The sequence below is a fragment of the Schistocerca americana genome, chromosome 4 (genome assembly GCF_021461395.2).
Source record: "Schistocerca americana isolate TAMUIC-IGC-003095 chromosome 4, iqSchAmer2.1, whole genome shotgun sequence".
Classification (NCBI taxonomy): Eukaryota; Metazoa; Arthropoda; class Insecta; order Orthoptera; family Acrididae; genus Schistocerca; species Schistocerca americana.
Window position 1 is genome coordinate 24,988,964 of NC_060122.1, and position 72,089 is coordinate 25,061,052.

A 72,089-nucleotide genomic window follows, 5' to 3' on the forward strand; every position below is an offset into this window, starting at 1 on the left:
TGAGATGGTCAACTGCAGAATGCCGCGCTCGAAATCTACACTGTGCATTCGTAAGTAAATTGTGAGACTCGAACCACCATAGCAGCTGGGCATGAATCATACGTTCCATCCTCTTGCCAACGCAGCAGGTAAGAGAGATTGTGCGATTGCCAGTAGGAAGCTTTTTGTCGTTCCCGGCTTAGGTATGGGTATGACAGTGGCTTCACGCCAGCATCCTGGAAATGTGTCCTGTGCCCAGATGCGGTTGTACATGTTAAGCATCAAGTGCTTGCCCGCAAGAGAAAGGTGCTGCAACATCTGAATGCAGATGTCGTCTGGCCCTGGGGTGGAGGATCGGGATGAACTGAATGATCTAGCTCCCTCATAGCAAAGGCGGCATTGTAGCAATCTTCGAAGAAGAGAATGGTATCACCCGAGCCTCCTCCGCTCGTTTCCGATGGAGGAAGGCAGGGCGATAGTGGGAAGAGCTCGAAACTTCCGCAAAATGGTGGCCCAAGGTGTTGGAGACAGCAATAGGGCCCACGATAACATCGCGTGCTACTGTCAAGCCGAAAATTGGCGAATGGATCTTAGTCCCAGAGAGCCATCGGAGGCAGGCCCACACGACAGAACGGGTGGAAATGTTAAAAGAACTAGTGAATGAAATCCAACTAGCTCTTTTGCTATCCTGAAGAACGTGACAACACTTTGCTTGCATCTGTTTACAATAATGCAGTTTGCCCATGACGGTTAGAAACGCGGAGAGTACGTCTCTCTGCGCGAATTGCGTCGTGGCACGCCTCAGCCCACTGGGACACAACATGGCAAAGAGGAAGAGCGAGGAATGCAACTTTCTGCAGCAGTAAGGGTAACGTTTGAGAGATATTCCACCTGGTCATCACAACTGGGGAAATCTTCTTCTTCGAAGGTCGCCAGGAAGGAGTAAAGCTGCCAGTCAGCCTTAGTAAGCTGCCATTTGGGCGTGCATATGGGTGGTGTAGGAGTCAGCAAACAGATGCCACTTGGGAAATGGTTTCTGGAGGAGGTGTCAGAAAGAATGGACCACTCAAGATGATGGGCAAGCTTGGCTGTGCAAAGGGACAGGTCCAAATGGGAATAGGTGTGCATGGAAAGGAAAGTTCATGCTCCAGTGTTAAGGAGGAAGAGGTTAAGTTGGTTAAGAAGGTCAGCCAAGAGGGCACCACCTGACAGGTCCTGGGAGAACCCCAAAGGTGATGATATGCTTTAAAATCACCGATTAGTAAATGGGGGAGGTAGCTGCCCAGTAAGCTGAAGGAAGACTGCCCAAATGATGGAGGGACACAAATGTTACCGAGGGAAAACCTCAGCTGGGGAAGGAAAATGCGAACTGCAACAGCTTGAAGATGGGTAGTCAGTGGGATGGGTTGACTGTGAATGTCATCCCATATGAGCAGCATGACACCCCTGTGAGATGAAATGCCAACCTCAGGGGGAAGGTCAAAACGAACTGGTAAGTAATGTGAAAGCTCAAAGCGGTCGTGAGGGCGCAGTTACGTTTCCTGAAGGCAGAATACAAGAGGATGCTGCGATGCTAGAAGCGGCTGTAAATCCTCTTTGTGGGACCGAAGGCCGAGAACGTTCCATTTGAGGACAGTTATGATGAGAAAGAGATGTAGGTGTGTCAACTAGTTGGCTGCCGAATGACAGCCGGTGTAGAGTCGCTACTACAGAGCACAGAAGCAGGAGGAACCTGCTCCATGTGGCCACACAAGCATTGGCTTGCTTGTGTAGTCAGTCTGTGGAGTCCAACGCTGAAAAACAGTGCACCAGCAATACGGAGGTCAGCCAGGCTAAGTTACCACGTGGCGACACCATCGAAGGCGATATTCAAGTTGGCGAACGAGAAGATTGTTTGCCTTTGCAGTAAAAGAAGCAGGAAAAAAGGAGTACAAACGTCTCAAAAATGAGATCGACAGGAAGTGCAAAATGGCTAAGCAGGGATGGCTAGAGGACAAATGAAAGGATGTAGAGGCACATATCACTAGTGGTAAGATAGATACTGCCTACAGGAAAATTTTGGAGAAAAGAAATCCACTTGTATGAATATCAAGAGCTCAGATGAAACCCAGTTCTAAGCAAAGAAGGGAAAGCAGAAACGTGGAAGGAATATATAGAGGGTCTATACAAAGGCGATGTTCTAGAGGACAATATTATAGAAATCGAAGAGAATGTAGGTGAAGATGTAATAGGAGATATGATACTGCGTGAGGAGTTGTACAGAGCACTGAAAGACCTAAGTCGAAACAAGGCCTCAGGAGTAGACAACATTCCATTAGAACTACTGACAGACTTGGGAGAGCCAGGCCTAACAAAACTCTACCATCTAGTGAGCAAAATGTATGAGACAGCCGAAATAGCCTCAGACTTCAACAAAGAATATAATAATTCCAATCCCAAAGAATACCGAACTATCAGTTTAATAAGCCATGGCTGCAAAATACTAACACGAATTCTTTACAAACGAATGGAAAAACTGGTCGAAGCCGACCTCGGGGAAGATCAGTTTGGATTCCGTAGAAATGTTGGAACACGTGAGGCAATACGGACCCTACGACTTATGTTAGAAAATAGATTAAGGAAAAGTAAACCTACGTTTCAAGCATTTGTGGACTTAGAGAAAGCTTTTGACAATGTTGACTGGAATACTCTCTTTCAAATTCTAAAGGTGTCAGGGCTAAAATATAGGGAGCGAAAGGCTATTTACAATTTGTACAGAAAGCATTTGGCAGTTATAAGAGTCGAGGGGTATGAAAGGGAAGCAGTGGTTGGGAAGGGAGTGAGATAGGGTTGTAGCCTATCCCCTATATATTGAGCAAGCAGCAAAGGAAACAAAAGATAAATTCGGAGTTGAAATTAAAATCCATGGAGAAGAAATAAAAACTTTGAGGTTCGCCGATGACATTGTAATTTTGTCAGAGACAGCAAAGGACCTGGAAGAGCAGCTGATCGGAATGGACCATGTCCTGAAAGGAGGTTGTAAGATGAACATCAACAGAAGCAAAATGAGAATAAATCGAATTAAATCGGGTGATGCTGTGGGATTTAGATTAGAAAATGAGAGGCTTAAAGTAGAAAATGAGTTTTGCTATTTGGGGAGCAAAATAACTGATGGTGGTCGAAGTAGAGGGGATATAAAATGTAGACTGGCAATGACAAGGAAAGCGTTGATGAAGAAAAGAAATTTGTTAACGTCGAGTATAGATTTAAATGTCAGGAAGTCCTTTCTGGAAGTATTTGTATGGAGTGTAGCCCTGTATGGAAGTGAAACATGGACGATAAATAGTTTAGACAAGAAGAGAATAGAAGCTTTCGAAATGTGATGCTACAGAAGAATGCTGAAGATGAGATGGGTAGATCACATAACTAATGAGGAGGTACTGAACAGAATTAGGGAGAAGAGGAGTTTGTGGCACAACTTCACTAGAAGAAGGGATCAGATGGTAGTGCATATTCTGAGGCATCAAGGGATCACCAATTTAGTATTGGAGGGCACCGTGGAGGTTAAAAATCGTAGAGAGAGACCAAGAGATGAATACACTAAACAGATTCAGAAGGATGTAGTTTGCAATAGGTACTGGGAGACGAAGAACATTGCACAGGATAGAGTAACATGGAGTGCTGCATCAAACCAGTCTCTGGACTGAAGACCGCAACAACAACGTACTTAGTATGGAGGGTGAAAAGAAGGGGACATTTCACCATCATACAGGATACCGTTAGTCTTGCTCACAGCCACATTGTGGGGGGGGGGGGGGGGTGCATCGTTACACAAGAGAATACAATGGGTGTGCTTAGTAGGACAGATCCATAGACGGCATAACTTTGCGGACTCCTCAGAGGAACAGAAAGAAGAACTCCAGACTGCAGTAGTCTCCTTGATTGTGGGGAATTTATTACTGAGAGCAGTAGTGCATCTGATGTCTTTACACTTTCGGTCAAAGGGAGATTTGATGTGTATCAGCATATCTGCATCTGGAATCATGAAAGGGGATGGGAGGCAAGTATCTTCCTCTCCAGCCAAACGGTCAGTCGGTTCGTTCCCTGGGATGCCCACATTACTTGGAACCCAGATAAAGACAGCTTAGCAGGCGGCATTCCAAGGGCAGAGAGAGGGTCATGGCTGGCAGGGACTGTAGGTGATGAGAGTAGCATCTTCGTATTGCCTGCAGGCTGCTCATTGAGTCAGTGCATATTAAAACATTATGGAGGGAGGCCTGGGTAATAGAATGGCTACCAGCTTTGCTGTGAACACACTACATGATACCACCAGTAAATGGTATTCCGTGCCAGTGGGAGATGTAAAAGTGTATCCCGCCATATCTATCGTTCTAGAACCATCTGTGTAGAAGATGGTAGCACCCTGGAACTTTTCAAGGATGGAACATATAAGGCTTCAGAATATCGTAGGTGCTACAGAGACCTTAGGACCCTGGAACAGCTCTGTACTAATCTGTGTTCTAGGCACCATCCAAGGGGAAGTGTGGAAGGAAATACGTGGGCACGTTCCTGTGAGTGGAGTTGGAGATCCAGACAGAGGGAAGTGAGATGCATTGACACCAGCAATCCCATCAAGTGCGGGTATCAGGAGGGAGGCATCCCTCGCTTGCAAATTCAGGGTACATGGGATATTCAGGGAATTATTGAATGACGATTGCGTAAGAAACCAGGAGTTGGTCCCACCATATTTGCAGAGGGGCAGTCCCCACTTCTGAGAGGACACTGTCGAAGGGACTAATGCAAAAGGCACTGATAGTCTAATGCACCCCGTAATGATGAACAGGATCAAGTAGTTTCAGAGTTGAATGAGCGACTGAGCTGTAAGCCTAACGCCCATAGTCTAGTGTGCACAAAACCAGAGTGGGCTAAAGGTGGAGAAGCGTAGCACAGTCTGCCCCCCAAGGCATGTGGGCCAATAGGTGGAGAGAATTAACACATTGACTGCGACGTGAGCCAACGGTGGCACACAGTTACATGGGTTGTGACGTCACATTAGCCGTATTTGGTTCATGTATACATTGTACTGTGGGCCGCGTGAACCAGAAGTGGCTCACATGCAGAGTTGTATTTAGAGGCCTCGTGAACCTCATAGGGCTCCCAGATAATGCGTTTCAACTATGGGTTTAAAGGTGGTGGCTCCACTGAACACTCTCATGTTCGTAGCACTCAATATTGTTATAACGGGTAGCCATGGTGATTCCTAACTTCGGCGTACGGTTATATGGTACAGAAAGATCGTTTTTTAAATCTTTTTTGGAACATGTTTTTAAATGCTCAGTGCTGTACAACTTGGCAAACAAAGGATCAAAGTCTCGCATACAAATAATCCCTTTACGGGCGCGACTCTACTGCTATTCAATGCCAAAGATCCACAACGACGAGCAACATAACAACCGTTCCACGAAGATAACAGCTATCGCCTTGGGACAGTAGAGGGACCAAAGCAGAGCAGCCGAAGATGATGTTCGGGCTTTTATAAACGCCTGTGAAGAATATAAGAAAGAAAGGATGCTCTGAAGAAAGTGAAGAGGGTGTGCACTAAATGCAATGAATGGGACAGTTTTGTGCAGCGAGTGTTTTAGTGACATTGACAATGCTGTGTTGAAGAAGTAGAATATTCTAAGATCTTTATTCATGAAAAAGTCAGACCAATTAAAAAAAATGTAAATAATGTAATATGTAGGTAATATAATCAAATAAACTAAGTCTTTGAATCATTTATTGGAAAACGGTTTTTTATACCTAAGTGGTTTTAAATCGTGTGAGCCACATGTGGCTCACGTGGCCACAGATTATAATTGTGTTAAAATGTTGTTGTTGGGCTCACGCCTGTCATCAGTCCAGATCAATCATAAACTGACATTCATTCTTAGTGTTGCCATCCATGCTTTTAATTTCACTGAAGGTTGTTTCGACTTCTCAGTATGAATGTAGTCATTCCAATGGTATTTTCTTTCTTTGATGGTTCAAATGGCACTGAGCACTATGGGACGTAACATCTGAGGTAATCAGTCCCCTAGACTTAGAACTACTTAAACCTAACTAACCTAAGGACATCACACACATCCATGCCCGAGGCAGGATTCGAACCTGTGACCGTAGCAGCAGCGCGGTTCCGCACTGAAGCGCCTAGAATCGCTGGGCAACAGCGGCTGGCTGGAGTGAGTTGTTGTTGGGAGGTGGAGAGAAGACGGTGCAATTGCCGGAGGAGGGGAGGTAACCCGGTCGGTGAAGAGGTGTTTTGAAAAGGATTGTACAGGCGACAGTTTTAACGGCTGTGTCTTGCGATGGTCTGCGTAGCCAAGCAGTTGGTGGCCGTTAATCGATTACATTTTATTGAGAGACTGTAGTGCCGACTTACTCCTCTGATGCTGTTGGACGATTATTTCGCTGACCTGATAAGGTGACAACATTCTGTTTATGTCTTTCGCTGTCCCCGCACGTTCTGCCTTCCATACTGCAACGGTACCTCACCTGAGACAAACTATTAGCGAGTGCTGAGTTATGAAAATCTGTTAGTAATCCATGTCGTGGTCGGACACTATGCAGTTTGTTGCTCCATTTTGATGGAATTATTGTTGCTTGGTGTCCAATAACGTCGGCATTATGCCTTACCATCCAGACCGTTGGGTGTATTATGTATAATGTTTTACAACTGAGTGTTTAGTTTGTTCCGCACAATCTGGTGGATCTTGAACAGTATGATGTACCAAACCACGCTAACTCCGTGAGACCCTTTTGCGGAGGTTTGAATGGCGGCATCCACCAATGAACATCGATATCAATATGGGATATGATCACCATGCGCACGTACACGTTGCCATACTCTGGATCAGGTTTTCGAGATGCTGCTGGAGTATAGCCTCTTATTCTTGCACCAGTGCCTGTCTGAGCTCCTGAAGTGTCCTAGGGGTTTGAAGACGTGCAGCAATACCTCGACCGAGAGCGTCCCAGACGCGCTCGATGGGGTTTAGGTCTGGAGAACAGGCAGGCCACTCCATTCCTCCACGATGGCGGCTCGGTGGGGCCGTGCATTATCATTCATCAGGAGGAAGGTGGGACCTTCAGCATCCCTGTGAAAAGGCGGACATACTGCTGCAAAATGACATCCCGATACACCTGACCTATTACAGTTCCTCTGCCAAAGACATGCAGGGGTGTACGTGCACCAATCATAATCCCACGCCACACCATCAAACCACCACCTCCATAAAGGACTCTTTCATGGACATTTAAGTGGTTAGTATCTGGTTCCTGGTTCACGCCAGATGAAAACCCTGCGGGAATCACTGTTCAGACTATATCTGGACTCGTCCATGAACATAAACTGGAACCACTGTTCCAATGACCATGTACTGTCTTCTTGACATCAGGCTGTACGGGCTCTCCTGTGACCAGGGGTCAGTGGAATGCACCTTGCAGGGCCTCCAGGCGAATAAACCGTGTCTGTTCAGTCGTCTGCAAACTGTGTGTCTGGAGACAACTGTTCCAGTGACTGTGTTAAGGTCCCAAGCAAGGCTACCTGCAGTACTCCGTGGCCATCTGCGGGCAATGATGGTGAGATATCGGTCTTCTTTCGGTGTTTTACACTGTGGACGTCCCGTACTGTAGCGCCTGGAAACGTTTCCTGTCTGCTGAAATCGTTGCCATAATCTTGAGATCACACTTGTGGCACACAGAGGGCCTGTACTACGACCCTCTGGGTTTGACCACGCTCCAGTCGCTCTAGTATTCTACCACTCATAACGTCATCAATATGTGTCCTTTGAGCCATTTTCAACCCACATTCACCATTAGCATGTCTGAAAACGTCTGCACACTTACTCTCTGCAGCGTCCTTTGACATGCGCCAACACACCTCTGCGTATGTGGACTGCTACCAGCGCCACCGTGCGACGACCGCAGATCAGATGCACCGCATGGTCATACCCCGAGGTGATTTAAACCCGCAAGCCGCCCACCAGAGCGTTGTTTCACCATGTATCAGCATTACACTTAATTTATGAGCATGAGTGTATTTGTAAGAGAAGTTTCTGATGTACCGGGTGATCAAAAAGTCAGTATAAATTTGAAAACTGAATAAATCACGGAATAATGTAGGTAGAGAGGTACAAGTTGACACACATGCTTGGAATGACATGGGGTTTTATTAGAACCAAAAAAATACAAACGTTCAAAAAATGTCCGACAAATGGCGCTTCATCTGATCAGAATAGCAATAATAAGCATAACAAAGTAAGGCCAAGCAAAGATGATGTTCTTTACAGGAAATGCTCAATATGCCCACCATCATTCCTCAACAATAGCTGTAGTCGAGGAATAATGTTGTGAACAGCACTGTAAAGCATGTCCGGAGTTATGGTGAGGCATTGGCGTCGGATGTTGTCTTTCTGCATCCCTAGAGATGTCGGTCGATCACGATACACTTGCGACTTCAGGTAACCCCAAAGCCAATAATCGCACAGACTGATGTCTGGGGACCTGGGAGGCCAAGAATGACGAAAGTGGCGGCTGAGCACACGGTCATCACCAAACGACGCACGCAAGAGATCTTTCACGCATCTAGCAATACTTTTTTTTTGTTCTAATTAAACCCCATGTCATTCCAAGCATGTGTGTCAATTTTTACCTCTCTATCTACATTATTCCGTGGTTTATTAAGTTTTCAAATTTATACTGACTTTTTGATCACCAGGTAGATTATTGCTTGTCCAGTTGGGAGTCCATATGTAAGGTTACTCTTTCTCTTAAATGAATGTATTTGGGCAAGGTTTTGAAACTATCTGTAAGTATAACCCGTTAGGCGTGCAGTGTTTTCTATTTTCTATGGAAAGGTATTACCTTTCACATTTGAAAAGCCCGGCCGGTGTGGCCGAGCGGTTCTAGGCGCTTCAGTCTGGAACCGCGCGACCGCTACGGTCGCAGGTTCGAATCCTGCCTCAGGCATGGATGTGTGTGATGTCCTTAGGTTAGTTAGGTTTAAGTAGTTCTAAGTTCTAGGGGACTGATGACCTCAGCTGTGAAGTCCCATAGTGCTCAGAGACATTTGCCAACATTTGGAAAGTTGTTATACATTCGTTAGTAACTGATAGACTGCATGTATAAATGTTCTCTGAGTGAGAGTTTATTATTATAAATGTTATTTCTTCACTATTTGCTAATACAAAATACAGATATTCATAGTTCATGTGTAAAGTTGCCATTTTTTTCCAAACGAATGTATTTTTAAAACTGTAAGGGAACTTACTGTAGCCCTTTGGGCGTTCAGTGTATTCTATTTTTTTTATGAAAAGGTATTATCTTTCTCACTTGAAAAGTGGTTATACTTGGTTTGGTATTGAAAGCCAACTGATGGGATTCATGTACAAATCTTCTCTCACTAGAAGCTTATGAAAATTGTTATTTCTGTTGACTGACTTTAATAAATATTGTGAACAATAAAAGATGAATGCTCGCCTGCCCTCAGGTCTAGTCCTTTCGCTTAGTCCTTTAGGCGTTTTATGATACGCCGAAGTAATACCAGTTTCAGAGGTGAGTGTAGTGCCAACTCTAACCCGGAAGAGCTGGTGGGATAAAAACTCGCCGATAAAATTGAGAGAAGGCCGCGAAAGCCCCAGTAATGGAGTATTACTAAAATATGACGGCGCCAAGCCATATGTCTTATGTAGGACGCAGAAGACCGCAACAAGGTGTCAGAGTTTACTGAAAGCTTGTCACATGGGTGTTTCCAATCTGAGTAAATGATAAGTTGTAGATCGTCCTTCCTGGAAGACCCACTTATACGGGGACAAAAGGCCCCGAGATTCAAGTACCCAACAAAATCAGAGCTAACCATCCTCTTGAGGAGTTTACAAAAGAAGTTGGTCAGGCTAACCAGTTGATAGCTGTCGAGGGAAGTTTGCTTCTCCCTGGGCCAACTACACTGTTTCGCCATTGCAAGGTGAAGACACCCTTGAGACAAATGTGCTTGAAGACCCTGAGTAGATGTTGCGTCTGGGTAACGTCCAAGTGTTGTATCATGTAGTTGTGGATGGAATCTGGGCCTGGAGCCGAGTAATGTGAAGCGGTGAGACCCTGCAAGACTTGTTACTCAGTGAACGATCCGTTATAGGCATCAGATTGGCGGGGATTGAAATAGAGGGGATTCTTCAGCTCGTTGTTTCTGCCAGAGGTTACAGAATAGGAAGACGACGCCAATGCCTTCACAAAGTGTGCCACAGGGTGTTCTGCAAGGACCTGTGGATCAGTACACAGAGCGCCCAGTAGGGCAAGACCCTGGACGCCTAATTGTCACTGATGGGCCAGAAGGCTACGGAGCTTGGACCAGCCCTGGGATGAAGAGGCGTAGAACCCAGGATTCCTTTTTACTCTGTTTAGTTAGAGAGTGAGCCTTAGCACAGTGACGCTTAAAAGTGATAAGGTTAGTCTGTGAGGGTGTCGTTTAAACTGTTGCAGCACCTGATGGCTGCCCTGATTGGCGACTCATATGACATTGGTCCACCACAGCACTGGTCGACGACGAGGGGAATAGCAGTGCCAGCAGCATGAAGAATAGTGTCAGGGAAGTCTTGGACGACTGCATCGATGTACTCTGAGAGAGAGTGTGCACAGCAGATGTATATAAAGACCAATTATCTCCGTGGAATGCCTAACTTGGGGGCTTGTCTGCCTGGCGGCGCCAGGGGAACGATAGAATCACCGATGAGTGCTAACTGTAAGAAAGATCATCATGGGGTGATCAGAGTAGGGAAGCCCCAAGAGCAGGGAAGGAGATCGTGAGATCGATGTCAGAAAAGTGCTGTGAACAACACTGAAGCATGTAGAAGAAACGTCACTGAAGAGACACAAAATGAAGTCCATAATAAGTTGGTCAACTAGAAGACCATACTTATTGAAGCGACACTCCCTCAGAGGGTGGTCTTCATTGAAGTCCCCAAGGAGGAGTTATTGTATTGAGGTATATAACATGAGGAAATGGCCTACCTGGAGGGAGGTAGACATTGTAAACAGTTAATGCTGCATAGGTCGCACTCGTACCGTTATTGCTTCCAGTTTGGTACAAAGGGGGAACCAGTCACTAATGACATTGGTGCAAAGCAAAGTGCAGAGTCCTGCAGATGTTATCTCAGGGCTGGCACAGTTCTGACAGAACGCCTGATAACCATGAAACATTGGAGAGTGGTCATCACGGAAGTGCGTTTCTTGAAGAGCTAGACAGAATCCAGAATAAGAGTTAGCAAGTTGTTGTATTTCCAGTAAGTGACAGCAGTATCTGCTGCAAGTCGATTAGATTATCATGTAGCAAGATTCAAGGTTAGACATAAAGAAGCCAAGGGGAGGTAATGTCACTGGGTCAGTGATCATCACTGACAAGGATGGGCTGACATACATAAATAATGATCTCGAGGGGGAGGCACTGCCAGGGTCACTGGGAAGAGGGCTTCTCCTGAGACTTACTTTTCTTCTTCATCTTCTTCTTCCTCTCTTTCAGTCACTGAGGAGGGTAGGCACAGAGGGAGAGCAGGCTTCTGCAAGATCTGGAACTGAAAGATAGTGGGCCACCTTAGAGTGTACAGACTGTGCAACACATGGTCGAGTTGTGGTAGCAGGCCTCTGACTTGAGAGATGCCAGAGGGTGGGGTCCTGAGAGGGAACCCCATCACCAGCAGGCACTGAAGAAGGGGTCACTCTATTGGCCAGGGAGCTGGAGCAACACATGGAGGGGAGGGCATGGGAACTGCAGGTTAGGGGAGAGTGGAGAGGGGCACAGGACTGGGGTAAAGAACAGGTAGGAGGGGGAAAGGATGTAACAGGGGCGAAAGTGGAAGATATTGACACGGGCTGGAGACAGTCATATTTTTAATAAGCCTAAGTGTCAGGTACGTACACTCTTGTATCTTATTTTCTTTCTTGTAAGCTGGGCAATCTGGCGAGTGTAGAGTGTGGAGGTCATGACAACTTACAAACAAAGGTGACAGAACGTAGGAGCTACCCTCATGGAGTGGGTGTCCACAGCCACCACACACAGGGTTCACTGTACAGCAGTAAGACATATGTCCAAAATGCAAGTGCTGAAAGCACCTCATGTGAGGTGTACCTACACCTTCATATTTCATCAGTTACACTTTAACCTTGACCTTCTCTGGGAGGGTATCTCCCTCAAAAGCGAGAAAGGCACTGTATCAGTGCAGTTCTCTCGACAACCCTTCTACACACATTGGACAAAATGAAAGCCGCATCACTCCAGACTAGCCCAGAGCTCTTCATGTCTGAAGGATGAGGTCACTATGAAAAATCAATCCCTGGACCATATTCAGAGACTCATGAGGGGTAATAGAAACTGGGACACCACCCAGACGATTAAAAACACGAAGAGCTGCAGAATTGTGAGAGGGGGTGGGGGGGACAGAAGAAGCTTTGATCAATGGAAAGCCTGGCTACATCTTATTGAGATACTCAACCATACTTGTCCTCGACATTATCTGTAAGAAACAATGGCTTTGTGGCGGTGAATGTCTCTCTGTCTGTCCTAGTACAGAGCAGGCGTCAGAGAAAGTGTTTCATCCTAAGATGGTGAGCATGGCCCTTCTTCCAGGGTGCAGCCAAGGAATGGAAGGCTGATGGGTCATACAAAGCAGCATTCAATGATCCATTACCACTCAAAGAGATGCATGTTTGAGAACAACCAGATTTTTGCACCTTGATACACTTCATGCACCAAGCATCCACTTTGATACCACCCACTCCAATCAGGGGCTCTCCCCATGGGAACCACCCAGCCACAGCAAAGGCCCTCTGGCATGGCAGCCGTTGCCAGGAGTTCCAACGCTCCAGGAGGACAAGCAACCACTCCCTGGCATGCATGGGGAGGCAACAGCTCAGTTATCAGTAGTGTGATTCTCTTGTCAGGGGGCTCAGCCAGATGGTACATAACAGCCACACCACATGGGCTGGCTACATGTGCTGGTGAGCTAGTGGGATGGAGGGGGCTATGGCAGGGAAGGGAAAGGAATCCGCACCACAGATGCTAGGGAGAGCGTTCTTGCCCAAATGGCTCACACTAAAGACAGAAAATTTGGAAGTGAAGGTTAGAACTCCAAGGGGAGAAAAATGGCAATAAAGAATGAAAGAGATGGGCAAGAAGAACAAAACCGCAGGGAATACAGGAAACCAGGTGGATAGCCAGGTCGACATAAATAAAAACACTGAGAGAGGAGAAGGTGGGGGCAGCGGGGAAGGAACAAGGATGGCGAGGTAGGGGCATGGTGAAGGAAAAGCAGCCCATGAAGAAAGAATGCGCTGCAATGCTCAGGGCCCTGTATGCACCACAGCTGAACTCACGAAAGAGCTGTGAGCACCATAGGGGCATGAGTGTGAACTACAAAGAAGTACCATAGCATCATCGGCAAATGTGCAGACGATAAGACCTCCTCCCAGTTCTACAGTAGTACTAGGTTCTGCATTAAGGAATCCCAAAATAGCATGTATAACTTCATAGATAGGGGACTTCCCTGCAGGACACCTTGATACACGTCTATGGGGGCAGTAAGACAACCATTCACTTCAATAGATGCCCGAATACCAGTAACTACACAGGTGAACATCCACCATGCAGCATCCTTAAAACCAACAGCCATCAACATACAACAGAAATCAAGGTTAACTTGGTCCAATGCATGAAGCTCCTGACGCACGAACAGTGGAAACAATCGAGATCAGATCAAGACACTCAGCTATGGCAGTGGAAACAATCGAGATGAGATCACGACATTCAGCTATGGTAGTCAGGAGAAAACATCCCGGGAGAGAGCTCTGATAATGTGCAATGATGCCAGCAAGCAAAACTGACAAATAACTATTTATCACCTGGACTAGGATTTTATAGCCAAAATTGAGTAACGTTACTGGTTGGATCTGATCCACAGAATGAAAATAATTTTTCTGACCCTAAAGGAGGCTGGTATGTGTACTCCTTGCACCACTTCATTCACCATAGCTGTTATATCTCTTGTTAGAGGCCAAAACCGAACATAAAATTCTTTGTGAAAACCATCCAAACCAGGTGATTTGTGGGAAGGATAGTGAACTGCAATGTCAGATACCTCATCACTGTGAAAAGCTGCCCAAATCTCCTGATGGAGAGCCGACGTGACAGCAGTATAAAGGAGGGAAGCCTCTGTGCAACCTACTGTCATTAACAGTCTCTCTAGTAATTAATATCATTTTGCTATTGCAAAACTCAAAAACAAACCAAATCAAGCACTGTCATAGATTATTTGGAAAACAATCCCATTAAGTATATGCGCTCAGTGCAGGCAGCCACTTCTTTTTCTTCATTTTGAGGCCAGCACCACTTCTCTGTGGATCTGAGTGGTGAATACACTTTCTTCTGCACATCACGGGTAGCACACACGACATGGAAGGTGACACCCTGCCTCCCACACACTGACACTAGAACAGTACAGGTACCAACAAATATTACGCTATAATAAGCCAAAAGCTGACATTGTTCTGTTCTTAGTTATGTATGTAAGGTAGTGCAGATCAAGAAGTCATTGTTACCATATGGACTGCCGACTGTGTAAAACTGCATGTAACAGCATGTAGGTGCTGTCATTACACCAAGCTTAACTTCCTCTGCTGTGAACATTTATTCTGCAATTACATTTGTGTGACAGCTTGAATAGTCAGCTAAGCATCAAGATATACACCACTGAATTAGTAGCTGTGTAGGGATCCTGCAAATAGGACCAAAGCTAAATGTGCTATTGATAAGTTCAGAATGCTATCTGAACAAAAAGTAAAGCACTTTTTCTTCTCTGTCAGTTGCCTGGCACACATATAGAAGAAAGCCAGTTGCACATTAAAAGCGAAGGTATTGGAAACCGGAAGTTTCTACAGAACAGAAATTTTCATAACAAATTACAACATTATTAATTCAAGACATCTGCAAATCAAACTACCCATGTGACAGTTAAATTGAGGCTCTGTGTCATTTCAAATATTTCCAGGTTTATGTTACAGATGCTGTACAAGTGCATAGAAAAGGACAGTAGGGTATTTGTACAGGGTAGGCACTGTTCGTGCCTGTGACATCTGCAATTGTTGTCACTATGTTTTCCATTGATGTAGCAAATGTTTCCTTAAAATTACATAAACGAAATCATATCACCAGTACTAGGAAATGCATCACCAGTGGCAGCGAAATTCTCAATCAGTGACCAGTTTAACTGCATATCCCTGGATAAAATTGCTGTGGACCTGGAACAAATCTGAAGTAATGTTTACTGAGTATGGTACTTGATTCCTAAATAATTTTGCATTTGCATAATCCAGCCTACTTGCTAAGCAGTGGCAACTAAAAGTATTATAAGTTTCTTAATAAATAAAAGAACCATTGAGATAAAATCATTTATTTATCCCAGCTTGTACCATGTTGAGGCAGACAGACTGGTGTGCATCTCCAGGTTGCAGGTACTCTGCGGGATTTAGGTTCCTCTGGTGCACCTACTTTCTGGAGTCCCACATCCAGCTTCAGCCTTCTGCTCTCTCACAACCTTGTACAGAGGGCAGTGATCACAGCCCCTATGACTGGGTTGTCATCCACCTCCGTTGCTGGTGATCTCTCACATGTCACTCTTGCCACCATTGCCCACTACTGAAGCAATGCTTCCAATGTATCATACACATGACCTTGGTCAGCCGATAAGCTAACCACGATTTAACAGTGTGCCACCACTTAAAACCTGTACGTGTTTGAATGTGTGCATGTATCATGGCGTCATCACGCAGGTCGATAATTGCAAGACGCAGCATAGCATGTTTCAAAATAATTTAACTCAATGTACCAATTAATTATGGATGTTCTCACATCAGTGTTTCATACCAATGTTTAATCTAGATAACAATTTTATTTCAGCTTATATCGTTTCACCAATTTCATCTTAATCTGTGTAAACAGAAATAGAAATACAATGATGATCCTGCAACAATTAGTAGCAAAATATTTAATTTATGAAAGGATATATATACCACAATGGATGCATTATGTGTTATGTATTATGTCAGGAATAATATTTTTCTGTAGCATCACACCAATAACCATGCAAGAGTTTCACTTTGAGGAAGACAGAACATATAACATTTAACAGAGTTAAAATCAAAATGAACACGTACAGAGATATTTTACGAAAACCAAAAATATAATTAAATATAGAGGACCAAGATTAAGCAGGACATTTGCAGAATGGAATGTTATTTCTTTTCCTTTTAGTTCATTATATATAGTCTTCTAGTTACAAGTACAGTAAATGTCTCAGTAATGACAGGGAAAATTACTGAGACCAAATGAGAAGATGACTAGATAACAAAGATAGAGAAATGGAAATTTATCACATTAGTGCAGAACTCACATGCCATATTCTTTAAATACAGAACTAGGGACTTACATTCAGATGTGAAAATAAATTTGTGTACAATTTAAACAATCTGTTATAGAAAAATATTGCTATATGCAGTACTTTTCCAAAAAAGAGAACCGTTAAATACAGAATTAAGGCACAATTGTAAACACTTACAATGAAATATATATAATAAAATAGGGTTCATCTGATTTTGATGTGTTAGCACTGTATTGGTTTCCATATACTAGGTTTATATTTTTGTACATATGGACATTATAATGTGATTAGATCCATTATTACATTCACAATTTTCTTTTTTCTTGTTACCATAGAACTGAGTGACCATGGTTTCCAAAACATATATATATTACAAAAAGCTTCAACAAATTTGCTAACAAGGATGAACATTGAAAGTATATAGCTGCTACTGATATTGTTGCACTCACCTCCAAGTGGAACATTTTATCCTACACTAAGACTTTTATGTTATTCAAATATTCATGTGTCATTATTTATAAGAGAAATTATGTCATTATTGGAAGAATGTGAGTAAAGCAATGGATGAACTGAAGTTGTAAAAGAACTTTATTACCTATAACAAGCAGTAATGTGCAACACATTAATATACATTTCACTCAAAACACTTGTCTCAGTGATCAATAGGATTCACTGAGTTGTTTGGAATCAGTAAGAAAATATAAAAATTGAAAAACGTGTACTAAAATTATGACTTGCATTGTTTGGCATTGCAGATGGATATAAGCACCATCTGGTATTAAATAAGACATAAAATTGTATATCACAGGAAATTTTCAGAGATCGACAGTGACGTTTCCTTAAAATGGAAGGAAGTAATGAGTGAGGAGAGGTTGAGATGCTCCTCAGATGTAGCAGTCTGATACAAGGAGGCACTGTCTATATGTGTATGACGAGAACCTCGTACTCCGGGCAAGCAATCTCTGCCCCACCATATGAGATGTAGCACACACCGTGGCTTGGGTGTACCTGCAAAACAACGTGAACAATGCACTTCCTGCAACACCGTCATGCATTCTTGATGAAATATGTGGCTTACAGATTTTAGGTTTATCTTTCTGCTTTCCAGAATCATACATCCTTCATGACTTTTTGTTGTAGTTACTTTAAAACCTAAGTAGACACTATTCTGCACTGGCTGACTTAATATTTATTAGTCATCCTAAGTTGTAAGGGAAGACCACATATATTTCACAAGCAACATAACTTGTGGTCTAGGAGTAGCGTCTTTGAATATTAACCAAAACATCCTGGGTTCAAACCTAGCCACTGCTAAAAATTTCAATAAAAGCATTAGAAGCTACCCTTGTTCTGCCAATGGTCTTGTCAAAAAGCGTGCAGCAGTAAACAGAGGTTCAGGGCACTCTTGCCCTAAGCGTGGGAAACTGACCCTTAAATGTGTATGCTTAACAGCATCATGATGAAGAAGGCAATGGAAGGAAACCACTACATTAAAGACACCATAATGTGTATCCACAGGATATGTGGCCTGTAACTGAAAATGTGTCATGATGATCTCTCCACCAGCAAAAGATTCTGGATTAGTACCCCAATTGGATAATTGGGAGCAGACTGCAGATGGAATACTTGACGAGAGGATAACAGTCTATATGTTGGAGCATGGAATATCAGATGTTTGAGTGTGGGAGGGAAGTTAGAAAAACTGAGAAGCGAAATGCGAAGGCAGGGCAGAGAATGAGTTACTGCGAACAATGCAGTGACAGGTTGTTCTCATCAGAATTGAAAACCATCATCAACAACAACAGTTCAGGTGTACATGCCAACAGATGATAAAGCGATAGTGAAAATATATGAATATATTGAATGGATAGTCCAGTACACAAACTATTAGGTTATAGGGATGAAAATGTGCTTTTAGGGGAAGATGTACAATAAAGGCTTATAGAAGAACATAGGATTGGTTGAAAAAATGAGAGAGGAACAAGACTAATTGAGTTCTGCAATAAATTTCAGTTAGTAATAATGAATACTCTGTTCAAGAATCACAAGGTTAAGAGGTGGGCCTATACATGGAAAAGTTACGGACACATGGGAAACTTGCAGTTGAATTACATCAAGGTCAGACAGAGATCCTGAAATCAAATATTGGATTGTAAGTATACTCTAATCATAGTTTAGTAATGATGAAAAGTAGACTAATTTTTAAGAGAATCATATGGAAGAATCTGTGTGTAAGGAAGTGGGATACTGAAGTACCAAGGAATAATGGGATAGATGGATACTGTGATAAGGAATATCACAGTAGACACTTCAGTAAAGAGTAGTGGATATCTCTAAAATGAGCAATCACAGATTTTGGAAAGACAAAGATAACTGTGAAGAAACCTTGGATAAACAAAGATATACTTTAAATGTTAGATGAAAGATGGAAGTAAAAAAAGTTCACAAATACAGGTATATTGGATTATAAATTACTTAGGAATTAAATAAATAGGAAGTGTAGATAAGCCAAGGTGAAATGGAAAAGAGCCGGCCATTGCGGCTGAGCGGTTCTAGGCTCCTCAGTCTGGAACCGCACATCTCCTATGGTCACAGGTTCGAATCCTGCCTTGGGCACAGATGTGTGTGATGTCCTTAGCTTGGTTAGGTTTAAGTAGTTCTAAGTTCTAGGGGACTGATGACCTCAGATGTTAAGTCCCATAGTGTTCAGTACCATTTGAACCATTACAAAAAAGACAATATCATTGGAATGACTACATTCATACTGAAAAGTCAAAACAACCTTCAGTGAAATTAAATGCATGGATGGCAACATTAAGAACGATCATAAATTCCACTGCTAATGCTAGGGAGATAGAGGATTGGTGGAAAGACTACATGGAAGGAATAAGATGTAGAGCATAAAAACTGAAGAGGAAGACAGAGATTGGAACACATCCAACAAATGATTGGGGACGTAGGATGCAAGTGCTACTATGAGATGAGTAGGTTGGCACAAGACAGAAATTCCTGGTGGGCTGCATGAAACCAGTCAGAAGGATGGTTCCAAGAAAATCCAAAAACCTATAAACCAGTGCCACTGCTTGTCATACTGACCTTGACAGTCTTTCACCATTCACTTTTCTGCTGACTAGCTGCTTGGAAAGTGGAGTGAAACTACCAACTTCAGATCATTACTACCAGTGAAATCAAGTGACTGCTTAATATTTGAAATTATCCCAACAAAAAATCATAAAAGATCTAATATCAATTTACAAAGATGTCTGTAAAATAAAACTATCCCAGTTGAATGGAGAGTGGCATTAATTCACCCACTGTACAAGTAATATGATAAACAAGATTTATTTCTTTTGTAAACTGCTCATGTTATGAAAAACTCCAAATTTTTACAAAATTAGGAAAGATGAACAAGTAACAGTTTTGTGGATTAATAATAAGGTGGATTTGGCAAGGACTCATCTTTCTCAGGGCAATATTCAATTTTAAACCCATAACTTGTTACCAGTTACTAAACGCCAAGGACATGCAGTATCATTTAACTGTGTTGACTTATTTGTAGTGATTATTATGGCTATCTACTTAGGTGATTCATTTCATAGTTAGCTAAAACAGCTCATAAAACACATCTTATGAAACATTCACAGTTCTTCATGGTACCATTATTTACGATTTCCAGCTTAACATAACAATATTTATTATTATTTTTGAAGAACAAAAAATCTTAAAAATAAAGTAAGAATCAACATGGAAACATTAAATATCTGGTTTGTTGCAAAGAAACACTTGGACATATGGGATAAAAGGGGTCACAGAACCTCAACGTGACTAAAATCCTATGATAGCCTCATCAGATCCTCAGTAGAATAAAGTAAGGAAGTGAGCGCTACCTGAACCGAAACTCACAAGGATCTATCCAGAAACTCAAAGATACCTGACAATAATTTCACCCATTTCTCTTCCAATCACGTTTACACTCTGCGAAATTGGTGAGCCATGTCTTCAATAAGACTGAGTTACATAATGAACACACTAATGCATGATCAACTAGACAACAACTGTCAGACCTGTAAAGGTCTGTCTGCTTTCAGGCAAGGCACAACCTACTCAGTCATTCACCCATTTGCTCATTGGGCAAAGATACAGGTTCATGAGCTAAACAGGAAGAGGAGTTACCAATAATGACAGAAAGTAGATAAAATACTCTGGCTTTGAGCCCACTCAAGTGATTACGAGTCCACGAGCTTTGAGCTGAGTGCTCCTCAGGCGCTGTGGTGTGCTGACAGTTGCTGCCCTCTCCATTGCAGGAGTGTTGAACGTTGCCTATACAGTGACGCACAAAAATTGTTGATGTCACATCCAGTACACAAGGTCAGAAACCACATGGCAGTCAGTCAGCACTTGACAACAGCTAACAAGCATCCAAATGAAAGAGCAAGGATGTATAATCACTTGCTTGAGACGACTTTATTCAGCTGTATTGCATGAGACCACTGATACAGGGCTTTCTTGGATGTACACATTACATAATTTTATGAGACTGAAAGTTTTCCATACTAGGAACGAGGTAGTCGGCCCTCCAACAGACCAGCATGTTAGAGCTCAGAAGCTTGTTCACTCACCTTGCCAGGCACCAGCAAGCCATCGAAGCAGGCCCTGCCCACAAAGAGCGGCTCGCTGCCGGCAGCACCAGCCTCCAGTGCCTCAATGGGCACACAGCCGCCGCGCGTCGCAACCCACCGACCCTCACCCCCCAGCACCACCAGCACCTGCCGACAGACAGACAATATAATGTGTGTCCCACTCACAAAGAACTCGATTACAGAGATAGAACAGAAACTCAGACCCAGTATTCTATCTAACGTGGAACCAGAATAAACAGTCGCCATGTCTGCAAACAAAAGTGCATTGTACTTGAAATTTAGGCATATATTCAGACAAAACGTAGATTCACACACATAACACGTGCAGTGTTGTCAAACAGGAGTGCTGGCCGGTGGTATGCAGTGCAGGATATTTGTCACATAGTCATCTAATGTGTCACAATAGTCCACTCATAAGAATACGGAGGTGTACAGTGTTTTTTATTGTATCCTCCACTTCTCCCTCCTTGTTCTCATACATAACCACAACAGTGCTAGCATACTGGCCAGGTCCACAGTTTGTGTTGCCGTATAACATTCATATTAATGATAATAAACAACCTGCCACTTCAACAAAAAGGATTCACAGTGTGACAAACCACTGTACGAATTTTATGCAAATTTAAGAAAGATGCTGTAGACATTAGCAGTGTAATATTATTCTTCGTACAGAGACGAGTTGTGCAGGTGTCAGCTGGGTTTGCATGAGATGGGCTTCTAGTCTGTCCACAACCAATACACATCTCTTTTGCTAACAAATAAGATGGAGTAGCCTCCAAGTTTGGATCTTGGCAACAGTTTGACCACTCATACAGTTACTCATGCAGACTGGCTCTGGAAGAGGATTTTTGCATGATGTTAGCGGGAACATTTCAGAAGACTATAACGTAAATAATATGGATGATAGGTCATACCAGAAACCAATAACAAGGGGGACAATGAGGCTAGCAGGAGAGCCAGCTGAATCAATAAGAAGGTTGAGCGCTGAACAGATCTCTTCAGTTACACTCAACTCGAGGATTTATAGGTAATAGTCGTGGAGCCCCATGCAGAAAAGACCACTACTTTGCATCCAGCGGTACACTGGGGAAAGATGGTGCCTTGTGGCAGCTCTGATTTTCAGTGCGAAGAGTAGTGATTTGGTGCAGGCATGTAGTGCCCTACATTGTCAGCCAAGCGTTGTCTTGTAGAGGCAACAACAGACCAGAATAGAATTCGTTCAATGAAACTAGTTGGGAGATTAACAGAGACCATAAGAAATGCGTTGTTTTCCAATTAATCTAACCAACTAAGGGTTTGACTGAATACAACGAAATAGCAAAATGGATCAAATCTATGGTGTAGGTCTCATGGCCATTTACATAGCTCTTTGTTTCAGTTGTTTGGAGCCACTTACGTATTATCATTTGAGAAAGGTGGTGAAAACCAGTGAACCACTTACATCAAGTAAGCACTTGTACCTGAAGATCTAGGATTTTGTCTTTCTCAGTCCACAGTTGTACAATAAGGTCATAACTTTGATCATAGAGAATCTAATTATACAAGTTGCAAAATGCCTGCACATATTAGGAAAGTGAATGTATCTATGTATGTTCCACATCTGTTCCTAAGCCACTTGATTGACTTCAACCTAACTTGATACATATACATACATTGTATCACAGACACAGTCCCTTTGTCTGTTCAGAGATATCACTAACCGCCCAATGATGTAAACAACCATGTATGACTAGCGCCTATTAGATGGAGGGGGTCCGAGAGCCGGTCCGACAGCTGATCAGTTGCAGTGATTCCACAAAGAAGGAGGTACACGGCTCATGTTGTCTGCAGTTCAACCATGCCTAGATGGTCAGTACTGCGGTTCGATCGCGCCCACATTGTCACTTTGTGCTGGGAAGGGCTCTCAACAAGGGAAGTGTCCAGGTGTCTCGGAGTGAACCAAAGCGATGTTGTTCGGACATGAAGGAGATACAAAGAGACAGGAGCTGTAGATGACATGCCTCGCTCAGGCTGCCCAAGGGCTACTACTGCAGTGGATGACCGCTACCTATGGATTATGGCTCGGAGGAACCCTGACAGCAACGCCACCATATTGAATAATTCTTTTTGTGCAAACGCAGGACGTCGTGTTATGACTCAAACTATGCACATGATGAGCAGCTTCACTCCCGACGTCCATGGTGAGATCCATCTCTGCAACCAAAACATCATGAAGTGCGGTACAGATGAGCCCAACATCATGCTGCATGCAACGCTCAGGATTGGCATCACATGCTCTTCAGCGATGAGTGTCGTATCTGCCTTCAACCAGACAATCGTCGGAGACAAGCACATTGGGGATGCATTCGTATTCATGGACGAAAATTCGCGCCCCCATCGTGCACATCTTTTGAATGACTTCCTTCAGGATAACAACATCGCTCAAATAGAGTGGCCAGACATGAATCCTATCAAACATGCCTGGGATGGATTCAAAAGGGATGTTTATGAACGATGTGACCCACCAACCACTCTGAGAGATCTACGCCAAATCGCCATTGATGAGTGGGACAATCTGAATCGACAGTGTCCTGATGCACTTGTGGATCATATGCCACAACGAATACAAGCATGCGTCAATGCAAGAGGATTTTCACTGGTTATTAGAGGTACCAGTGTGTACAGCAATATGGAACACCACCTCTGAAGGTCTCGCTGTATGGTGGTACAACATGCAATGTATGGCTTTCATGAGCAATAAAACGGGGGGAAATGATATTTATGTTCATCTCTATTCCAATTTTCTGTACAGGTTCTGGAACTCTCGGAACCGAGATGACAAAAAACTTTTTTTGATGTTTATATTATTTAATGTCAGAAAAACCGATGGGTCAGTAAGAACCACTTATCTCTTAATGGGATGGGGGTTTAAAAGGTATCATAGCTCACAATGTGCAAACAGTCAGATTATATTCATCCAGTATTTGACAATGAGAGCACATAGTGCCTGAAACGCACTTTACATGTACTTTCAAACATTTATGAGACTTTTGTTCTGTCATACCGCCATCCCGCACCCCCCTCCATGCCTCCTTCAATAAAATAATGAAAGGGAAAAAGCTCATAGCTTACTATACTATCTCATACAATAAAACTATGGCACCAGACATGACCTTTTATTGTACCAGTTCTTCGCTACTGTATTTGTAACACATTTTGCAGATGGTAATCACAAATAGTATGGAATGTATTGGGGCAAAGCCTTTTCTGAGCCACTCTGAATTGTTGCCAGACGTATCCAAGTTGGCGGCGATGACGTCATCCAAGATGGCGGCGTGTAGACTTAGCAACAGTGCATGACATCACCCAAGATGACGGCCATGAGGTTATACAGGATGGCTGATTTTGGAGAGAAGATAGGTCAATTGGGCAACCTCCACTAACCTAACCCACCTCCTCTCCCCTTCCTCATAAAAATGGCAGGAAGTTCAAATTCCAACAGGATAATGCATCACACCACATTCATCTCTACTAACCTAAGAAAATGGCAGGAAAATAGTTCAATAGGGCTACCCCCACTACCCTAAGTCATCCAACCGCCACCTCGTCCTTTGAACTGCCGCCGAGTTTGAATTTTCGCTGTGAATAGGTCAATTAGGGGTTTCTCTGCCAACCTATGAAAATGGCGGGAGAGAAAGCTCATCTCCACTAACCTAAGTCACCCGAAGGGCACCTTCTCCTAGGGATTCGCGGGAAATGGACTCGACCACGGAGAGAGAAATGAGTGTACTTCATTTATTTTGGAACAATTTATTTAGGGATGGGGTATATTTATTACACTGATACAAAACACACGCAATGACATGCTTTGGGTCATGCCACACAGCCTACAGACATGCAAACCACTAAAAGACTCTGCAAACATGCTTGCAAATTGTCAACTGTCGAAATCATGCACCAGTCTTTGTTTACACAATTTGAGCCACTACCGCCATCCAAGGTGTTCACCATGTGTCCATAACCCAACTGACCTAGTACACAGTACTGTCACCAGAGAGCACTGTCATCCAAGATGATGGACATGACGTCAGCTGATGATGCAAGTAATGTTGTCCAAGATGGAGGGAAACAGTGTGTTTGCCATGATGTCCAGGTCTAGCATGCAGTACCACCACCAGAGCGGGCTGTCGTCCATTATGTGACGTAATCCAAGATGATGGTCTGGGGTGGGGCAAGGACTGCCTGTGCTGAACATAAGTCTTTATTTTGCAGACAGTGTCTCCACCACAAGATCTAGAGTCCAACTGAACTAGTACAGAGTACTGCCACCAGAGGGTGCTGTCGTCACTCCTGTGATGTAATCCAAGATGTTGGCCTGGAGGGGCAAAATTGCGCGAAAATGACTCAGCCTGCACTGGGCTGCTGGAGAGAGTAAGGAAGGAGTATACTTTATTTATTTTGGACGAATTTATTTAGGGATGGAGTATATTTGTCACACTGATACAAAACACATACTTGGGGTCATGCCACACAACCCACAGACCTGTTAACTACTCCTAAATAACACTGCAGACACGCAAACCACTCCTATCTTGTTGTTGTTGTTGTGTTCTTCAGTCCTGAGATTGGTTTCACGCAGCTCTCCATGCTACTCTATCCTGTGCAAGCTTCTTCATTTCCCAGTACCTACTGCAACCTACATCCTTCTGAATCTGTTTAGTGTATTCATCTCTTGGTCTCCCTCTACTATTTTTACCCGCCACGCTGCCCTCCAATACTAAATTGGTGATCCGTTGATGCCCCAGAACATGTCCTACCAATCGATCCCTTCTTCTAGTCAAGGTGTGCCACAAACTTCTCTTCTCCCCAATCCTATTCAATACCTCCTCATTAGTTATGTGATCTATCCATCTAATCTTCAGCATTCTTCTGTAGCACCACATTTCGAAAGCTTCTAGTCTCTTCTTGTCCAAACTAGCTATTGTCCATGTTTCACTTTCATACATGGCTACACTCCATACAAATACACTCCTGGAAATTGAAATAAGAACACCGTGAATTCATTGTCCCAGGAAGGGGAAACTTTATTGACACATTCCTGGGGTCAGATACATCACATGATCACACTGACAGAACCACAGGCACATAGACACAGGCAACAGAGCATGCACAATGTCGGCACTAGTACAGTGTATATCCACCTTTCACAGCAATGCAGGCTGCTATTCTCCCATGGAGACGATCGTAGAGATGCTGGATGTAGTCCTGTGGAACGGCTTGCCATGCCATTTCCACCTGGCGCCTCAGTTGGACCAGCGTTCGTGCTGGACGTGCAGATCGCGTGAGACGACGCTTCATCCAGTCCCAAACATGCTCAATGGGGGACAGATCCGGAGATCTTGCTGGCCAGGGTAGTTGACTTACACCTTCTAGAGCACGTTGGGTGGCACGGGATACATGCGGACGTGCATTGTCCTGTTGGAACAGCAAGTTCCCTTGCCGATCTAGGAATGGTAGAACGATGGGTTCGATGACGGTTTGGATGTACCGTGCACTATTCAGTGACCCCTCGACGATCACCAGTGGTGTACGGCCAGTGTAGGAGATCGCTCCCCACACCATGATGCCGGGTGTTGGCCCTGTGTGCCTCGGTCGTATGCAGTCCTGATTGTGGCGCTCACCTGCACGGCGCCAAACACGCATACGACCATCATTGGCACCAAGGCAGAAGCGACTCTCATCGCTGAAGACGACACGTCTCCATTCGTCCCTCCATTCACGCCTGTCGCGACACCACTGGAGGCGGGCTGCACGATGTTGGGGCGTGAGCGGAAGACGGCCTAACGGTGTGCGGGACCGTAGCCCAGCTTCATGGAGACGGTTGCGAATGGTCCTCGCCGATACCCCAGGAGCAACAGTGTCCCTAATTTGCTGGGAAGTGGCGGTGCGGTCCCCTACGGCACTGCGTAGGATCCTACGGTCTTTGCGTGCATCCGTGCGTCGCTGCGGTCCGGTCCCAGGTCGACGGGCACGTGCACCTTCCGCCGACCACTGGCGACAACATCGATGTACTGTGGAGACCTCACGCCCCACGTGTTGAGCAATTCGGCGGTACGTCCACCCGGCCTCCCGCATGCCCACTATACGCCCTCGCTCAAAGTCCGTCAACTGCACATACGGTTCACGTCCACGCTGTCGCGGCATGCTACCAGTGTTAAAGACTGCGATGGAGCTCCGTATGCCACGGCAAACTGGCTGACACTGACGGCGGCGGTGCACAAACGCTGCGCAGCTAGCGCCATTCGACGGCCAACACCACGGTTCCTGGTGTGTCCGCTGTGCCGTGCGTGTGATCATTGCTTGTACAGCCCTCTCGCAGTGTCCGGAGCAAATATGGTGGGTCTGACACACCGGTGTCAATGTGTTCTTTTTTCCATTTCCAGGAGTGTACTTTAAGAAACGACTTCCTGACACTTAAATCTATACTCGATGTTAACAAATTTCTTTTCTACAGAAACGCTTTCCTTGCCATTGCCAGTCTAGATTTCATATCCTCTCTACTTTGACCATCATTTTAGCTCCACAAATGGCAAAATTACTTTACTACTTTAAGTGTTTCATTTCCTAATCTAATTCCCTCAGCGTCACCCGACTTAATTCGACTACATTCCATTATCCTCGTTTTGCTTTTGTTGATGTTCATCTGATCTTCTCCTTTCAAGACACTATCCATTCTGTTCAACTGCTCTTGTAAGTTCTTTGCTGTCTCTGACAATATTACAATGTCGTCGGTGAACCTTAAAGTTTTTATTTCTTCTCCATGGATTTTAATACCTACTCCGAATTTTTCTTTTGTTTCCTTCACTGCTTAATCAATATACACATTGAATAACATCGGGGATAGGCTACAACCCTGTCTCACTCCCTTCCCAACCACTGCTTCCCTTTCATGCTCCTCGACTCTTATAACTGCCATCTGGTTTCTGTACAAATTGTAAATAGCCTTTCGCTCCCTGTATTTTACCCCTGCCACCTTTAGAATTTGGAAGAGAGTATTCCAGTCAATATTGTCATAAGTTTTCTCTAAGTCTACAAATGCTAGAAATGTAGGTTTGCCTTTCCTTAATCTAGCTTCTAAGATAAGTCGTAGAGTCAGTATTGCCTCACGTGTTCCAATATTTCTACGGAATCCAAACTGATCTTCCCCGAGGTCGTCTTCTACCATTTCTTCCATTCGCCTGTATAGAATTCGCGTTAGTATTTTGCATCTGTGACTTATAAAACTGATAGTTCGGCAATTTTCACATCTTTCAGCACCTGCTTTCTTTGGGATTGGAATTATTATTTTCTTCTTGAAGTCTGATGGTATTTCGCCTGTCTCATACATCTTGCTCACCAGATGGTAGAGTTTTGTCAGGACTGACTCTCCCATAGCTGTCAATAGTTCTAATGGAATGTTGCTTACTCCCGGGGCCTTGTTTCGACTCAGGTCTTTCAGTGCACTGTCAAACTCTTCACGCAGTATCGTATCTCCCATTTCATCTTGCTCTACGTCCTCTTCCATTTCCATAATAATGTCTTCAAGTACATCGCCCTTGTATAGACCCTCTATATACTGCTTCCACCTTTCTGCTTTCCCTTCTTTGCCTAGAACTGGGTTTCCATCTCAGCTCTTGATATTCATACAAGTGGTTCTCTTTTCTCCAAAGCTCTCTTTAATTTTCCTGTAGGCAGTATCTATCTTACCCCTAGTGAGGTAAACCTCTACATCCTTACATTTGTCCTCTAGTCATCCCTGCTTAGCCATTTTGCACTTCCTGTCGATCTCATTTTTGAGACGTTTATATTCCTTTTTGCCTGCTTCATTTACTGCATTTTTATATTTTCTCCTTTCATCGATTAAATTCAATATTTCTTCTGTTACCCAAGGATTTCTACAAGCCCTCGTCTTTTTACCTACTAGATCCTCTGCTGCCTTCACCACTTCATCCCTCAGAGCTACCCATTCTTCTTCTACTGTATTTCTTTCCCTCATTCCTGTCAATTGTTCCCTTATGCTCTCCCTGAAACTCTTTACAACCTCTGGTTCTGTCAGTTTATCCAGGTCCCATCTCCTTAAATTCCCATCTCTTTGCAGTTTCTTCAGTTTTAATCTACAGTTCATAACCAATAGATTGTGGTCGGAGTTCACATCTGCCCCTGGAAATGTCTTATTATTTAAAACCTGGTTCCTAAATCTGTCTTACCATTATATAATCCATCTGAAACCTGTCAGTTCTCCATGCTTCTTCCATGTATACAACCTTCTTTCATGATTCTTGAACCAAGTGTTAGCTATGATTAAGTTGTGCTCTGTGCAAAATTCTATCAGGCGGCTTCCTCTTTCATTTCTTAGCCCCAATCCATATTCACCTACTACGTTTCCTTCTCTCCCTTTTCCCACTACCGAATTCCAGTCACCCATCACTATTAAATTCTCGTCTCCCTTCACTATCTGAATAATTTTTTTTATTTCATCATACAGTTCTTCAATTTCTTCATCATCTGCAGAGCTAGTTGGCATATAAACTTGTACTACTGTAGGTGTGGGCTTCGTGTCTATCTTGGCCACAATAATGCGTTCACTATGCTGTTTGTAGTAGCTTACCCGCACTCCTATTTTTCTATTCATTATGAAACCGACTTCTGCATTGCCCCTATTTGACTTTGTATTTATAACCCTGTAGTCACCTGACCAGAAGTCTTGTTCCTCCTGCCACCGAAATTCACAAATTCTCACTATATCTAACTTTAACCTATCCATTTCCCTTTTTAAATTTTCTAACCTACCTGCTCAATTAAGGGATTTGACATTCCACGCTCCGATCCGTAGAACACCAGTTTTATTTCTCCTGATAATGACGGCCTCCTGAGTAGTCCCCACCCGGAGATCCGAATGGGGGACTATTTTACCTCCGGAATATTTTACCCACGAGGACGCCATCATCATTTAACCATACAGTAAAGCTGCATGCCCTCAGGAAAAATTACGGATGTAGTTTCCCCTTGCTTTCAGCCGCTCACAGTACCAGCACAGCAAGGCCGTTTTGGTTAGTGTTACAAGGCCAGATCAGTCAATCATCCAGACTGTTGCCCCTGCAGCTACTGAAAAGGCTGCTGCCCCTCTTCAGGAACCACACGTTTGTCTGGCCTCTCAACAGATCCCCTCCATTATGGTTGCACCTACGATACGGCTATCTGTATCGCTGAGGCACTCCTATCTTACCAAAATAATTTCAGTAGAGACCTGCAAACTCCTCCTAAATAATGCAGCACAGTAATGTGTGGACACGTTCAGTACTCGTAAACTGTCCAAATAATGCATGGGACAGCCTATAGACCTGCACACAAACAATGTAAGAAGACACTGCCCGCCGCCCCCCTGTTCATTGGCCTGCACACGCGCCCATAAGTCAGGATTCACCGATACACCCTGCGAAGTGATGCACAGATGCCTGTTCGTGACCCGCACACATGAGGCTGCACAACATCCCTTTCATACTTGGTACTTGAGAAATTCCTCTCGTAATATGTGATCACCTAGGCGCCGTTGATGACGCAACAAGACATGAGCGAAGACTTATTTACAGAGCACAGAAGCTCCATGGTGGGCCACACGTGCATGTGTTTTCCACTACACTCCCCCTACCTGTCCGGTGAAGAGTTAATTGCCAAGTGATGCTGCAGAAATCCGTTCCAGAATAGCACAAGCTGCTTTCTCCCTAGCGACTCTAATAGACCATCTGTGACGTGTGGCTGACACATCACTGCACATAGCTACACACCATCGCAAGTGCCTCTAGCAATGTTCTCAGTGTTATACTTAAGCAACATGGCTATCTAAAATAATAACTAAATCGAACTTTAGTAAATTGGACAGTGTCCCAGAAATACTTTAGTTGTGCTTTCGTAGGAGTTTTCATGATGTCTCACCTTGTGCACAGAAATTCTTGCCCTAACAGAACCTTTTCACGAAAATAGCGCAGAATAACATCTAATGCACTCTTCCCAGCGGTTCTAATGCGATACCCTGTCTATCACATGCTACCCTTCCTGCTTAGAGACTCCTTTATCCCAGCACATAGGATGTCTTGAGAGTGAATCGAGCATTATGATTGGCTCTTATCGAATTTACCCACCGAATTACTGATGCCACCTGTATCAAAGCACCATTGACCTTTTCTTTCATCTGCAGATGAGACTTTCAGCAGTAAAATTATTTTGCACAGATCGCTAAATTGCATTGGCAGTTAAACTCGCAAAGTTGTCTACGGATCATCAAATACATACAAGACTAACAAGCATATTGGAAAGCAGGAAGATGTTTACCAGTATAACTACAATTAAATATTACGATTGCTGATACAGTCTGACACAGATCGATGTACAGGTAATGTCTCCTCTTGACAGCTGTGCTTCTGGAACGAATCTCAGTATATATAGCACACATAATTTTCCGTGTAAAAAATCTCTCTCATATCCTCGCGGTTATCGATGTGCTGAATGTATACATTCCTCACGATAGGACACACAGTCATCTTTTCTAGTGATGCCACAACATAAACCACAGTAGCTTTACAATGGAATACATACACATTTTACACAACATAAGCCATAGTAACTTTACAATGCAATATATACACATTTTACACATACAGTGCAGTTAGCTTTTATATCTGTACAGCATCCAAAAAAATTATGGTATGCCTACACGCACACTGGCTGTATGTCACGATTCTCCTCAGTCCTAGGGAAGCACTGTCTGCCTTTTCTTTCTTTCTACAGACGTGACTTTCTGTGGCAAAAAACTATTTTACACTGACCGCCATATTGTATCAACAACTAAACCTTGCAAAGTGCCATGCATATTGTGAAATACAGAAAGACTGTTACTCAATAACACGGCTCTGCCACTGATTACAGGAGGTTGAATATTAGAGTGAGAAACCGATCTCCAACCCTGCAATATATCACTGTGTATCGTGCCGATGCAGTAAACATACAATTCATATCCTCCAGCATACAAAATCATCCCTTTTCCATCAGAAAGCCATCAGTGGATTGAAGTCATTCTCAGAACTGTTGTGCAAAGACTGGCTCATTCCTCTCACCTCCACCCCATCCCCCCTCGGTACAAACACGTTACTGTTTCTGTTCCAGACCTGTCTGCTTGCTTGTGTTTCTGCACTCATCTCCAGACTCTGGGATTACAAGAATACATGTAGTTACGCATGGGTTGCCATAATATTGTACCATTTTCGTTGAACTTCTAGATATCAAGAACATAGCAATAGAGCGTGCATAACAATATTGGTCCCGCAACATAATTTCGAGGATACGGACTGGAAACCATTGAAATTTCCTGGCAGATGAAAACTGTGTGCCGGACCGAGACCCGAACTCGGGAGCTTTGCCTTTCGCAGGCAGGTGCTCTACTGAGTGAGCTACCCGAGCATGACTCACGCCCCGTCCTCACACGTTTAATTCCTCCGGTACCTCGTCTCCTACCTTCCAAAGGTTCGGAAGGTAATGGCGAATACCTCTTACAAGAAAGCAGATGAAATCGTAGGAGCAGTATCAGACATGTGAAAATTATTGTTTATTTTATGCCTTATTAATTACAGATCTGTCCAGTCTCAGATTATTGAGAAAGAGTTCGAAATTTTGTAGGCAGCTCACATCTGTGGTAACAATTATCAAATTAATTTTGCCTGGCTCTCTTTGTTTGTGACGGGAACTAGCCATTACAGCCGCTGTGAGAGCGCCCTCGGCATCCAGTCTGGCTAAGATCAGTCCGTAAGTTCGCCATCTAGTCTCAACCTTTTGGTTTCGACGTAAGATTCGCGTTGGTCCTCACCAACACTGTGAGCGAAAAAACCATCCCAGGAGACACTTTGTGCGCTTTATGACAGGCTAGACGCCCCAGGTACTGCTGATGCAAGTCTGGTTGCCTACTTTAAGGGTCCGTGCCAGTGTGACCACGAGCAGGAACTCTTATCATGTCGACTGGGAGGTTGCGCACGGTGACGGGACGATTAGAGGCGAATCTAATCTCCCGGGTGTCTCTGCTATGTACAGATGGTGTGCAGGGAGATGGCATCTGTAGGTGAAGAGAAGTAGAGAAGTGAAGGCAGGCAGCTGGCCCAGGGCTCACCTCGTACTCCAGCTTGACGTGCTCGCCGCCGCCCCAGGGCACGTAGGCGCAGCCGTCGCGGGGAGCCAGCCGGCCCGGCACCAGGTCGCCCTCGTGCCGGCTGCGGCACACGTACAGCTCCCAGCCGTCCACGTCGACGCCGGCCGCGACGGCGCCCTCGTCGGCGTAGCCCAGCGTCCGCTCCACCCAGAAGTAGTGCTTGCCCTCTGCGACACGAGCACACAGGTCCTGCGTCAGTGCTGCCACAGGTCACGCACATTCATCTCGGTGTAAATGGTATAAGCTGTCAAAATTATACAGGCGGTACATCTCGGTGTGCTTTGCATAAAAGTATAATGAAATGCCGTTGTATCACTTTGTTGTGTACATAGTTCAGCATAGTCAGCACGTACGCAACTTTCCCACTAGAGCACACCACGCTAAGCACAACAGCGCAGGCGCAGCGCTCGTCCGGCTCTGCACTACGAGATGGCGCTGCCTTAGAGACGGACCAAATTCTGCTGTATTAATATGTAACGCAGCCAATGAGATTTCTCCTAACATAGAACCTTCTCTCCTCATGGATCACACTCGCGCAGTGATACCTGAACGCGAGAGGTATTATAACGAGTGTACAGACCTCCAATGAGTCAGTCTGCATTTGTGTCCACCAGTCTGTACCAGTCTGCATTTATCTGCACCTGTCTGTACCAGTCTACATTTGTCTGTACCAGTCTATAGTCAAGTTTCAGTCTGCGCCCAATAACATTATCATATTCCTGTACATAGCCATGAAGAGAAATGTATAGACACTTTCTCAAGTATCAGAGATATGTGAGAATAAGATTAACGTACCAAGACCAAAGCAACTTCAGATTGTCAATTGTAAATAGCATCCAGAATAAAGTTACGTAAGGTTTATGCTTGTTGCTATTTTAATAAATGTGTGAGAAAATTAATCAAGTTCTGTTTTAAGTTGGTCACCGTCAATCTGCTACTCTAAGCGGGGAAGTGGCATTTCTATCGTCTGATCTAACGGCAGAAGATAAACACGCCACGATAAGACCACGAGACATATTGCTGACACTCGCCTACTTCGTTAGAGCGACAAGTCAAATAATCTGATGGTGTGTGTACCGAAAGTCTTACAGTACGCACACCACACACTTCTTTATTTTTGAATTTCTAAAAGAACGATATTTGCAGGACTGGTAGCAGACGCATTTCTGTTGTCAGCTGAGGGCACACGAGCTTGCTTGTACATCACCGACATCGACGCGGCATTCGGAGAAAGGTAAGGGACGAACCAGACCAATGTAAACATTGAAAGTACCGGGTGGCAAAAAGTCAGTATAAATTTGAAAACTTAATAAGCCACCCGAATAATGTAGATAGAGAGATAAAAATTGACACACATGCTTGGAATGACATGGGGTCTTACTGGAACAAAAAAAAAAAAAAAAAAAAAAAAAAAAAAAAAAAAAAAAAAAAACAAATTTCACAAAATATACGACAGATGGCGCTGTACAGCAAAACGTCAGTGACTACGCATGACAATCGTGTATAAAAGGAGCCGTAATGAGAGAGAGAATCAGATACGCCAGCAGTCGCAGCATGTGGACGTTACTTGAAAAGCCACTTTTAGTGAAGCTGTACTACCAGAATGGGGAATGTGCTACTTGAGCGTTACGATCCTATCGCCATAGGAAGGGGATTCGAGGGATTCGAACGGGTAAAGGTCCGTTGACAAATGCAGCTGTGGCGAGAATGACTTCGAAGTTCGAAGCCACGGGTTGTTTAGACGATAGACCCCGTAGTGGCCGACCGAGCACAAGGCGTAACGCTGCTGAGACAGTTCAGGAAGAAATGGAGACTGTAGCGGGTTCGTCTATGCACGGGGAAGTCAGCGCTCGTGCGGTCGCACGTCGCACCGGCATTCCATACACTACTGTTTGGTAGGCACTGAGGCGTACCCTCCTATGCTATCAGTACTAAAACCATTGGCATCATGAACTGTTACCTGGCGATTTAGTGAAGCGGAAGGCATTTGCGGTGTGGCAGCTTCAAAAGATGGAGGAAGATGACGATTGGTTGAGTAACGTGTTGTGGACCGACGAAGCTCTTTTCACGCTCCGAGGGTCTGTCAGCACCCACAACTGCAGAAGTTGGGCTACCGACAATCCTAAAACTGTCGTGGAACCTCCATTGCACGAGAAAGTCACGGTATGGGTTGGATTTACCAGATCTGCCGTTATCGGGCCTTTTTTCTTCGAGGAAATGCGTGATTCTGGATTTGTAACTGCTACGTGACGGGTGAGAGGTACGCCGATATGTTACAGAATGGGATCATCCCCAACCTGGTTGATAAACACCCGCTGGAACGTATGATGTTTATGCAGGATGACGCTCCACCCCATTTTGCTAGACGCGTGAAAGATCTCTTGCGCGCGTCGTTTGGTGATGATCGTGTGCTCAGCCGCCACTTTCGTCGTGCTTGGCCTCACAGATCCCCAGCAGACCTCAGTCCGTGCGATTATTGGCTTTTGGGTTACCTGAAGTCGCTAGTGTACCGTGATCGACCGACATCTCTAGGGATGCTGAAAAACAATGCTTCACCATAACTCCGGACATGCTTTACAGTGCTGTTCACAACATTATTCCTCGACTACAGCTATTGTTGAGGAATGACGGTGGACATATTGAGCATTTCCTGTAAAGAACATTATCTTTGCTTTGTCTTACTTTGTTATGCTAATTATTGCTATTCTGATCAGTTGAAGGGCCATCTGTCGGACGTTTTTTGAACTTTTGTATTTTTTTGGTTCTAATACAACCGCATGTCATTCCAAACATGTGTGTCAACTTGTACCTCTCTACCTACATTATTCCGTGATTTATTCAGTTTTCAAATGTATACTGACTTTTTGATCACCTGGTACACACCGGCGTGGCGCAGCGGGTATGTACTATCGAAACAAGCAACGTAAAAAGTCACTGGATTGTCAAGAAAGCGTCATCCGTTTTACGTAAACGATTAACTTCCTCTTTTACAACAATACCATAACGAAGCTCGTGATAGTAAAAAAAAGCTAACTCAAATAAAATGTATTTCCCTTAGAACGAAACAAACCAACTACCACGTAATTTGTTGTCAAAGCGTTTAATAAAATAGTCTTTTAGACTGAAAGGGCTTCACATCCTCCTTGTAGGAACAAGTTTTAACACGTTCACGCTGGCGCCTACCACGCTCTACTCTACTAATTGTGCTGTCAACAATACATTAACGTACGAGTTATTATCTATCAGCCAGGCGCTACGAGCAACTGTGAAAACAATTTTGTGTGACCCTTCGAGGAGAGAGCTTGCTGAACGAATGAGTTATCACCTAATTTATGATTAATTTAGTGCATAATTATTTTATGTCATCCCTCGTTGCTTTAAAAGAATGGACTTACGCCACTTTTAAAATAAAAGGCCTGTATTTGATAGCCGGCGTTTGTGGCCGAGCGGTTCAAGGCGCTACAGTCTGGAACCGCGCGACCGCTAAGGTCGCAGGCTCGAATCCTGCCTCGGGCATGGATGTGTGTGATGTCCTTAGGTTAGTTAGGTTTAAGTAGTTCCAAGTTCTAGGGGACTGGTGACCTCAGCAGTTAAGTCCCATAGTGGTCAGAGCCATTTGAACCATTTTTTTGTGTTTGAAAACAGTAGTCTTGGGCGACTGATTACGACCGCCGTCCCAGGAAAAGCAGCGCCACCAAGCGTATGAATGCGCGCATGACGCCCCACAGCTAGAAACCCAATTCTCAGCACCGCGGAAAATTCCCGATAGTTGAAAATTATCTTAATGCCATCGAGAGCTAAGCTACCACCGGTATCAAGTGAACTGTGGGGCGCATACGCTTCGTCACATAGGTAAACGTGCGGGATATAACTGGACGAAGCAGAATCGAGTTGATTATGCGGAAATGCAGGTCCAGCAGGAACTTGAGTCACAGGTTAAGCTTTTCAGAAAGGAGAGAAGAGAAAACTTCAATGTCCCTCTATCGACAGAAATGGAGAACAGGCTCCGATTATGGAAGGCTCAGAGAGAAATCGGAACTGTCCTACTCGTTTGCCTTGTGTGATTCAGGTAACGGCGGATTTACGAGGTGCGTTCTATAAATACTGCAACGCATTTGTTTTCTGAAAGCATGTTGGTTTTATTCAGGATCCCAATACACTATATTATTCCGCACGCTTTTGGATACAAGATCCTATTTTCCATCGCGATCTCTGTTCAGTGCGACGGCTTTACGGCACGTTAGTGACATCTTCTGTATTTCCGTATAATTCCACTCTACTGATCGATATCGGAGCCAACGTCTGCCTGCACCCGTCATCCACGTATTGCGTCCTGTGGAGTGCACGCAGATGCCCTGACCAGACCCGTGCGAGGCCTCGCGTTGTCATGGAGAGGGGGAAGTCCGTTCGCATTTTCGTGGCGAAGAACACGCTCGAATGAGAGTGTCTGCACGTCCCATCATCGCAGAAGCACGGCCAGTCGCCGCGTAGGAGGTCCGACAGGTTTGCGCGACCTTGTTGCGGGAATGACAGACGGCCCGCCCAACGACTCCTCGTGCTTTTGTTCACTGCCAGGTCTCCGTAGACATTCTGCATTCTGGTTTTCCGCCAAAAGAATGACATCCCTCAGCTCGGAACGCAGCTCCGTTACAGACGCCATTTTGAAGACTACGTACAGTGCTGCCACCTATCGGAAATTCATGAAACTATAGGGTCTGAAGTGGGAATATCCCACGATGTGTCACAACAAACTCTGCGTTTTTTCAAACGAAACTGGCCGTGAAAAATATGTGTCGCATTACTTACTGAAAGCCCTTCGTATATAGCATCTGACTCAATGCCACACCAAGGCAACAAAAGTACCACCCTAAGTGCATAAAACAAAAATTGTGAGTACATTCAGGAATTCTTGACAGGAAGAACATATCATGCATCCCCCAGGTGTACGGTTTGGGACCCTTTCGGTTAACGTTGTATATTGATCACCAGATAGAGAATATTAACAGCAACTTCAGATGATGCATTTAACAGTAATGAAACACTCTCTGAAGAAATATGCAGACTTATCCTGATGAGACTACAAAGTGGTATGCAGAATGGCAGCTTGCTTCAAATGTTCAGAGAAGTAAATTTGTGCACTGACACAAGAGGCAACACGACCGCTGGATACTTGTAATTATTTATATTTATGATAAGCGAAAAAATCAGAAATCAAGTATCAATAACTCAAAGTAGTTCGATGAAACTCCTAAAAATTCACGAGAAAACAGTCTTTAAAGTTTTCCGAGCAGTTGTAGTTCACTATAGCTGAAGTGACTTTTGAGCGGTCCACATGGCTATGTAGTAAAATAATCGCCTAACATCTGCGATAACTAATTACCTTTAAATCACTGAAAGAAGGAATAACTTTTCACTGAAAGAAGGAATAACTTTCCTCGGGCCAAGTAGTCCAGTGGTGGAACGCTCATCTGCCACTTTGGTGGACTGAGCTCGATTCCTGGCCGCTACAATTTTTTAAACAAAGATGTACGCTCTGCAAACATTTCCATAAAAAATGAGAAAAACCGGCAGCGCAAGACACCTTTAATCGCTGGATCGAGTCTCATTCCGGTCTTTCTTTTCAGTTTTTTCGTTCACTTCGAATACCTACGTTATTCAGATATAGAATCATCAAGTATGTGCTAATTAACACGTATCTGTTATTTTGTAATGAAAAACGCAGGTCTTCATACTTCTAATTACATATCACACAAAATTCCAGTTTTCACTGAAAATATACGCCCTTAATTAGTGATGTTTTATTAAAGATTTTAAAAAAGATTGTTTAAATTTAAAAAACTTATTGCAAGTAACCGTTTTATTTCTGTGCGTGTTTTACGTTTCACGGTAATGCTAATAGACCATTCAACTTTGTTTAAAAATTTGCGTGAGCTGGGAAACGGATCCACACAGCCCTCATACTAGGAGAGCATTCTACCATGCAGCTCCTTCTAAAATTTGCATTTGTTGGAAGTCGAACCCATAGTATCTACATGTTACGCTAGTATAACTTAGCCGCGTGGCCCGTTGGAAAATTGCTCTAGCTTTATCGAATAAAAGTTGTTTTCGGAGGCTCATATTTGAATATTGAACATCACGTACCATAAATATAATAAATTACAAAAACCCGATTGTCGTGTTGTCTGTTTGTCAGACAAAGAGTTACCTTACGCCCTGAGTCATAATTGGAACCGGACAATTCGAATAAATTCAAATAAACAGAAAATCGCGTGATATGAAAGAAATGCCCTACCGCCTGCTATACGAATGTGCCGCAGACGAGACCGCACTCGGCACAGCACAGCACAGCACACAGGCAGCTACTTTTACCGCGCTCCATTCGCGAGTAGGGCGGGAACGTCCAGTAGTACACTGCGGTGGTAGAAGTCATGGCAGACCTCCTAATATCGCTGCAGACTTCATTTTTCCCGGTGTAGTGCAGCAGCCCGACGTGGCACGGACTAAAGTCGCTGCAAGTCCACTGCAGAAATATTGAGCAATGCTGCCTCTACAGCTGCCCATAGTTGCTGTACAGGTTTTGTGCACGAACTGACCACTCGATTATGTCCCATAAATGTTCCATGGGATTCATGCCAGGCGATCGGATAGCCACATCATTCACTCGAACTGTCAAGAATGTTCTTCAACCCAAACGCGAACAACTATGTCATCCATAAGAATTCCATCACTGATTGGGGACAAGAAGTCCGTGAATGGCTGCAAATGGGCTCCAAGTAGCCAGACATAATCATTTCCAGTCAGTGGACTTGAGGACCCAGTCTGTTCCATGTAAACGCAGGCCACACCGTTATGGAGCCACCGTCAGGTTGCACCGTGCCTTGTTGACAACCTGGCTCTGCGGCTTCGTGGGCTCTGTGTCACTCTGGAACCCTACCATCAGCCCTCACCAACTGAAATGGGGACTCATGTGACCAGGCCACGGTTTGACAGTCGTCTAGGGTCCAACCAATACGGTGACGAGCCCAGGAGACGCGCTGCAGAGGATGCCGTGCTCTCAGCAGAGGCACTCGCGTCGGTCGTCCGCTGCCATGGCCCATTCATGCCAAATGTCGCTGCACTGTCCTAATGAATATGTCGTCACGCGTCTCACATTAATTTCTACGATTATTTTACGCAGTGTTGCTTGCTGTTAGCACTGATACCTCTCCGCAAACGCCTCTGCTCTCTGTCACTAAGTGAAGGCGGTCGGCCACCGAGTTGCCGGTGGTGAGAGGTTGTTCTTGTTGTGGTCTTCAGTCCAATGACTGGTTTGATGCAGCTCCCCATGCTACTCTATCCTGTGCAAGCTTCTTCATCTCCCTACTGCAACCTACATCCTTCCGAATCTGCTTCGCGTATTCATCTCTTGGTCTCCCTCTACGATGTTTACCCGCCACGTTGCCCTCCAATACTAAATTGGTGATCCCTTGATGCCTCAGAACATGTCCTACCAACCGATCCCTTCTTCTAGTCAAGTTGTGCCACAAACTCCTCCCCAATTCAATTCAATACCTCCTCATTAGTTCTGTGATCTACCCATCTAATCTTCAACATCCTTCTTTAGCACCACATTTCGAAAGCTTCTATTCTCTTCTTGTCCAAAGTATTTACCGTCCATGTTTCACTTCCATACATGAGAGATAATGCCTGAAATTTGGTATTCTCGGCACACTCGGAATACTGAATTCCCTAAAGAATTCCGAAACGAAATGATCCAAGGATCTAACTGCAACTACCATTTCACATTAAAAATCTATTAATTCTGTAAGTTGCATCCGTAATGACGTCACATACCGTTCCAGATGTATTACCTGAACGCAAATGACAACCCTTTTATATCTGCCGGCGGATGTGGCGGAGAGGTTTTAGGCGTTTCAGTCTGGAACAGCGCGTAGCTACGGTCGCAGATTCGACTCCTTCCTTGGGCATGGATGTGTGTGATGTCCTCAGGTTAGTTAGTCTTAAGTAGTTCTTCTATGGGACCGATGACCTGATATTTCAAGTCCCAAAGTTCTCACAGCCATTTGAACATTCTATATCTTGCTATACTAGCGCCATCTTTAGATGTGCAGGTCGCTGTGCCATGACTTTTGTCACCTCAGTGCATGTCTGCAGCGCCACGTGCTTAACAGTGGTCTGCAGAGTAGCAGGTGTAGATCTCGATGCTCGTAGATACAGATATACGGGGTTAACATTCTTCATTTTTATTCTTCGTGTTTACATATCTATTTCTCTAGTGATGGTACAACCGACTGGTAAGTCGATAGTTTTGGGGTTAAGTTGGTTTTTTTCAGTCGAGTGGGACAACGGAGTGAAATTAGTCTCTGCAGCCATGTCAGCAACATGATTGTTTTCACTCATCCACTGTGCTGAGTGGTTTCACTCAATGCGAGACAACCGACTGAAACAAGTCTCGCCGGCCGTAGTGGCCGAGCGGTTCTAGGCGCTACAGTCTGGAACCGCGCGACCGTTACGGTCGCAGGTTCGAATCCTGCCTCGGGTATGGATGTGTGTGATGTCCTTAGGTTAGTTAGGTTTAAGTAGTTCTAAGTTCTAGGGGACTGGTGACCTCAGACGTTAAGTCTCATAGTGCTCAGAGCCATTTGAACCATTTTGGAAACAAGTCTCATTCGGTTGCGTCCGTTATATGAATGAATGTTTTCACTCACGGACCAGGTTTGACTGGTTTCATTCATTGCGAAAGAACAGACTAACTCAAGTCTTTGTCGGTTGCGGCCGTTGTGCAAATGTTTTCACATAGTCTCTGGGTCTGAGTGCTTTTTGCTAAAACACGCTCTTCACCTTTTTCCGTGGGGTTTTTGGGGTGGGCGCCCGCGTGACGTCACTGCCGTAGCCTCCTCCTGTGGCAGCCGGTGCGAGCGCACCGAGGTAGCAGAGTTAAAGGAGGATCGCGTCTGCATTAAATTTGCGAGAAACTCAAGAAAACGTTTACAGACACACACACCAAATGTTTAAAAATGGCCGGACGGAAGTTAAAGATGACCTTCATTCGGGACGCCCCTCGACATCCACCGACGATGCTCATGTCAGGAACTTCAACGAAACTGTGCGTGCCAACCGAGGACTGACTGTTCCAAAGATTGCAGAAGTATGTAACATTTCATTTCATGAAAGTTCATGGCTTGTAGAAAATAAACTAACGCTAAATCACGGTAAGACTTACTTTTTACAGTTTCTAACACACAATTCAACAAAACCTGACGTTTTAATTTCAGAGGATGGGCATATGATTAGTGAAACTGAACAGTTCAAATTTATAGGTGTTCAGATAGGTAGTACGCTGTCGTGGAAAGCCCACGTTCAGGATCTTGTTCGAAGACTTAATACTGCCATTTTTACTATTTGAACGATATCAGAAGTGAGTGATCGTTCGACACGAAAATTAGTCTACTTTGCTTATTTTCATTCACTAGTCTAGTGTTACGATGTTGAGACCGTGTTTCAGTCTTCACAATGGGTCGGGAAAGGTTCTCCAAGACCAAAAGAAGGTCGTCAGGTGAGGCCAAATGTCAGAGCCAAGCTGATAGTTTTCTGCCACTTTGAATGATTAGCCCACCCTGCATTCGTGCCACAGGGACGATGATACAATGGGGGCGTGTTGCGACGCCTGCTAGAATATGTGAGAAGGAAATTTGCCAGGACAATTCATGACTCTTGCATCACGATAACGCACACGCACATTCATCCCTTTGGTGCGTGACCATTGTACAAGAGACGAAATCACTGTGCTGCCTCCTCCGAACTCTCCCTTCGTGGCCCATGCGGAAGATTTGCAACGTTAGACGAGATTCAGCAAGAGGCGTTCCAACACTGCTTGCCGAAGTCTAAACGGCATTGGGAGCAGTGTATCAATTCTGGAGGAGAGTATTTCGAAGTTTACTATGCGCAAAAAGTAAAACGCAAGCGTAGAAAAATTTTGTGGACAAAATTCCGGACTTTTTTTTGAACACATCTCGTATACCGCTGTTTTGCTTCGCCTAGTGAAAGTACTACAGACTGATTTCACTTGGAAGAGTAAGTGGATAACTCGGTCAGCAAAACCATTAAACAGTGCTTTCAATTGAATGAACGAGTGAATACAAGCTTCCACTGACAGAAAAACTAAGGACTGCTTTCACTTGAACAGGAAAGAATGAATGACTGAGGACTGCACTGTCTGTCAACTGGTTTCACTCGGCTGCTCCCGGAGACTCGTTTCAAGCGAAAGAAATGAATGAATAAAAATACCACCGATATGTAAAACTGCAACTGACTCACTCGATTATTTTCATTCTTTTGCTCTCACAGACTGGTTTGACTCAAAAGAATGCCGATACATAAAGCTACAATCGAATGAGTCGATTGTTTTCCAACGACTAACAGAATCGATTGTTTTCTCTCGGTTGCTCTCATGACTAACCCTGGGACAAACACGTGTCTGTCAGTGACAGACTGGTTTGTTGTTACCGTCACTGTAGAATATTTGACTTTGTTGACGGAGCCACAACCACAAGTTTATTTGCAACGCGTCATTTCTAGCCAAGTGAACCGCTGGAAGGCGTTCGTAAGTTTTGGGAACAGATGAAAATCGGATGGGGCCAAGTCGAGACTGTATGGAGGATGATGAACGGCGGTGAACCAAAGCGCGGGACTGTTGCGGATGTCGCAGCGCTCGTGTGGCATTGTAATGCTGGAGGAGGCGGTGCTCAGTGAGCAGAACAACTTTTCGAATTCGTGCTTTCAGTTTTCTGGGGTTCTCGCAGTACACTAGCTTAGTTACTTTGCTCACCGCCGTGTCACAGTCAACAATTAGGAGCCCCATAGCGGCAGAGGGTTGCAACTTGTGTCAGCGAAGCACCACAGTCGACCAGTACTCTGCGTGACACGTAATACCTCAACCGATATTGAGAACAAAATAGGAAATTCTGAGGCATTAGTTTTTGGCACGCTCCCGCAGAGAGGAGAAAAGCAGTGGCGGACGCGTTGTGCAATCGTCGGCGAGCGCGGCGCTTCCCCGGGCAGCCGCGACGGGGCGGAAGCCGGGCGCGCGCAGGCGGGAACTGCGCGCCGTGACGTCACGCGCTGCAAGGCCGCCCGCTCGCACGGCTGCTGCTGCGCGTCTGCACGGACGGCACTGCCGGCCGCGTCGCTTCGTTCGTGGCAAATGCGCGCGGAACCGAACCGGCAGCTCCTGTTCGACTGCTTCCCAGTTCTGGTTCCTGGTATCATTCCGTGGCGCCCACCATTTCCTGTGGTGGCCGATAAATAACTGTCGTAGGTTCCTTGTTAACACTTATTTCCGTGTCGAATGAAATGAGTTACGCATTTCGGCAGCCATTCCCTGCCATCGTCTGCTGCCTGTTAGCTAGGCTTCCTTATAGACGTTAGCAAAGTCCTTCGAAATGGTGTAGGATCTCAATGCAGGTTCAGCTTTTCTGAGATCAAAATTCATTTGCTTTCCAGTCTGCTGTTGCTCGTCATCAAAGGAACAAACCGGTTATCCACAAGGCTAGTAGTAACAATCGTTATTTTAACATCTACTTATCTAGTCAACAACACCACAGCATTTTTCAGCTTTTATAGCTATTTCTCTGTCGCCAATAGAGAACTGTTACAGTCTTCAAACTACTGTGTAATTCCTTGGCCTATTGCTAGTACGAATTTGGAAACGAAGAGGTTTAAACTATTGTTAACACTTCAGGAACTAAACATTGCTAATTATGGAAATATTACGAAATACCGATTCAATCGTCTTGATACACTGTTTGACACTTGCACTACTGCATTTAATCAGCTGACGCTCCTATTTGGAGTCAACAGAATGTTCGTTGTTACAAGTCATCAACTAACATTAGTGTCAGCTTGAAAAATTATGTACAGACATCCCCTTAAACATCAAAGGCTGTTCATTCAGAGTAATTATTCACGTATAAAAAGTCATATACTAATTTTATGTCAAGCGATAATGATACTGTTTTAACACCTAATATTACGTTAAAAGTCGTTCATTGGAGGGTATTGTACCGATTAAATTTTACACGAAACATGTATCTGTCGTTTCAGTATGACATTTTATGAATGTCCTTTAACTCTTGGCTCTTATGTGCAAAGATTTATGTTTCTTGATTGAGATCCCGTTTTATGTTATTTTTACGTAACGCTTAATATGAAAGTTATTTTCGAATGCATCGTCTTTAGTCAAGCTGGGGACGAATTATTGTACCCAAACACAACCATAGTATTGTTAATCTCGTTTGGATTCGTCTTTCCATTAGTTCTAAATAATGTCTTGTGGAATGACTCCAGAATAATTAGTGTACTTCTGATTTAGAACGAAGTTGTTAAGAGTACTTTGAAGTTGGTTGTCAATTCAGAAACCTGTTTTCGTATATCTGGTGAAACAAGTTATCAGCCTTACTGGGTATGTTGCCTAGAAAACAGGGAGCAGAATATTTGATATTTATTTAGAGGTGACCTTTGCACCATACGATGGCGTGACCATTGCGGGTAAAATAAATGGGCCTATTCCGTCTTTTGTTTTTTACCTAGTCTGTTAAGCAACACAGGATTATTTAGTGCCAGGCACTATCGACATGTCAGTCAGTCATTAACAACTGTCTCCTACTCAAAAAGGTCATCATACAAACGCAATTGAAATCGATGTTGTCTCGTAACAAGCTAAAATTGGTGGGTGCTACGTGTCAAACCTGCTGCCAGTTGATTTATGGTCTCCCTTATCTTTCTATAGCCTCATCTGACACCTTTGCGCAACTGTGGCCTCATATCGGATTTCCTTTATATTGCGCAATATGTGCAACTAATCTCTGGGACTGTGGTGACTTCATTTTAGCGGGGGATACAGTGAACATCGCACTTTAAACGATTGATTTCACACCAGCTTCAAATCAAAACACATAGATAACTGCTTTTCGCCAAGCTGTCTTTTTATTCCAAATTTCCATTCAGTTATTCTCAGCTCCGTGCTGTACCTATTTTTTGTTACCCTTTTCGCTAATTCCACGTTATTGGGTCTTCCTATACTCTTTCATGAAGCTCATTCTCCAAAATATTTTAATTTCTCTATTTCCTCAGTCCCTTTTTCCAAACCTCGTCTGTCAGTCTTTTTCTTTATTTTAATCATGCGTAGCGTAGAGTACGGAAAAAGCAGGTAGTTAGTACGAAAGTCATCCGTCTATAATTATAACAGTAACAAAATACTTCCGTATTAAACAATACTTGTATTTTAGTATTGGTTCGGTTTCCAGTTAAAACCTATACGAGATCCTATTCCATTGACTTCACGTGTGTCGATGGAATCAAGAGGTTCAAAAATGGCTCTGAGCACTATGGGACTTAACATCTGAGGTCATCAGTCCCCTAAAACTTCGAACTACTTAAACACAACTAACCTAAGGACATCACAGACATCCATGCCCAAGGCAGGATTCGAGCCTGCGACCGTAGCAGTCGCGCAGTTCCGGAGTGAAGCGCGTAGAACCGCTCGGCCGCCGCGGCCGGCGCCTAGGCTGTACAGGAAATTTAGCGCAAGACAAAAATATTGTATACAAAGACACGATAGATTGATTAAACGAATAGAGCGAGCAATCTCAGATCTTTAATTGACTGTGGCTGACATACAAAGAAGCAATGAGGACTCTCGAGCAGTGGTGCCATTCTGGACGGGGTGGCATCACGTGGTAAGTCAGGTGGGTCGCCTTCACTGCCTTAGAGGTCTCGTGGTGGTCGTTAGGCTCGCCTTGACGTTTTTCTGCAGCGGGGCGGTGTGGCGCAGTGTCCATTCAGCCTCTTGTGCGGTAGGCGAGTTAATGAAGAGCGAAAAGAAAGACAACAAGTAAGCCGGGAAAAAAAGTCTTCAGAACGGAAGTTGTGCACCAAGTTCGAGGCACGCAACTTTTAACGTTAACAGCAGGCCACTCCATGGCTACAATAAACGAAATGTTACATGCCAACGTTACCCAGAAGGAAGGCCCGTGTGATATGCCTGTTGCGATGACCACTGTGCGGCCTAAAGCGCGGAGTGTGACGTCTGGAAGAGGGAGGAAGAGACTTGCAGACAGGGTCCGTATGCCTCACCGCTGCGGCTTATCGCAGAATTAGTGTTTTATCGCTGGACTGAAGGCTGAGCAAAGTGTCATATAACGACAACTGCTGACAGATACGTAAGACGCTGACGTTGTCGGCGTTTACGGTCCTCGTTTGAGGCATTATCGACGGCGACCTGAAACGGAAAGTCCTCGAGGTCTGCACTTCCTCAGCGAGCTCGAAAATAAAAATCGCGCCTCACTGTTGAACGCTAAATGTCTCTCACACATCAGACGGAGAGTTCTGAAGGCCACACCGTCCGATTACCGATGACGAGATCAGTTTCCAAAACACTTGCCGGCCGGTGTGGCCGTGCGGCTCTCGGCGCTTCAGTCTGGAACCGCGTAACCGCTACGGTCGCAGGTTCGAATCCTGCCTCGGGCATGGATGTGTGTGATGTCCTTAGGTTAGTTAGGTTTAAGTAGTTCTAAGTTCTAGCGGACTGATGACCTGAGATGTTGTCCCACGGTGCTCAGAGCCATTTGAGCCAAGCATTTGAACCATTGAACCAAAACACTTAGACAACAGCTGCCAGCGGAAAAAGACAAGGTTGGCCCAACCTGACGTGCTACACAGCAGTACGCGGAAACATGCCTTATTCACTGCTTCCGTCACTATGCTAACAACGTAAATAAACAAAGGCAACATAACCAGTCGCCAAACTTCGCTTCTTCAACGCCGGTAGCTATGCTGCACCGTCAAATGGCTCTGAGCACTATGGGTCTTAACACCTGAGGTCGTCAATCCCGTACACTTAGAACTAATTGAACCTAACTAACCTAAGGACATCACACACATTCATGTTCTCGCTTCCCGCGCCCGGGTTCCCGGGTTCGATTCCGGGTCAGGGATTTTCTCTGCCTCGTGATGACTGGGTGTTGTGTGATGTCCTTACTTTAGTTAGGTTTAAGTAGTTGTAAGTTCTAGGGCACTGATGACCATAGATGTTAAGTCCCATAGTGCTCAGAGCCATTTGAACCATTTTTTTTAACACATCCATGTCCGAGGCAGGATTCGAACCTGCGACCGTAGCAGCTTCGCGGTTCCGGACTGAAGGGCCTAGAACCGCACGGCCACAACGGCGCTCCACCGTCAGTTTTGGGCTGTTATTTAAGCTGCTGTACTCGCAGAAAAAGCTGCGATCTCGAAATTTCTGCAGCGTCGCGTGTCGACCTAACGTGTTCTCTCCGAGAGCTGTGAATGCACTGTGCAGCTCCAGTGTTGAGTAACTGAACTGAGAGCCAAGTAATCGCCCGGTGATGCATTGCAGCCATCGAGCGGATGTATTGAAGTCTTCGAGTGCGCCGTGTCTCAAGAATTACGGTTTAGCGAGTAGCGCACGGACATGAACAGCACGTATACGCACGCGGCCAGTATAACGGCTCTGAGCTACCGGCCGAGTACTCACCAACCATGGCGCGGCCGGCCCGGACCCGCCTGATGACCTCGAACCTGCCGGGTGCTGCGCTGTGTCGTGTTGTGCTGTGGTGCGTGTTGCGCCGGCCGCAGCGCGGAGCGGCCGCTGCGTGTTTGGCTGCCGCCACGTGCGAGGTCGCCCTCTTATAGAGAGCGGCTGTCAGGTGCAAGGCCGGCGGGGCGGCGGGGAGTCGCGGTGGAAGTTGCTTGCGAGCCGAGCAACAGCTGCGGCCAGCTGGCGGGTCGCGATGGAAGGGGGGGGGGGGGGGGCGCGCTGTGACGTCACGCAGTGGCGAAACGACGCAGCAACCGCGAGCCAGAAGACTGGCTAGGCCGCTTCCTAGAAGCGGGCGCCCGATGCGCTGGCCCGGCAGGCAGGCGCTATCGACCGATCGATACCGATCGCTTGCCCTGGGCGCTACACCTGCCCACGCTGTCGCAAGTCTCGGTGCGGCTCCGTAAGAAGTCACTTCGTCTGACGTGACAGCGTCTCGGCCACTTCATAGCATATTGTTCCATCATTTTGTGTCCCACGTAAATGACTTCCTCCTCCTTCTTCATATGTTTTACGAATTTTCAGCATGAACGTCTATGAGAAGAGATGAAAAATTACACCTTCAAATAAAGGAATGCTTGCTTAGTTGACAATGGTGCGCCAAAACAACTAAGCACGTTAGTCAGTTAATGTCATTTTCGTATGCACTTATTTTAAAATTGATAGCTTTCGTATTGATACATAACATAATAGAATAAGAGGAGTACTAAACAGAGAAGTATGGTAATGATGGCGAAGAGTTCTCGAGCTTCCAGCCCGGGAACTCTTCGCCAGCTGTGTACGCCGAGAAACCATACATTCACATGATGATCAAGTTATTTATCCAAAATCCCTAAGAGTTTACTGAAGACGAGGCGCGGGATGACAGAAACGTCATTGTAAAACTATTGTTGTTGCGCTCTTCACTTGGAAGACTGGTTTGGTACTACTCCCTCCTGTGCAAGCCACGTAAGCCATGCAAACTGCGTAACTATTGCAAGCTGCGTTCACTCGATCCTACCTGGTCTGTTCATGCCTAGGTATCCTTCTACAATTTTGCCGCCAGCCAAGTCTCCACACATACACACACACACACACACACACACACACACACACACACACACATACATACACAGATGCACACACACACACACACACACACACAAAACACACTTACACTCTCTCCATTACGAAACTAACTATCCGGTCATGCCTCAGAATATCGTCTTTACCGATCCCTTCTTTCAGTCAGGTTGAGCTACAAATTTCTCTCCTTCTCATCTGTTCCTCGGCGCCCCCCTGTTGTGCCACATCTCGAAAGCTTCTGTAGTCTTCTTGTTTGAACAGCTCATCGTCCACACTTCTCGCTTTTACAAGCCTACATTACAGATAAATACCTTTAGAAAACACTTTGAAAGGTCTCTGTTGGATTCCTTTCATGTTAATTTCTGAAATCTGTTGTCATTTACAGCATAAATTCCTCTTCTAAATTTACTGTGGTGTTTCTGACTATCTGGGAGGAGACTGAGCAGTGGAACGTGTTACTTTTGCACATCAACAAGAACGATCTGTCACACTACTACACTTTAAAACACAGTTTATATGTAATTCATGTCACACAGTCGCATACGGAACCTACATCCGCTTTCTTTTATATACTGTGTATGATAAGATACTGTCATCCCCCTTCCCTTCTGTGTGAGAGGATGAATGAGCAAATGTATTTCTAGTTGCATGCTGGATGGTAGCAGACAAGCCTGTCTGGTAGAGAACAGTAGGACCAACGTCGGAACAGGTAGCTACGCTTTCTGAAAGCAAAGAGGATTCTATCCTTAGTATGGTCCTGTCCGTCCCTTGTCATGTTGGTATAGGAAGCTGCCCCTCTGGCCACTTCCGTTTGTATTTGTGAGCCACCCTCAGGAAGGGACCACGGCAGTCTGTCCGCGGCGAGCGTCTGAAGTGGTAAGATCTCCGGCTAAGCGCGTGTCTGCTAAGTCCGTAGGACAATGGATTTCTTAAGTTCAGCCTAACTGAAAATTTGACCACCTTTATTTCAGGTTTAGCTATAAAATATCTAATGTTATCTTAAATTGCAACGCAGTGTGATTCGAGTGTACAGTTCAGAATATTCCAGTAGTTGTTTTGTCACTACTTTGTGAGTAAAGTGGAACCACGTGTTGATCAGTAACTCTACTAAGATCATCAATCTTAAATGCGAATGTGCGTGAGATTATAACGTCTCATCTTGACAATATTTTTCAATATAGCAACTTTTCTTTATGTTCAACCCACGTGGGGTGTACTTTGTGAGACCAGTACCACGTGCTTATACAATTGTTTGACCCATCAGGTTAATAGTAAGACGATAGTAACCAGTTCGAGGTTTTTCTTTTGTAAATTGCTTTTCGATCTAATGTATTTTAATTATCAAAATTATTGTGGAGTTACACTCTTTGTGTAAAAGAAGTTGACCACGTAATCATCAAAGTAGCCCTCAGCTATTCTTTTCGGGAAGATTTCACAGAGACTTAGTATGAATTCAGCATACCAGTGTGTGGTAATTACATGACGGACAGGATTGTGCTACGAACGTAACTTCTTTGGGTGAAAATTGAATCGGTTGGTTGTGGTTAATTTCCTCTTGCATACGTTTCAACGTTCTTCGTGTGTTATTTTATGAATGCAGTGTTGTATGCAGTCTCCCAATCTTGGCTCCATATTTGATGTGTTCCATAAGATTACAATCTCACATTTTCACAATCCTAAATAAGGCACCAGTTTAGTTATGAATCAAGTTTAATATGCTGAAATTTCAATGATCAATGTTAAAATAAATTTCCAAATATAAACTTATTTATTTCTTTTTATTTAAATTCTGTTATATATATATATATATATATATATATATATATATATATATATATATATATATATATATATATATCACCGGTTGTCGTATGACTATTAAAAGATTATAATTAATGTTAGTCTGGTTGGGAATTTGGTAAGCTAGACTGGATACCTGGTGAAACAGTTGCGCAGTAATGCAAGGTTAACTTCCCCAGACAGCTCACAGCTTTTAACCCACTTTTATGGTCTTGAATAGCAGCACCGCTTGCAGAACAAAATAAAGCAACAACTTTACAAATTCATAACACTTAAATTAATCTTACACCTTCTTATGAAACGCTTTTCTTGGTATTGCGAGCCTGCATTTTATACTGACTTTAACTCGGGAATCATCAGTTATTTGAAGGTAATTGTGCACGCCATACGAAATACAGAGACATCCACGTATTTGACATAGCGTCCATAATAGCACTAATACAACCTTCAAATTACGTAAAAATGAGCGCACACTTCTTACGTGACTTCACGTCACACCTGTCACCATCAGTTATTTTGCTGCCCAAATAGCACAACTCATCCACTACTTGTAGCGTCTCATTTCCTAATGTAATTATCTCACGTCGCCTGATTTAATTCGACAACTTCTCATCACCCTTGTTTCGCTCTTGTTGACCTTCATCTCGTAACTTCCTTCCAAGACACTATCCGTTCCATTCAACTGACACTGCAAGTCTTTTGCAGTCTGTCTGAATCGCAGTATCATTCGGAAAACCTCGAAGCTTTACTTTTTGTGGTACGACTCGTTCGAAGTTGACGCCAGACTGGATTTAATGAGAAAGCATTAAGAACGTAAAACGCAGTATGCTGTCAACTTGGAATGAAGCAACGCGGACTTTAAATGAAGCGACATCGACACCAGAAACCTCAACAATCAGCGAGCGGTCAAACTCGGATAACATGTGGGCTCGCTGTGTCACGCAGCCAAGTTAGTCTCTAACAGGTTGCGGTGGGAGCGGTGTGGCCGCTCACGTGGGAATTTAATGAAGACTAGTTAGTAGTGGCGGAGAAATATTCCAACAAATTATACTCTGTTGTATGCAAAAAAAGACAAACATTATGATCGTAAACAAGTGGACGGAACGTAAACCTGAACACGATATTGAATCGTCACCATTCTCGCTACGCAGAAAAACAAAGCCGGCAAGTAAAAGAACCTTTTAAATCGAAAAATAATTTCAGGTTTCTTCCTCGTCACGTTTCCTCCGAGCCCGTCGCGTAATTCCGCAATGATTTGTCTTCTGTTGTATTGTTGCATCTAAGATGTGCAGAAGTTCAAATGGTTAATACCACCAAACGATACATACCAAAACGAAATACATCGATTAGTGTACAACTGCCAAACGGCAGGACACATCGTCATAATTTGTGTGAGCAGGATCGTTTGTTGTGCAATGTACTGACAACGTAAATTATCCTAAAAATATTTAAATTGTAACAATAATATTACAGCGCAAAACTGTATAACCACTGAGGCTGCAGCTCCTACCCAGAGTAATAGCTCGTTATATGTAATGCACACAGACAGAATCAGGCAATTAACATATGTGATGCGTCTCGTGTGATGGTATTTTTATATTAACCATTTGAACATCTCTCCCTCTTCGATGCAATTTTTTGCATAACCTATCTGAAGATGGCTTGTATATAAACCGGAACTAGTAATCAAATAATATAAAATTTTCGCACTTAACTATAAAGGGCTAAATCCATCGTTTTAGTTCCACAGATCGCGTACCTGCACTTTGACCATGTCAGACAACTAAAAAATTCAATTAATGAAGTGTTAATGTAGCTGCGTTTCAGAGCTACTATTTTGAGTAACGACAGGAAGTAACAGTTCCCTCGCAAGCGTGTGCCACGCTCCACAATTCACGACACTGTACAGAGTGAAGCGATATTCGCGCACTCGAGATTCGCAGCGTGACTCCTCATACGTCATCGCTAATTGTGAAATGTTCTGCTTCGAATTACACTGTGTCCCTAACGGTAATAGACGTTATGTTTCCACAATCCCATCGATAGAATGATAATAATAATAATATTTTGAAACGCTACTAAACTGTCCAGAACCAACAGAAGCTCTTCCAATATCCAGCACTAAAGCCCCGCAACAGCAAGACTCTGTACCGCCAACTGAAGAAGAAATTATCAAGCACATAAACAAACTCAAAAATAACAAAGCATCAGGAGAAGATGGAATTGTAGCCGAATTTCTCAAAAGTCTAGGGTCTAACTCAAGAAATGAGCTAGTTAAAATTATTCAAAACATATGGGTTACTGAATAAATACCAGAAGATTGGAAATGTGCCCTAATACATCCGTTACATAAAAAAGGGGATAAATCGGATGTGAACAACTATAGAGGAATCTCCTTACTTGCCGTCACACAAGATATTATCAGCGTGTCTTCTTGAAAGAACACAAAAACTGCTAGAACCCAAAATCTCAGATTTCCAAGCTGGTTTCAGACCAAACATATCATGTCCAGAACAGATTTTAAACTTGAAATTGATTACAAGGATGAGACAAATGCGAAGGAAGCCTACAGTATATGTCTTTGTCGACTTTAAAAAGGCATATGATTCAATTCACAGACCCACACTATTTAAAATTCTTGAAGAACAAGGACTGGATAAGAAGACACGGAACATCATAAAGCAGACATTAACAAATACAAAATGCAAAGTGAAATTCATGGGAAAACTTTCAAAATCATTTGAGATAAAAACTGGGGTTAGACAAGGTGATGGATTATCACCTCTGTTATTTAACTTAGTTCTGGATAGAGTCATGGCAGAATGGGAAAAAGAACTCAAAAAAGAAAAGTACTGGAAACCAATATCACTGGGAACCAAAAAAGATGACCTACAAATCCCCTACTTAGCCTACGCAGACGATCTTGCAATAATGGCAGATTCTAGTGAAATGGCAGTCAAACAGATAGAAACCATAAAAGAGTGTGCAGGAAAAGTTGACCTACAAATATCTTTTGAGAAAACGGTGTTTACAACAACAAATCTAGAAATTTCTAAGTTACAAACCAAATATGGAGAAATTAAGAGGGTACCATACTTTAAATATTTAGGAGAGATAATTTCTGAAAAATACTCACAACAAGAAAGAATATTAAAAGCTCGTAGGGGTCTAGGGCTGGTCCAAAACATTTACAATAAAAAATGTCTATCTCTAAATACAAAAATTAAACATTATAAGTCGGTAATTAAACCAATAATGCTATATGCCAACGAAACCTTGACACTTAAAAGGAAAACAGATATGGAAAACCTGAAGAAAGAGGAAAGGAAAATAATTAGGAAAATTCTGGGACCAAGATGGACCAAAGAAGGGTATAGATTACAGAAAAATTCTAAAATTGAAGAATATTCTAACATAGAGATTGACATGAGGAAGAGGCGTCTAAAATTCTATGGCCACATAATGAGACTTCCCGATCACAGACTTACAAAAAAAATAGCAAGATACGTAGCATCCCTTGTTAATGGAGGAGAATAGATCAAAAATGTAAAGAAAGATCTGGAACTAGCCAACGTTACTACTGAAGACATGAACAAAAGAAACAATTTCAAACTTAAAGTTGACAAATGGGAGGTCAAACCAGAGACAAAAGCGCCGAGAACTGGAACAAAATGGAGCGAAGAAAGAAAAGCTGAATTCTCGCAAAGAATGAAGACCTGGTGGGCAAACAAGAAGAATAAGAAGCCCCAGAAGTGAACCATCTTTACTTAGCGTCTTCCATGTTGGGAGCTTTACGACTAATAATAAAAATAATAATAATGCATTGAAATACATACTAAACAGCATACTGTTACCAGACTGAGTGTTGAGACGCATGGGACCATGGTGATAACACATACAAAAAGTAACCAAGTTTCGACATAATTCGCAGAGCACATTGGTGTAGTCCTATTGGTAACGTAAGGCCCTAACGAAATGTATGGACCTGAACGAGGCAAGAATAATAGTTGCTACTAATCTCTGGGACCATTGGAGGTGGATGCAAAAAAAAAAAAAAAGTTTCGCGTCTAGTGGATGAGGTAATTGTGAAATTCCATGACATGAAAAGGGCTTCTTTCAACGCTGACCAATCTTCCATTACTACGATTGTATAATGTAAGTGCAAGTGTTTTCTAGAGGACTCGCTCCAATCGGTGTTGATGATTAAGATGCCAGATACTGCGCCACCTGCACTACATTTACCAAATAAAAAACATAAGCCTCAAACCAGGATCGAACCGTCGACCTGCTGCATGCTAACCCAAAACTCTATCCACTGCACCAAGCGTACAGCAGAAGGTTTGAGTGCTGACAGAGGTACTTACCATAAATGTGGTTACAGTGTTGCCAGATTGCCACTCCTGCTGGATGTATTCGCCGGACGAATTTTTGTGTGAGACATTCTTTTATCGCTGGCGTGTGAGGAGTTGCGCTGCGAAGCCCGGGTACGCGAAAAAAAAAAAATGGTTCAAATGGCTCTGAGCACTATGGGACTTAACATCTGAGGTTCTCAGTCCCCTAGAACTTAGAACTACTTAAACCTAACTAAAGTATGGACATCACACACATCCATGCCTGAGACAAGATTCGAACCTGCGACGGTAGCGGTCGCGCGGTTCCAGACTGACGGGCCTAGAACCGCTCGGCAACACCGGCCGTTCCTTTCATGTAACAGATTCGATATGTCACCATTTTCTTTCAAGAGTAATATGAAGTTTACATTAATTATATTGTAACAAATAAGCCCTCGGTCACAGATATTAAGTCAAAATTGACCTGGTTTCGACGCTACTATGAGCGTCGTCTTCAGAATTAGACTAACTGTACTAAAACATTAGGTATATAGTACATTAATAAAATTAAAGTTTGTACTGACTCGAAAAGATGCAGTACTTACAAGTCACATATTAAAAAAAGATCTCAGCCGGAAAGGCGGCGTCATGAACACTTGTCAGATGGCGAGCCGCTAAGGGCTGCTCGTACTGTGGACAAGGGTTGCAACAAGACCTCAGTCTTTTCGAGCCCGTACAAACTTTAATTTTATTAATGTACTGTATACCTAATGTTTTAGTACAGTTAGTCTAATTCTGAAGACGACGCTCATAGTAGCGTCGAAACCAGGTCAATTTTGACCTAATATTTGTGACCGAGGGCTTATTTGGCTCAAAATGGTTCAAATGGCTCTGAGCACTATGGGACTTAACATCTATGGTCATCAGTCCCCTAGAACTTAGAACTACTTAAACCTAACTAACCTAAGGACAGCACACAACACCCAGCCATCACGAGGCAGAGAAAATCCCTGACCCCGCCGGGAATCGAACCCGGGAACCCGGGCGTGGGAAGCGAGAACGCTACCGCACGACCACGAAGTGCGGGCAGGGCTTATTTGTTACAATATAATTCTGACACGGTCCCTGAACCTTAGCAGCTATGTTCAAAGTTTTAAGTTTACATTAAGCCTGAAACTACTAGCACCTTATAGAGCACAGAAACGTAGACCCCTTGTTTATGACTTTTATAAAGTACGTTCGCAAGAGGAGCATTATAAGAATTTTTTGTGACAGGTCGTGGTAAATGCCGGAGTCAGTGGTCTATTAAGTTTGTCACGTCGTTCTGAAAGCTGCGTTTGAACTGAAAATGTTACGTAATGTTACCTCATAGTAGAGCCAAGGAAAGAGGATGTGGCATGATGAGATGCCACTTTCTGTTGTCTCCCTTCGTAAATGTATTGACGACGAGAACGACCAAATGGTGAAACCACGGTCTGTGAAAATGACAGACGTGGCATGCCAAGTGTTTCAGCGATAGGAGGGATGCGATACCACCGCAAAAGGCATTCTGAGCAAAACCAGAAGAAATGCAGTGCTTAAAATTTGTCCCTCGTTATCGCTAAGCATAAAAGTACTAAATGGCAGCCGTTTCTGGGAAGAAATATAGTTTTTCCAGTTGTTAATTTTTCCGTAAGTGTCAAGTCTATCAGTCCGCGTGACGTGACCAACGTCAAGCGACGCTGTGTATCGCCCAAGTGCACCAGTGAGCGATAGATACTGCGTCGGCGGCAGCCAACTCTTTAACTGTTGCATTAATCCGTTCATCCTCTGAACTAGTACGTCATAGATAATGATCTTTATCCAATGAGTGTTTTATAACTCGCATTTTGCTGAGTGCCGTTACCTCAGCTCTGACATGTCCACTGAATAACGCAAGACGCTATGCAACGCTTTCATTCACTCGGTTGTCGTCTATTACTTTCAGCATTCTCATACGACGATTTTGAAAAAAAGAAGAAAGAGGGAATTTTGAAAGCCTATCTCATCATCTTGGACACTCGAGTCTGAAATTTTCCTTTAACAAATCATTCGTTAACCGTAGATTGCTAAACACTCGTAAAATTTACGACTGCACCTGCATCAATTCGTGGTTCCCGCCAACATGGTATTGGCAGTATAGGTTGTAAAACAGGAAGTTTTTCACTTATTTTATTTTATTGACACACCAGTGGAGGCTTTATAATTGTAAATACTTAGTACATAAACTATAAATTATGATTGCCTTTGAATAAAATATAGAGTAGTAAATTTACGATAGTTTAGTAACCGTGTAACATTTATCACACTTTAGCGTTCTAAGGTTAATGCTTGTGTGATTCGTGTTGTCTGGTTTTAAGGTCCAAATTCTCTTGAAATATTAAGCAATAATTCCTTATCAACTGACTCTTATCTGTCAATATCTTTGGCCTGTTTAATGCTGCTTACTGTGTCAGTAGGATGTCGCTAATGCACCAAAATATTTCAGCACATCAGATAGTCGTTATCTTCAGGCAACAGCATTTATTTGCACCAATAACAAGCAGCAGTCGCTGAAGGTGACGGCCAGTCACTCGGTCCGAGTGGTGCAATACTTCAGTGACAGCACGTGTTGCAATCCTGGCTACGGCGGGCAACAGGAAACTACTACTGATCTGAGCTGCAAGCTGTGTGCACGAGTATATGTTTCTCTGAAACCGCGTTTATAGACAGGTGTGGTAAAAGTTAACAACCATTCCAGCGTCTGCTTCTTTTGTGTATTAATGAGTGCTGATATGCAACATAGGAAAATTTACACTCTTAGTCATATTCTAATTGATTCCAAATGTCGCAAAGATCAGTTTCTTGTCACAAATTTTACGCGAGTTGTCTGACAACTCTCTAAGCAACCATCAGTCGGAAAACAGTTGTGAACACCGTCCTGTTGGAGGAGCCGTGGCGCGGAGTCCCTCCGACCCCTGAGCTGACTCACTGCAGTTCAGCGTGGTGCCACTCGGCGTTTTCCACATCAACAAGCACTGACAGAGTTGACAAGGTGTGATCAGTGACACATAAAAGTCCTAGGATTTACGGCCGTCGAACCCGAGACATTCAGGCTTATAATCTGACACTTTACCACGGAGCCAACGAACAACGCTGCGATAATCTTATGAGGCGCACATGTTGAAAACAGAACGCTACTTCGTTCTAGCACGGTTGATGTTTCATATTTGGGGTTTTGGGGTACGATAATGATTTTGCATCGCATCAGTCGTCGGTGTGGACCGATGGTTGCTGTGCAGCACCGGCCTCTGACCCCAGAACTTGAGCATGGCTGCGTAACTCCTGTCGCCCACTTCGTCCGCCATGTTGTGGATCGGGAAAATTTTTTCATCGCTCTGTGTGTGATTAACAACTTCTTTATTTTTACTTCTGGTTATGAATCTTATCCCATCAACGGTAGTGTCTGAAGCGAGTAAGTGTCAGATCAGTACTTCGTTAGGAGACGCCCATAAAACTAGAACAATTGCTTTCTTCACACGAGCTACGAATTCTACAATCTCTATTCTGGATTTTTCTTGATGATCGTAAATAAAGAATTAGTGCCCAGAAATGTTTATCAGTCTATCCTACACTGAACAGACAAGCATTTGATGCACTGTTCCTGAAGAAATTCAGCTGCCACCTTGTACATGTACCTCTGTCATCAAAGTGGATCGCATGTAGTACCCACAATTTGAGAGAATCTTCGTGAAAAATAGGGATTTAACGTTCTGTTTAGAGAAACACACTGTTCCGTTTGCGGTACATATCCCTACAATTAGCAACATAAATGTTGTTGGGCAGTGCATCACTTCACATACGAAAGATATGAAAGTGTAAATTGCTTTAGACTGAAAAGGAGGCACTGTTGCGAGTCTCACATCAGTTCATACTTAGTGAGTAGTGCTGAGGTACACCGAGGTAACAAAAGTCATGGGACAGCACTATGCACACATACAGATGGCGACAGTCGTACACAAGATATAAAGGGGCGGGCAGTGCATTTGTGGAGCAGTCACTTGTACTCAGCTGAAACACGTGAAAAGCTGTCCGACGTGACTACGACCGTGCGTCCGGAATTAATAGGGTCTGAACGTGGAATGGTTGTTGGAGCTAGACGCACGAGACAATCCACTTCGGAAATCGTTTGGGAATTCAGCATTCCGGGTGTCTTGAGTACGCCGAGAATACCAAATTGCAGGCATTACTTCTCACCACAGACAACTTTGTGGCCTACGGCCTTCACTTAGCGACCCACGTTTGCGGAGAGTTGTCAGTGCTAAGAGACAAGCAGTACTGCGTGAAATAACTGTGGGACCTAAGACGAACGCATCCATCCGTTAGGACAGCGCAGCCAAGCGCGGCGTTAACGGGCTGCGGCACAAGACGACCGACACTGCTGCCTCTGCTAGCAGCGCGACGTCGCCTGCGGCGCCTCTGCTGAACTCCTGACCTTATCGGTTGGACTCTGGACTACTGGAAAACCGTGGCCTGGTCACGTGAGTCCCAATTTCAGTTGGTAAGAGCTGAAGGTAGGCTTCGAGTGTGGCACCGATCCCACCAAGTCATCGACACGAGAAGTCAACAACGCACTGAGCAAGCTGACGATGGCTGCGTAATGGTGTGAGCTGCCTTTACGTGGAGTGGACTGCGTCGTCTGAACCACCTGAGCCGATAGTCGACGGGGAAGATTGTGTCCGGCTACTTGGAGACTATTTGCAGCCATTCGTGGACTTCATGTTCTCAAACAGCGATATAATTTCTGTGGATGACCATACACCATGTCACCGGGCCACAATTGTTCGCGATTGCTTGTGAAGAACATTCTGGACAAGTCCACCAAATGATTTGGCCACCCAGATCGCCAGACACGAATCCTGTCGAACATTTATGGGACACAACTGAGAGATCGGTTCGTCCACAATAGTTCTGCAGTGGCAACACTTCCGCAATTATGGAGGGCGATCGAGGCGCCGTGGCTCAATATTTCTGCAACGGCCTCCCAACGACTTTCTGAGTCCACGGCATGTTGAGTTGCCGCATCGTACCCGTACTAAAGGAGATCCGACGCGACACTATGACGCACCCTACGACTTTCCTCACCTCAGTGTAATTCGTAATTTACATGACCGGCAGTGACATGTCAGAGCAAACGATGTTACCTTCACGGAAAAGGTGCCTGTATTGTTTACCACACGTGGTTTTATGAACTGTAATGTAGTACGTGATTTATTGCTTTCTGCTGCATATCATAGCATTGATATCCTCGACAACAGAATGTACAGGCAACTGTAATGAAGTAGAATACTTATATTGTGGTTAAAGCTCTCTGTCGATCCGTATTTGTTTTCGAGTAAATAAGTTTTGAACAAATAATCTGTCTCGATCAGACACAATTTTATTCATTTTCACCGACAGATTTTTCTACGAAGGTTGACTATCATCGGTGCGAACGTTTTATTTTGTATCGAACAACAGGTAAAAATTTCCACGATAATATGTATGGTTTTGGGATTATGGTCATTATATTTTACTGATTTTCGTAAAAGTCTGTGAGTGTCCAGATGAGTTTTTTGCACTAGGTTTCAAACAGTTTGGTTCAAATGGCTCTGAGCGCTATGGGACTTAACATCTGAGGTCATCAGTCCCCTAAAACTTAGAACAACTTAAACCTAACTAACTTAAGGACATCACACACATCCACGCCCACGGCAGGATTCGATCCTGCGACCGTAGCAGTCACGCGGTTCCGAACTGAAGCGCCTAGAACCGCTCGGTCACGGCGGCCGGCCAAACAGTTTGTTTTGTTCTTCTACAGGAATATCTAATGAGATAGGGTAGCGTGGGCGCAGGAACAGGCAGTGTATTCTTTTGCATACTAGTGATTGCAAGTCGCCGCCATGTTGTAGTGAGGCAAACAAACGAGGTTGGGCGACGTTTTGCCGGCACACTGGCGCAGGAGCAGTTTGACATCGTGTCTAGATTGAGATTACTTGTGGGGTTCCAGCACATGGAAAACCGGAACTGAGACGAGCTGCTCGGCACAGAAATTCAGTTTCACTGACAGTAAGCTCTCGCTTCGCCATGCTCCGGTACCGACAGACGTAACCGGCCGAGATGGCATCCTACCGCATATCGTGAAGGCGTACTCGGCGAGGCGTCGGCGCTTGCGCAACGTTGTAAGAGTGGACAAAGGGTGGAGGGGGGTGGAGGAGGGGGGGGGGCGTGGGAGGCAGGGGAAGAGCGGCTGAGCTGAGCCGAGCCACGGCGGGCGGCCCGCGCCGCGCCGGCGCGCTTTCCTGCCGTGGCGCAACAGCCGCCGCCCAGCTCACCACGCGTAATGGGAGGGGGAGCACCTGCCATCTAGACGAGCACCCCAACATTAGTCGTTCCCGGACGCTCACACTATTCGTTCCCAGCAGGAATCTGGAGCGCGTGGTGCTGTTGCTGCGTTCTTCAGGCCGAAGACTGGTCTGAAGCAGCTCTCTACGGCAGTCCTTGTTGTGCAAGCCTCTTGGTCTCTGAACAACTGTTGGCACTCCCATCCAGATGAACCTGCTTACTGCAGCCAGCGTGTGGCATCCCGCAGTCGCCCCCACCACCAGACTGATGGTTAACAAGTTTGTGTGGCCATCATCCGCAGAAAGTATATAAATACTTGTTTTGCAAATCAAACTGCCTTTTCCTGCTGCTATTTATTTTATTTAATCCATACGCGTTTCGCCTTCTCCTCTTTTAAGGCATCATCAGTGGGATCTCCAACGTTACAGTTTTGTTAGTTACAGATTATCAAACAGTTCAATTCGCGATTTTTTGTAAAAATGTAATTACTTACGATTTGCTGATCCGCGTTTCCTCACATCTGGTCTGGAGGTCGCACTGCCACTTTTATGACTGTTCTATATTCACATCTAGATGTGTGGGATCCGTACCAGATAGGGTTGATAGAAGAGATAGAGAAGATCCAACGAAGAGCAGCGCGCTTCGTTACAGGATCATTTAGTAATCGCGAAATCGTTATGGAGATGATAGATAAACTCCAGTGGAGGACTCTGCAGGAGAGACGCTCAGTTGCTCGGTACGGGCTTTTGTTAAAGTTTCGAGAACATACCTTCACCGAAGAGTCCAGCAGTGTATTGCTCCCTCCTACGTATATCTCGCGAAGAGACCATGAGGATAAAATAAGAGAGATTAGAGGCCACACAGAAGCATACAGATAATCCTTCTTTCCACGAACAATACGAGACTGGAATAGAAAGGAGAACCAGTAGAGGTACTCAGGGTACCCTCCGCCACACACCGTCAGGTGGCTTGCGGAGTATGGATGTAGATTTAGATGTAGATGTAGATGTAGATGTGAATATACTTTTATCACTGTTCTATATTCGCATCAGGATGTGAATATATGTCCGCAGCTCGTGGTCGTGCGGTAGCGTTCTCGCTTCCCGCGCCCGGGTTCCCGGGTTCGATTCCCGGCGGGGTCAGGGGTTTTCTCTCCCTCGTGATGACTGGGTATTGTGTGATGTCCTTAGGTTTAAGTAGTTCTAAGTTCTAGGGGACTGATGACCATAGATGTTAAGTCCCATAGTGCTCAGAGCCATTTGAACCATTTTTTTGTGAATATATATTCACATCTAGATGTGAATATAGAACAGTCATAAAAGTGGTAGTATATATTCACATCTAGATGTTAATATAGCACAGTGATAAAAGTGGTAGTGCGACCTCCACACGAGATGTGAGAAAACGCGGAACAGCAAATCGTAAGTAATTACTGTTGTGTTGGCAGAAGAGCCAACACCGTGTTACTAGTGGAGGCCGAAATGGACGCGTTTTAGCTCACGCAGGCTGGCGTGAGGAGGGAAGAAGTATACTGACGTGAGGTCTGGAGCATGACAAGGAATTAGAATTCAGAAAGAGGACGTAATTAGTTTGATACTTAACTGTAATCCATTAATAATGAACGTCGCTCTTGACGGTACATGATCCACAATATTCTCTGTTCAGAATAGTGACTGAATATGGCGCCTTGCTAGGTCGTACCAAATGACGTAGCTGAAGGCTATGCTAAACTGTCGTCTCTGCAAATGAGAGCGTATGTAGACAGTGAACCATCGCTAGCAAAGTCGGCTGTACAACTGGGGCGAGCGCTAGTACGTCTCTCTAGACTAGACCTGCCGTGTGGCGGCGCTCGGTCTGCAATCACTGATAGTGGGGACACGCGGGTCCGACGTATCCTAACGGACCGCGGCCGATTTAAAGGCTACCACCTAGCAAGTGTGGTGTCTGGCGGTGACACCACAATTACATTTTTACAGAAAATCGCGAGGTGAACTGTTTGATAATCTGTAACTAGCAAAACTGCATCATTATAGATCCCAGTGATGATGCCTTAGAAAAGGAGAAGGCGGAACGCGTATGGGTTAAATGAAGTTAATAGCAGCAGGAGAAGGCAGTTTGATTTGCAAAACAAGTATAAACTGATGATTAGGTGATGCGGCAGAACATTTCGTATCAGACGATCATTTGTTTTAGTCAGGTAGTGCAATATATTCCTTTTTTACCCAATTCGGTTCAGCATCTCTTCATTACTTATTCGAGCAATCTCGCCAGCTGTAACGATTTAAATACTAAAGTAGTTCGGTATCTTACTATTTAAATCATTATTGACAGAGTTGCAGACATCCGAATTACATCATTTTTTATGGATGACATTAAGTTCTTCTATGGCGCCACATTTCGAAAGCTTGTACGTGTCTCTTGCACGTTTAGTCTCCACATGAGGCTACACTCCAAGTACACTCATCTGCCGGAACATTGTGACCACCGAGCCACTACAGACAGAAACTCGTGCAGGAGACAGCGGCGTCGCCTGTCGGTGAGCGACTGCCGGTCAGACACACGCGGCGTGCACGCAGTACCGGTGAACGCGCTGTCCGTGTGCAGAATGGGGGAGGGACTCCATCTGTCTCAGTGTCACAGAGAGCACATTGTGACGGCCCGGAGGCTCGACGCGAGCATTTCGGACACTGCACGACTTGTCGGGTGAGTATCTTCAAGACGTGACGTAACCGAGACGAGACCACGTCCAGACGTCGTGGGTTTGGCCAGCACCCCTTATTAGAGATGTCGGCAGTTGTACGTTGGGCAGAGTGGTACAAACAGGACATGCGGCGAACTGTGGCTAAACTAACGCAGACTGTAATACTGGACAGAGTGCAAAAGCGTCTGATCACACAGTCCACCGAACGTTCTTAACGGTGGGCCTCCACAGTCAGCGACGCATGCATGTGAAAATATCAATATTACGACATCGGTAAATACGACTGAAATGGGCGCGTGACCATAGTGGTAGTACGTTACATGGTCTAATGAGTCCCAATACCGTCTTCATGATGCCGATGGGAGGGTGCGAATCTGTAGTCTTCCAGGGAAACAGCTCCTTGAGGCCTATACTGCAGGCCGGAGACATGCTGGCGGCGGCTCCATTACCCTCTGGACAACACTCACGTGGACGTAGTTCGAGAAGTGGTTGGAGGAACACAGTGGCTAGTTCCAGATGACGTGCTGCCCCCAAACTTGCCAGACCTGAAACCTATGGAACACGTCTGCGATGTGATTAAACGTGGCGTCAGAGAGCTCATCCCCTCTCCTCGGAACTGACGGCAATTCGGTGACTTGTGTCAGCAGATGTGCCAACTCCTTCCAGCAACCTACCAAGTCCCCATTGCTTACATCCCATGAGGCGTCGCCGCTGTTATCCGTGCCTAACTGGACATACCGGCTATTAGGTAGGTTGTTAGGAATTAATTAGGAATACTTAGGTATTAAGTTTCTTTTCAGCAAAGTTTTTCTTCCTACTGCTAGTATGCGCTCTACATTGTCTTTACTTAGGACATCGCCTTTTCCTTCCCTATCTTGTAAGGCGTCAATATTTTGCTTTCACACATTCGTACCATTTCGTTTGCATATATTTCATTCGATTAAGATCGCGATTTACGATGCGTGATTTTCATAATTGATCACTTCTTTGATTGATACTGGTGCATGGGGGCTTAATTAAATATGATTGAAAATACTTTTAGTTTTTAGTAGCTGTGTGTCCGATTACGCTGTGTCTCGTAAACGGTTGGCCCTGACTACTATTATTACGCTATCTGACTGCAAAGAACAACAACAAAGAATGAAATGAAAATTTTCATAAACACAGTTAATTAATTAAGTCCCCAGCAACTATAAAACCTACTAAACCAAGCACAAGTATCACTGTTCTTTATGTGGAAGTATGACTCAACGCACATCTGGCACGGTTCTTCTTCAACAAGACAAGAATTTTTAAATACCAATTTTACTGACGTGATAAAAGAAAATTACAAATACTATAATCGCGTAATGAAAGCAGAATTACACTCTAATACAAGAACACAAGCCAGATGCTTTGTTGACTGAACCTGTAATGACGCATTATTTCAGACACACAAATAATAAAGAACATAGTGGTTTTTACCTTCATATATATTGACGAAATGCACTCTGATCATTACAATATCTTCATTAGAATAACATCTGCTATCTCTCCCATCAAACAACTGGATAAAACATGGAACAAACACTCCCTACTACCATATATCCACTCCGACAAGCAGTGCCCACAACAACTTCTCGGCAAGAACTGCCTGCCGCTACCTCTCAATAATCACTGCCAGTGGAGGCGGCCGAACAAAACTCTCTTGCGCGATCTCTGGCGCTGTGGCTCAGTGTAGCCACCTTTCATATGCCCTTCCTCCACGGGCTAGAATTTGATGGTATTTTTGCCAGCATTGGTGGTGAAAATACCACCAAATTCGTCCAGAAAAAAATACAGACAAAAATAAAAGATAATATTAATACCTAAATATCACATAATTAGTTAAAATTTTGGCTTTGCACTGACCTTTCAATAACCTAATATATGAAATACAGTAAGCAATACAACTTCTTTTCATACATGTGACTTTACATAATAGTTTACACAATACACAAAAAATCAGTTTATACAAATGTTCACATAAAATGCTTTCAATGATTAGTTTATACAAAAAAAGACACCAACAGGTGACATCTTTTCAGTAGAAGCAGTCCATCAGTGGCACCCAGTAAAGTTTAGCAGGTACACCCAGCAACAAGTCACATTAGTTCAGTAGAATCAGTTCATCAGAAGCACCCGGCAATGTTGAGTAGGTGCAGACAGCAACAAGTGACTTCATTTCAGTAGAAGCAGTCCATCAGTTGCACCCAGCACTGTTGAGTAGGTGCAGACAGCGACAAGTGACATTATTTCAGTAGAAACAGTTCATCAGTTGCACCTAGCAATGATGAGCAGGTCCAGAGAGCGGTCCATGATATTCACTATCACTGATCACACAGTTCAAGCATGAACAATAGTTTGAATACACATACTAATCACACTGTTCATCAGCAGAAATTAAACATGTCCTAGTGGCGCCAATCATGTAAAAAAAGTACAAGTAACAGTCCATAATATTCACTATCACTGATCACTCAGTTCATCAGCAGAAATTAATCATTCCTAAGTGTCACACATTACGTTGAAAAAGTGCAGGTAACAGTTCATAATATTTACCATCACTAATCAGACAGTTCAGGCATGAATAATAGTTTGAATACACATACAAATGCTTTTACAATGCTCTTACACTAAACATACAAATTCTAATAAACACACAAATGATGTCAGATAATTGTCATATTAACTATTACAAATACACAAATATCAGTAAACCTATAACATTTATGGGTGTCAGTGCAAGCCACTACAAACAAATAAAATAATATTCAGGAGATAGGTGGGTAGGATTAGGAAAGGAAAACACACAAAACACACTCATTCATCTTTCATCCACATTAAGTACTATTGTCTAATTGAATAGTGTTAACTGTGTAAATGCAATTCTGTCAAAATCTGATGTGCATCATGTGTATCAAGTAGTAGTGGCAGCAATGTATAACAGTCAATAATAGTTAAGTCAACGTCATAGTCATCATGTCAAGACCAATGTTTGCCAAGCCAGATCAAAATGTACGGTTGCTGAACAACTGTCAATGTGCCAAGATATGCAAATGCTTCCTCTCTCCAAAAAAAAGTATATACTGCTTAGTGATTTAACAAAGTGTGTGTATAGACTATCTTCCTTCTACTTTAGTGTTCTAGTCTGCTATCTTCATCCTCCTTGTTCCATTAAGACCAACAAAAAAAAATATGCTCCTCACTTACTTCATCTCTTATACACCAAAACTCCAATAATCATCAGCATCACATAATCTTAATACTTCAATAATACCTCTTACGTCGATACATATAAACCTTTTCATCAATATCATTTACCTTACCTCTTGTCCACCAAAACTCCAATAATCATCAACTTCACACAATCTCAATACCTCAATAATACCTCTTCAATACGTCGACACATATAAACCTTATCGCCAATATCATTTCACTTCCATAACAACTCTTTTCTCTAGTCAGTCTACTCGAACAAGTACAGATAAAATCCTAGTGCAAACGTCAGTTCATCCTCCCATACAATCTGAAGACACATTGTCAACACACAACCTCTGTGTAATCCGTCTGACCCAAATCTTCTACTCATTATGAATTATAAACAAAAGAAATGCATACATGACCTCTAACAGACTTAGTTCGAATAACTCTCAGTAATTAAGTACGATTACGGAGTGTGAATGATCATAATATTTCACAGTGTGTACACCACTTCAAGAATTATGGCAAACAGAAGCAAACATGTGGAGTATTTCTTGTGTCAAGTGTCACTTCCTATTTCAATTGCTCACGAAAAATGCAGTGTAATGACTGTCAATGGTCTAAACCTAGTGTTGGTATGTCATGTCGTTAGCTTCCTTCCTATTAGCATAAAGTTATACAGCTTCCATAAAACCTCCAGCTCATGTGACCTCAGCGAAGTTCTTTGTACCAATGTCGTTCGTCGAATTATAGCAGTTCATTTTCTTATCTTAAAAATATAAGGCACTGAGCGTAAGCAAAACAAGCAATAGCGAGTAAATATACCAGTAGTGAACAGAATGTCAACAAGTGGATGCAGCACAATTCTTACAACGAGGCTCTGCCAAGCAAACAATCTATAATTAATACAATAGTGTGACCTAAACTCTCTGTTTGTACACCTTATATCAACATTTCTATACACCAAATTAAAGAGTAGTTATGAGAACAACAGATATGTATAAATATGCAATCCATACGCAAAGCAGTAAACATGTCATTAGCATCATATCAGCATAAGCAAATAAATGTTCATATGTCATCTTAATAAGTAAACATGAAGGCGCAAGCAGATAAATCACAAAGTATAACTTACATACCTAACCACATCAGCACAATAAATCAGGTTACAATTATAATTTAAATAAATACGCACAGCAGGCACATAATTAAAAAATATGACATCAGTGAAAAAGCAGTGCAGCCAAGCGATGCATAATATATACAAGTTACAACTCAGTTCATTAATAATCATTGTCAAAATCAGTTAACGTACGCAAGCACGTCGCTTCACAAGTAAATTCATAGAACATGAAATTTAGCACAAAATATGAATCACGTAATCGCGAGCAGCAAATTACGTCTAAAGTACGTACCTAAGTGGAAATATGTTACCTGAAAAATGAACTCAATTAATAGTTACCCTTTTTAGTTCATTAGTTTCTTCTTCGAAATTACATTCTTCCTGAAAATTTCTCGTTAGCAAGTCGTCTTAACGTCGGACACGCACAGAATTTACCTGAAGTTCTTAAATATTTTATAGAACCGTATCCTGAAAAATACTGAATGTTAATAACATAATTCATCAAGTCACTATAGCTTTATACTGAATTTAATCGGAGAAATTAAACTGTGTATTTGTTTACAGCTGTCAGTGCATTCGCACTGAGCGCTCGATCAGCTGTAGGCGCGTGACGTAGGAAGTAATTGTTTGCGGTCAACGACTGCCTTGTGCGGCGCGCAGACTTGACTTGCTTTGAGTATGTGCCGCCGCCAAAACACAGCGCGGTATCCGTGTACTCTCCGCATGTTTACATGTAGCTGTTAGTTTCTCTAAAGTATGTCATTCCACAAAAATTTTTCAAAAATATATCGCTCCACAAAAATTTTGGAAACTACGAACCTCAAGTTTTGTGGTAGGAACAGCATAATTACGAACAGCGTTTAATTTTTCTGGATCAGGAAGAATACCTTCTGTAGAAATAATGTGACCGAGAAATTTCACCTGCGAACGACCAAATTCAGATTTTACCAAGTTCACTGTAATGCTAACTCTTGCAAAGATACGTAACAATGAATCCAAAATTTTGTTGTGCTCACTCCAAGAACGTTTCGCAATAAAAATATCGTCAACATAAGAAGTAATATTGTCACGAAGATAAACGGGTAAAATTTCATTTAAGCTACGAAAGAATGCTGCTGAAGGTACAATAAGTCCAAATGGTAATTTACGAAATCACTTTTAGGTACAATTAGTCATATCCGGTTATTGTCTACTTACTCTCTAGATAGATTGATAGTCGAAGAGTTGGTTTGACAGATGCAAAGAATAGTAAAAGAGTAGGCAGCGGTACAGAAAACTAAAAGAGAAATAGCACCACTACAGCTCGGGGCCCTATGCTCGCTACGGCACATATTCACTTAGAGTAGTGAATCCCCTGAGGACTTTAATAGCTGCACATAATTTCCAGTTTGTTTCTTAGTGGCCAATTCGGTGGAAGTGCGTACATAAATTGATCTAACCATGCACATGGATGTATCTCATTCTTAGAATTGCGAAAGATCTTAAATTTCCGAACAGTCAAAAAATGTTTATAGTCAAAACTTTCGCCTCGTGGCGACAAAGACCTACCGCGCCTGTCCCAGTCCGAATGACGATTATTGTTAAGTTCGCACGCCAGGCGCTCTCTTATTGCATCCCGTAAATGAAACAAATTATTTTCTGCAAACCCCTCTGCTAAACTAACACTTGTCAATTTATTTGAGATCTCCTCAACTCTTTCCGATGAGTCACTTAATTGTTCTTTCTGTTTATTTACGTCTTCTGTAAGTGTCGCGACTCGGGTTTCGGTATTGTCACATTTAGTAGTTAACTGTTCACACTGTTGCGTTAAGTTATTTATTCTGTCATTTGGTACGGATTCCTCGATTCTCTCAAATATTTCTTCCTTATCTTTTGCACGTTGTAAATTTAACTCTGAAAATTTCTGTACTATCACGCGATCTCTTTCTTCCTGTTCTCTATCCTGTTCCCTTTGTCTGATTTCTACTGCAATTAATCTATTATTGTGAGCATTCAAAATCGGTTGTACTTCTTCTCTGATTTCTTTCTTTAACTCATCTTTCATATTTTTGAAACATGTCCCTATTCGTGAGTCTAACCGTGTTTCCAAAGTTCCCATCTCTGTTTTTAATTCAGATCCAAACCGTGTTTCCATTGTTCCCATATCAGTTTTTAATTCAGATCGTAAAGTTCCTATCTCTGTTTTAAATTCAGATCGTAAAGCTCCCATCTCTGTTTTTAATTCAGATCGAAACTGTGTTCCCAAATTTAATATTGTACTCATCAACTGCTCCATATTAAATGGTTCAAAATTCTTTTCGCCCCTAAGATTTCCCGCAAAACTAGTTTCCTTCGTCATAGCTGTAAGGCTATCTGTGTTCGATACTATTTCAGAATCTTCTATCGTTAATCTCGTATTCTGTGAATTTTCTGATTGAGAAAAATTTTGAAATGGTTCCGAACTATTTTCCCGACTTATTAAATTCTTTTCCACTTCATTATTCGTCACACTGTTTTCCTCTGTTGGCGAGTTCGCCATGTTAACAATTTCGTCATTCTCACTATTCATCATTTTTGCCTTTTTCATTGACCGCGTAATCATTTA

The 72,089-nt window shown here is 43.7% G+C and overlaps 1 protein-coding gene across 1 annotated transcript; it reads right to left on the bottom strand.

The window, feature by feature from the left end:
- Positions 1–16,988: 16,988 nt before the first annotated feature.
- LOC124613120 lies at positions 16,989–48,932 on the bottom strand. Its single transcript, XM_047141733.1, has 4 exons — positions 48,820–48,932; positions 33,231–33,436; positions 21,038–21,184; positions 16,989–17,426 (listed from the first exon to the last, which is right to left on the bottom strand). Exons 1-4 carry the CDS (start codon positions 48,824–48,826, stop codon positions 17,337–17,339), a joined length of 450 nt encoding a protein of 149 aa, XP_046997689.1. The 5' UTR covers positions 48,827–48,932; the 3' UTR covers positions 16,989–17,336.
- Between the last annotated feature and the right edge of the window lie 23,157 nt (positions 48,933–72,089).

What these genes read in the sequence shown, in the direction of transcription:
- LOC124613120 (XM_047141733.1), bottom strand. An exon ending in ACGTCAAGCTGGAGTACGAG is followed by an intron (nt 21,185 to 33,230) that starts GTGAGCCCTGGG and finishes GTCTGTCGGCAG; the next exon opens with GTGCTGGTGGTGCTGGGGGG. An exon ending in GCTTGCTGGTGCCTGGCAAG is followed by an intron (nt 17,427 to 21,037) that starts GTGAGTGAACAA and finishes GTTGTTTTGCAG; the next exon opens with GTACACCCAAGCCACGGTGT.